The 52,354-nt window shown below is 35.2% G+C and overlaps 4 protein-coding genes across 7 annotated transcripts; 3 read left to right on the top strand and 1 right to left on the bottom strand.

The window, feature by feature from the left end:
- The first annotated feature begins 5,189 nt into the window (after window positions 1-5,189).
- Window positions 5,190-14,193, top strand: LOC104094374 (shaggy-related protein kinase kappa). The gene is made up of 13 exons (XM_009600300.4): window positions 5,190-5,531; window positions 6,558-6,800; window positions 7,658-7,750; window positions 7,827-7,886; window positions 7,975-8,247; window positions 9,079-9,153; window positions 9,977-10,033; window positions 10,123-10,263; window positions 10,351-10,401; window positions 11,163-11,258; window positions 12,342-12,425; window positions 12,515-12,617; window positions 13,829-14,193. The coding sequence occupies exons 2-13, from the start codon at window positions 6,654-6,656 to the stop codon at window positions 13,915-13,917; spliced, it is 1,269 nt and encodes a 422-aa protein (XP_009598595.1). The 5' UTR covers window positions 5,190-5,531; window positions 6,558-6,653; the 3' UTR covers window positions 13,918-14,193.
- A 2,465-nt stretch (window positions 14,194-16,658) lies between these two features.
- LOC117276366 (uncharacterized) lies at window positions 16,659-26,853 on the top strand. 4 transcript variants are annotated; one of them, XR_011409081.1, is made up of 3 exons: window positions 16,659-16,936; window positions 20,282-20,385; window positions 23,971-26,853. XR_011409081.1 is itself a non-coding variant. In XM_033655705.2 (2 exons), exons 1-2 carry the CDS (start codon window positions 20,262-20,264, stop codon window positions 24,402-24,404), a joined length of 558 nt encoding a protein of 185 aa, XP_033511596.1. In that variant the 5' UTR covers window positions 20,162-20,261; the 3' UTR covers window positions 24,405-26,853. The 4 variants fall into 4 exon arrangements, 1 of the variants encoding a protein (XP_033511596.1); XR_004506639.2 differs by having other exon boundaries at window positions 16,659-19,427; window positions 25,999-26,853; XR_011409080.1 differs by having other exon boundaries at window positions 16,659-19,427.
- Window positions 26,854-30,763: 3,910 nt separating this feature from the next.
- LOC104094426 (stromal 70 kDa heat shock-related protein, chloroplastic) lies at window positions 30,764-35,325 on the top strand. The gene is made up of 8 exons (XM_009600364.4): window positions 30,764-31,465; window positions 32,280-32,532; window positions 32,947-33,026; window positions 33,141-33,283; window positions 33,381-33,479; window positions 33,590-33,779; window positions 33,857-34,255; window positions 34,505-35,325. Exons 1-8 carry the CDS (start codon window positions 30,914-30,916, stop codon window positions 34,910-34,912), a joined length of 2,124 nt encoding a protein of 707 aa, XP_009598659.1. The 5' UTR covers window positions 30,764-30,913; the 3' UTR covers window positions 34,913-35,325.
- A 231-nt stretch (window positions 35,326-35,556) lies between these two features.
- LOC104094419 (RAF-like serine/threonine-protein kinase PRAF) lies at window positions 35,557-37,649 on the bottom strand. The gene is made up of 2 exons (XM_009600353.4): window positions 37,188-37,649; window positions 35,557-36,689 (listed from the first exon to the last, which is right to left on the bottom strand). Exons 1-2 carry the CDS (start codon window positions 37,534-37,536, stop codon window positions 35,752-35,754), a joined length of 1,287 nt encoding a protein of 428 aa, XP_009598648.1. The 5' UTR covers window positions 37,537-37,649; the 3' UTR covers window positions 35,557-35,751.
- Between the last annotated feature and the right edge of the window lie 14,705 nt (window positions 37,650-52,354).

The raw sequence follows: 52,354 nt of genomic DNA, 5'->3' as shown, positions 1-52,354 counted from the left end.
AGAAGATGTGAGATAAGTTCAGAATACTTTTTGAATCCCATCTCTCGATATTGCTGCTGCAGGAGCATATTCGAGGCATGAAAAGTGGTGAAAATTTTCTCCAACATATCATGATCAGTAATATTATCACCACATAGTTTTAATTGGGAAATAATTCTGAACATAGCAGAATTATACTCACTGATAGATTTAAAATCTTGTAACTTTAGATGAATCCAATCATAACGTGCATGTGGAAGAACGACCATCTTCAGGTGGTCATATCTATCTTTCAAATTATTCCACAGTATGACTGGATCTTTAATAGTGAGATATTCTATTTTCAAGCTTTCATCAAAGTGATGGCGTAGGAATATCATTGCTTTGGTACAGTCTTGGTTTGATGCTTGATTTTTATCCATGATGGTGTCTGCCAGACCCATCACATCAAGATGAATTTCAGCATCAAGCACCCAAGACATGTAGCTTTTGCCCGATATATCCAGGGCTACAAACTCAAGTTTAGAAAGATTTGACATTATTTAGAAAAAGAAAGTTCGTACCTCTGATACTTTCAAAGTATTTGCTCGAGATGGCAGAATCTCGTACTGATAACGTGTTATAAAATAAAGACTGTAAAGTAAAGACAAGTATAGAGAGAAACTGATATATTATTCAAACTTCAAATTTATGTACATAATGAACTAAAATCTTCTCTATTTATAGAAGAAAGCAAATTGCAGTGTAAGCTGCTTCTGCAAGCTGCTGTGTAAGCTGCTACTGTACCAGATATAGATAATCTTCTACCGGGGATAATGTTTATCCATAACGGAGTATCGAAAGGATAAACTCATTATACCAGATATAGATAATCTTCTACCGGTGGTAATGTTTATCCATAACGGAGTGCCGAAAGGATAAGGTCATTATACCATATATAAATAATCTTCTATCGGGGGTAATATTTATCCATAACGGAGTACCGAAAGGATAAGCTCATTATACCAGATATAGATAATTTTTTACCGGGGGTAATTTATCCATAGCGGGGTATCGAAAGGATAAACTCATTGTACCAGATATAGATAATTTTCTACCGGGTGTGATGTTTATTCATAACGGGGTACTGAAAGGATAAGCTCATTGTACCAGATATAGATAATCTTCTACCGAGTGTGATGTTTATCTATAACGGGGTACTGAAAGGATAAGCTTCTTCAAGAGACTTATTTCCAATAGAGTACTAAATAGATAAACATATTTACGGCGGAATCTCATATAGATAAACTTCTTGAGGAAGCTTATTTTCAACGGAATAATAAATGAACATGCATAATATAATATATTTATAACATATATCAACTTTTCTTTAGGTGCTGTATATTGGTATAGCCGCCTAGGATAAAATTATCCCTGTTTTGCCATAAATAACATTTCAGCGTTTGATATACCTGGTCAATTGCAGTGGCATTTGTATCAGTCATAGATACACAAGTAGAGTTGGCGCAAGTAGAGTTACATTCTAAATAATGAAGCTTGTTGCTGTGCAGTTTCGAAGTTTCATCATAGTTAGCGCAATTATTTGGGACCGAGAAAGTATTTTTTGGTATGTTTTGTTTTGTGCACAGATAGGAAGAAGAAAATTGATGGGATTCAATCTGATAATTGTGGATTCAAAAGTCACTCTCTAGGACCATAAGATTTGGTATGCTTTTAACATTACTTTTTTCTTTGCTTTTGATGCTGTTAAAAAGCTTGTTGCTTGGCCGTATAGCTTGGGGCCACTACTTTTCTCTCACATAAAATCATAATGCATATAAGTTGGCTATTCTTTATTGTGACCTAAAAATTTTCATAATATCGCCTTGGCATGACTGTTATGCTCCATCCTAGATAGAGATTTCAAGTTCGAGCCTCTAGAGTCAAAACCTTCCGATAAGGAGTACTTTACTTCGTTAGTGGACCTCGAGCGCTTGAGTCCAAATCCTTCTAATAAGGAGTACTTTATTTTCTTAGGGGGTCTATCTGACACAAATCTAAATTAATCGGGTCAGTTAATTATAAATCAGGTAAAAATAGTACGGGATAGTCAATTTTCAGACTGGTAATTCAAAAATAGCCAGCGTTTGCAAAGTCATTGAAAAATAGTCACTATTTTGCTGCAACACGGACCGGTCCAGCATAATATACTGGAGATTGGTACACCTGTGTATGAACTTCCAGCATAATATACTGGAGATTGGAGCAACTGTGTATGAACTTTCAGCATATTATGCTGAACCAGTATATTATACTGGAACTCCAGTATATTACGCTGGAATATTTTTCGGATTTTGAATAGTGTTTTCGTTCAGATTTATCTTTACATGAAAAGTGACTAAATTTCGATTACTTTTAAAATTATGGCTATTTTTCAATTATCACTTATAAATCTGACTACTGACTATTTTTGAATTTCTTCCATATTATCAGTTGTCTAAAAAAAAAAAAAAAGGAACTTAGCAGCATCATCAACCTAATTTTACATCCTAGAATGAGAATAGGTGTAGGTCAAGTGACATGTTACCAGCCACTCATAGGACCTTCATTAGATGGACCAGTCTAAGTAATACTCCTACTAGTTACTTATCATTTTAATTTTCTCTCCCCTCGTAAAGCCTCTGTTAAATAAAAATTTCACAAAAGGTTACCTTTTCCTTTTACATTACAAGTGTTATTACTTTACTCTTCATTTTCCTTTTTGAATAAAATGATGCAAATAAAAGGAAACACATCAAAGAGGATATTACAAATCAAATGAGAGGGTTTCAGATTTAAGACAACCATACAAAGAGTTGTGATTTACTCATATAAAGAGAGAAATGAACTATTTTTGTGCCCTTTAAATATTCAAAAGTATTACTCCATTTACATTATCTACCGAGTAGAAGTGAAAGAAAAATAACTTTTTGGAAGAAGTAAATAACATGAATGAAGATATTACAAATCAAAGCATTATTTACAATTAATGTTTTGAAAATTTCCTAATTGAGATTGGACTAACCATTCAACTATAAATTGTCAAACTCGTGCCTTCTTTATATCATTTTTCTCTCACATTCTTTCTAATCAAATGTTCGGATAATAGGTGTTCAACAATTTAACCTCGAGAAGTAAACTTATTAGTGTGCTATTACGTAGGTTGATTGGTGTAGGGGCAGCTTTAATTGGAAAGTATAAAAGGTTAAAGTTTGGAAGGAGGACTTCGTCTCAAAAGGAAATAAAAAAGTGACATAAAAGTCAACAATGTGGGATGGTCCATGTTTTCTTTTTCTCTCTAAATCATAGCCTGGAAAGATAAAAATGGTGAATTTTTCTAATATGATTGTTGATAAGATGCGAGTAATTTTATATCTGCCCATAAAGACGTTACTTATTTTGGTTGTCCTTACTTCATAACTGTCAAACTAGCTGTTATGTTTTAACTTATGAATGAAATCTTTGCTCCTTTGTGAAAATACTGAAATATCCTCTTCCTTATGAATTTCTATTATTTTCTGCTCTTAGTTTATATTTAACTAAAATAAATTGTTGAATCATAAGGATACATCATTAATACATCACGCTTTGAGTTATAACTCGCACTTCAACTTATTCTGATCCAATTCATTTTGACTCGAATTCTGATCCGTCCACTACTATAATTCGTTTTGACATGTTCAAATTTGACCCGACCCGACTCGTCCATCTTTGAAGACTGTGTTCTTAGCACGGCCTAACTTGTTGAAAATGTAAACAGTGGACCCTCAAAGCTTGGACCAAAAGAATCAAATGATGACACGTGTACTTAGCACGTGAGATGTAATGTCCTAATCCAATGCTTAAAGGGTGGGGTCACGTGACATGTCTTGGTTTAAATAATGAACAGCATTTGGTGACCCAAGACTCAAGAAAGAGAGAATAAAAATGTCTGCATCAGTATTATGGGCCAAGAATTCTAGCCCAGTACTTCGACATGTCGTTCACAGGCTTATCTATTTGCTTCTTAATTTACAAAGTTTGCACCCCACCAAATTGATGCTTTCAACTTTGCCGAATTTGCTATTTGATGCAGCGCTAAAGTGGTATTTTCATAATTCAAAATGAAGTTAAAGATAAATTCAAGAATTTAAGTTAGTGATATCAATGAATTCCATTTTAGTGTAAAGACTATGAATTAATGTTCTTATGCTATGTTGCATTTGATTGAAAATTTCATTCATAAGTGTACAACAAAAACAATATAATTAGTGTATTCCCACAATTGGGGTCTGAGAGGGTAGGGTGTATGCAATACTTACCTCATCTTTAAAAGGCAGATATGCTGTTTTGGGAAGACCCTCGGCTCATTCATAAGTGTAGTTTTAAAAAAAAATTGATGTTAAGCATACAAGTACTTTTACAGTTTAATCAATAGAACGACAAGTTTGTTTATAAATGAATGATAACAACAATAATCTTTTTACTTGAAAAAGAATAAAATTGGCTTCTAAAGGTTCATATCCTCTCATAATTTTAAAAAGATTAGTAGTTCTTTATATTTTTATGTAGCTCCAAAAGAGGACGCCATTTTGATAACATTAAACGAAAAAAAGGAAACTTGTTTTAACATTGAAAATTATGTCGAGAATTTAACCAATGTATTTTTCCTTCAATGTGAATCATATTTCATAAAATAATAAAAAGGGTTTATTATACATATGGATTTTTTTCAAATAGCCAAAGCTCTTGTTTTTTATTTAGAAAACTTGGATCTCGTTTTTAGAATGATGTGATTGTTTGGTTTTCCTTGGTTGCTTCTATTAACATTTATTTATATATATGTAGGATTTTTTTCGCTCATAGCTCGGGCCAGAAACTATTTATATTTCATAACCTAAAAAGTGTATAAAAATAGAGAGAATCAAGAAAAGAATCGAGAACAATAATTGTAGTTTTGACACATATTAACTCCAATGTAATGTAATTATTAAAAGAAAAATTAATATAGTTAATATATTGATATGAGTTTTTCACATAATATGTGTGATTTGATTCAAATTGTCCTTTTTCTTTTCTCCTAAAAAATCATAAATAAAAATAACATCAATTAAACAGGTTGAAAAAGAGAAATAAATTGATTGGATGGATTGCAACACCCATTTGTGGGAGTGGAAGCAGCATAATAAATTTCCTACCACAGATATGGTTTTGAAGAAAAGAGTCATTTTTTAGTCATTCACTTTGTCAGAGAAGACTGTCACTCTCTAACAGTATTGAAAAGCTCATCTCTCTCTCTCTCTCTCTCTCTCTCTCTCTCTCTGTACCAAAGCACGCTTCTCGCATTTGAGAAAGAAACCAGAACAAAATACTCCACCTTTTTTAGAAATATATAAAAATATAAATCTGCTGCGTTTGATCTGAGTCTTCAATTGACCTTTTCTTTTCAACTTCTACAATTATATTATGCATTTTGTGGTGATATATTGATTGAAATTTCGCTAGCTGGAAACATTGAAGAAGAAATGCTTGAATACGGCTTCGGATTCATCGAGGTCAGTCTAGTTTTGCAATTTACATTATGAGCTTGTTTCGTTTTAGACGATCGTGTGGTAACTGTTTGGACGATGATTTGTGGTTCAAATATATTATTTTTGATTTTTCTTTCTTTGTAGTATGTGTAGAAATTCTTGTGTAATTTCACTTTTTATCATCCTGTGCGTGTATGAAGGAGTTGATTAAGTGTTAGGACTGTAATACTACCAATCTGTGGGAGAGCTCTATTTTTGCTAACATATTTGGGCAATTGGGCTGACTTCTGCTAATACTGTCTTTATTGTCATTTCATCTAATAAAAGGACTATTTTCACAGTATGATGTGAGGTAGATGAAGCTAAAGCTATGAGTTTTTATTTCTGTTGTGTTGGATATCGATCTGTTTATTTTACTTCTGACAAAGTATATCTGTTTATTTTGTGAATTTTATGAATACTTGGACTTGAATAAAGCGGAACAAATAATAAGAGGATTCATATATCCAACACCAGTTAGTTTGGGATTGAGACATAGTAATTGATGGATATATGGTTCCACAGAAAATAGAAATTTGTTATTTATCAGGACTATGTGTACTGTGTTATTCCTTTCTTTTAGGTTTTAAGCTCTTGAATCTTTGCTTAAAACTACTACTACTAGTATTACGTTTCTTGACGTTCGAGCTCATAGAACCTGGCATACAACCATAAGAACCAAAAGCACTCTATATTTCTACATAATGTAGGCAATTTCCTTGACTCTTTCATTCAGCACCACGATTCATGGTTCATTCCGGACCCCCACCCCCTCCCTTAACTGGAATAAATGCGAAGAATAAGTGTGGCACTTATTGGCATTGTTTGGACGTTATCCTTTTACCTTGTCTTCTCAACTTGGTAAATGCTCAATGAATCAATATTTTTATGCCTTGCTGTGTTTCACTTCCTATTTGTCGCGCTTTTGTTTAGCTCTACCGACTAGCTTCATTTTGTTAGTCAGAGGTTCTCTTCAACTATATTGAGTTAACGACTTTGTCGTCGAACTAGGTAGACAGGAACACATATGGGATGGAGGGCTGCACCGGAAGGAATTATGCAGAGAGGAGCAGAGATTAGTGTCAGCGATTCCCGCAAGGTTCATTTATGGCGTCCACTGGCGTTGGCCATGGAGGAGCAGGCAGTTCTAGAAGTGCTAATGGATTCAAGAGTTCATCTAGTTCAGTCGACTGGCTGGGAAGAGAGATGCTTGAGATGAGGTTGAGAGACAGGGTGGACCATGATGATGACAGGGTGAGCTTCTAAATTTGATTGCACCAATTAGTTAATGTTTCATGGTTGACTCTACCACTAGTGGTCTTAGTCAGAGCGCTAACTAGGTGCTCTGTTATGTTGAATAGATCATGCTTTTACTGGAGTTTTCTGGCTTTTGTTTTTCTCAGGAATAGTCAGCCTGACATTACTACTGCTTTAGTATTCATGTTAGGGCCTTAAGATGGAGGCATTTGGTCCGATGTACTTCACATTCATAGGCTTAAATACTTTGTGTGCCTCTTTGGATAGTCAGGATATGAAATGCCTAGTTAAATCAGTTAATATTAGCCTCTATAATTGTATTCATTCATATGAACTTGATGACAAGTCATTTTAAAGTTCAAAAATTTGATTTTAATGTTGAAATATCCTTGTAATTCAGTTGTCTCCCACCCGATGGATCTATCAAAAAATACATATTACAGGTTTTTTTTGGTTAAATGCCCCAAGAAACATGATTAGATTTTAAATTCTTCAATGATAATTATAAAATAAGAAAATGATAATTATAATATTAAGGGCTGAAGTCAATACCATCATCACTGTATGACTTACTCTATAACTCAATCTTCTCTAACAATCCTGTGTTCCTCTACCATCTCTCTCCTGTTCCCCCCAAGCTGCAGTTTCTCTCTTTTCTGCTGCCTGTCTGAGACTTCCTTCCTTTTCATTGTTAGATTAACAAGGAAGTTTGCTTATAATGGTCTACTATACATATATATTGATCTTGTGCCTCTCAAGGATACTACTTCCACTGAGCTTTAGAGCATTACAACTTCAGTGATCATTTATCTGGCGGACATCATTCTTCCTATCTTTTTATAATAATCATGCAGGACAGTGAACCAGATATAATTGATGGTGTGGGTGCAGAAACAGGGCATGTTATTAGAACCAGTATTGGTGGTCGAAATGGTCAACCCAAGCAGGTTCTAATTAATTATGAGAAGTATTACTTATCATGTGGTTGGGATGAAAAATGACTGTTTTTATTGGGGTTCACAGAATGTCAGTTATATAGCAGAACACGTGGTTGGAACAGGTTCTTTTGGTGTGGTTTTTCAGGTAAGCAATGCTATAGTTTCTGGGTTATCTACTTCTGCTTTTTCTTTGTGTTCTATGCTATTGTGATATAAGCTTGCTATTGTCATAGGCAAAATGCAGAGAGACTGGAGAGATTGTGGCAATTAAGAAGGTTCTTCAAGATAAGCGATACAAGAACAGAGAATTGCAGATTATGCAAATGTTGGATCATCCTAATATTGTTGCTCTCAAACACTCTTTCTTCTCAACAACAGACAAGGAAGAAGTATACCTCAACCTTGTCCTTGAATTTGTTCCAGAATCTGTCAACCGTATTGCAAGACAATACAACAGAATGAATCAGAAGATGCCACTGATATACGCCAAACTCTATACCTATCAGGCATGTCGTACTTATCGCTGGATGTAAACTCATTGTTAGACACTAGCTTGATTATGTAACCTTTGTGTGTGTGAACAATAGTTGTTGCTCTCATTCTGGACATTGGCTGGTGCTACTTGTCTATATTACTTTGGCTAGTTTTGGGTTTTAATTGCCTTTGTTTAGTATCTAGTACCTGCTGACAGCTCAGTCTTCTTCCGTTATTGTATTTATTAGCTTGTATATTTTGGGTAGGTGGTTGGAGATACATGGTGGGGGATCCGTCATTGAAATGTCACATGGTGCAAAATACCTAAGTTGTGAGCTAGTTTATACTTTATACATTTGGTGTGAATCATGAATGCGTAATTTATCTCTTTGGATTTTTAGACCTTTCCTCTCCCTCTTGTGATGGTTTATCAAGTTACTCTAGGTATTCTGCATGATGTGCGTCACATCTTTTTCACCAGTCGATTGTCTAGTTGTTACTTGGTTATAAGCAACACCTGTGGTTACCTGTAATGTGGACCAAAAGTCCATCAGATTCGTAGGCACACTGGACTTTTTGAAAATAAGTCAACATTTCAAGCTCCATAGCCCACAGGTTGACATTAGACTATTGCTTTCCTTCTGTCCTTTTAATTGTCTGCCTAGCTTTGCTAGTTTTCATAGATAAAGCACATGTATTCTTGAAACCAAGAGAAGGGCCTTAAAATATTTTGCATTGTTTATTTTAGAAAATTTACCATCTAACTACTTGCAGAAAATTCAAGTATTTAATACTGGACTAGTTATTGATTTCATCCCATTTATTGTCTCACTTTATATACCTTTTTCCTTTGTTTGATTCAGATATGCAGGGCGCTGGCTTATATTCATAACTGTATTGGCATCTGTCACCGTGATATCAAGCCTCAGAATTTACTGGTGAGATGTTTCTTTATGATAGTGGATTTCTGCGTTTCTAAGTACATCTGTTACTTCTTATTTTTTTCTTGTTCTGGGCCTCATTCTTTCTGGATCAAAGGCCCATAATCATGACCGGATAATAGGTGTTTATTTGTTTTCTTGAACGAGTATGATTAGCTGCAACGTGTTAAGTGCACATGTGATTTTGTAACTTAATAATCTAGTTGGATCACTGTACTTTTTTGTTTACAGAATAGACTTTGATATGATTCTGTATTGTATATTTAGATATCATATGGTTAAACTGAGTGAACAAAATTCCATACTTTAACTCATAGAAAGCACTATTAAAATTAAAACTGTATTGCAAAAACGGAAGAGGAAAAGGATTGAATAGAGGAACGCCCAAGTATTTCGCATAAATGATTGCGAATTATATATTTTCAGTCTTATGATGTGTGTATAATGATATGCGATGCCTTGTAAAATACTCCAATTTTGGGAAAACTCTAAGACCATAATGAGTGAAGTGGTAAAGGGCATTGAAGAGGCTTCTTAACTTAAATTTAATTATTAGACAAGCCAGTGAGCAGGCTATAGAGTAACCAAGTAACTTAGTATCTAGCAGATCAAGAATGCAAGTCCTTTTAAGTTGAACTCTCTAAGAGGATATACATTTGTACCTTTTAGACAGAGATGCAATAGCATAATCTTATGGTAAAATACTTGATGATTTCAAGCTTAATATTGGGTAGTATTTTGTTACTGCCATTGCTGGTGTCTTCTGATTATCTTCATGATATTTTTATCTTAGTAAGCTGAAATACTGTTTAATACTTAGGTAAATCCACACACGCATCAGCTGAAGCTTTGTGATTTTGGAAGTGCAAAAGTTTTGGTAATTTCTCTCGCAAAGACCACTTTGCATTTAAGGGTCATGTTGCACCTGCTTCAGTTCTCTGACTTAGTTCTTTGACCACTTGTTAGGTGAAAGGTGAACCCAATGTGTCATATATCTGCTCGAGATATTATCGTGCCCCTGAACTCATATTTGGTGCCACCGAATACACAACAGCTATTGATATTTGGTCTACAGGTTGTGTAATGGCTGAGTTACTTCTTGGACAGGTATATCCCTGTCTTAATTTGTGCTATTCTTGGTCATATGTTGTATTATTTGTTCTAATACTTCTAACAAATCCTTTTGGTGGACAGCCATTGTTTCCTGGAGAGAGTGGGGTTGACCAATTAGTAGAGATTATAAAGGTGGATTTTAGATACTTTTTTATTCTTGATACTATCTTCTCAAAAGATACTGGCTGATTTATTTTCCATTACAATTAAGTTGGAGCTTTTTTTCCCTCAGTAAATAAGAGAGCATGTTAATACATTATCACTTAAGAATTCGCCAATTTCTGTACAGTATGATCATAGACTTATAATGCATATGTGATATTGGTACCTAATGTGTATACGGAAAATATCCCAGTTTTCTTAGTTCAACGGGCAATAGATAAGAAGAAGCAAAGATCTCGTACTCTGCATGTGTTGAAGTTTGTGCAACTTGCACACATTTGCTTTTGTTCTGTATTAGATATCTTTTATTCTATAATCTATACTAGATATCTTTCCTTGAGTCTATGAAGTGTCAGTCATCCATTTTTTAACATTTAAAATGCCTAGCTAGTTTTAGGGTTTTTTGTTGATGAACACATTAATTCATGTCTGTGGTGCTGTTATGCATGTTAAAGTGCTGTTTTCTGTTTCTCCTGGAAGAGAGTGGAGGGAGGGGGGTTGATTCCTCTTTGTATATACCCTAAGAGACTACTTTTAATTTGTGAGTACTTTTGCTTATAATGTAGCTGCACATGTTGATGGGAAAAGATGGATTGTTATTTGTGGCCTACTTATGCAGGCAGGATTTGATCATATATTAACTATTAAGTGCTGTAGAGGTGTCGGTATTTGCTGTGTACCATCTGCCTTCATAATAAATTAACTTTTTTTCCACTTCAAATTCTATGCAGGTTTTGGGGACACCTACTAGAGAGGAGATAAAATGCATGAATCCTAACTACACCGAGTTTAAATTTCCACAAATAAAGCCACACCCATGGCACAAGGTATGCTGCATAAAGTAAAGTTGAAATTCAACCTATAAACCTTGAATATTGGTGCTCACTGCTGCTGCTTATGTGCTCTTGGTCATTTCATCACTTTTGCTTTTTGATGAGAAAATGAGCATTGATTATAGCTTTTATCTTTTTCCTTCCTTCTACTGAATGTCGGAAATACGTAACCAGTACCATAGGCTACTTTAATTCATTTTTTTCTGATGTCAGTAATGGAGGATGGCATTTAAAATACTTTTGTTAATCAATTAAAGTTGGTCAAGGAGAGTTTTGGAAGTTGCTTATTTCTGCTTAACAAGATTAAAGTCCAAAGGTGGATAATATACTTCAGCCAAAAAGAAGGGCCAATAATAGATTAAAAAAATAAGTATCGGTGAAAGCCATGCCTAAATCTGATAACTTGATTTTTCTTTTGGTTGTATTTGCCTCATTTTATTGCTTGTACTGGATATAGGCTGATAATCTCTATGGAAGAGTCAGCGGTATAAAGTTTCTCGAAGAGAACCCCACCCCCCCCCCCCAAAACCCCAACAACCAACGCCCAAAGAATTGCTGCTTTAGAGAAACATATAGGACCGGTTGGAAACAATTTTACTGACACCCTTCTATGGTGTGGAAAGACGGGACACTGGTAAACACGAACTATGAATGAGAGCAGTCTGTGTTAAAAAGTAGAACCTGCTGGCAAAAGATAGGAAACATGTGGCGCTTGGATCCAGAATATCTTACATGATGGTGGTACTTGGATTCTCCTCCCGAATATGATACTTGAAAATCATAGTCTATCAAATATCATGAAGAGCATGAACATTCTTCCCATTGGTTCACATGTGTCAAAACTTATGCTATCAATTGGTCCAGTGAGATCTGGACTATATTATCTTTCCATTTAATCCATGGAAACATCCTTATTTATTGTCTTTTATTCCATATATTTGGATGAATTGTGCTCCTTTTTTTTCCTAAATTGTTTTCCATCATATGCAGGAAGTTCATACTTCTCAGTCGCCACTTTCCCTCCGATAAAATATTTCTTGTATGTAAGTCTAACTTACCTCACAATGCATCTTGAAGGTTTTTCAGAAGCGATTGCCTCCAGAAGCGGTTGACCTGTTGTGTCGGTTTTTCCAGTATTCACCCTATTTGAGATGCACTGCTGTAAGTCTACTTTCATTTTGAATCTATTCAATCTTATTATGTTGAGGTTTCGCTGTAGTAGCCTATTGATTTCTGCTTTGGTCATGCAGTTGGAGGCTTGTATTCATCCATTCTTTGATGAGTTGAGGGATCCTAATACCCGTCTTCCTAATGGTCGCCCTCTTCCACCACTTTTCAATTTCAAGCCGCAAGGTAATGTACTGCCAAAAAACAGCTATTTTGCCATATTGTAAGCGTATTATGTGACCGATTTATTAAATCAGATATACCTGATTTTAAGAATCAGGCTCTTGTTTTAAATAATCCTGATTCCAACTGCAACTACCTGTGGGAAAGAAAAAGACGAGAGAAAGGGGCTACCTTTAGTGACTAGTTCATTCAGTACTTTGGTGACCGAAGCTTTTGCTTGTCTTGACCTGAATAGAGTGGAATTGTTACAGTGTGTTCATATAGCTGACTTTTACTAATTTTGATTGCGGTGTAGTTGATTGATCATGATAATGTTCTCTAATTTATGGAGGTGGTTTAACCACATTTTTTTTAAGTAGTTTTTTTTTTTTTCCTTTTCTTTGAGAAGGCTAACCACAACTTCAATACCACATGGGCAAATTTATGCTGGTTGGCTGAGCTCTTTCTGCCCCAGCATGGATTTGACTGCTTTTGCTCTAGTTATTCCCCATTTAGGTTGATCCTGGGATCACTTTGCCTAGTTATGTTGCACCTACAATGTTAAGGAATGTAGTTAAGGAATGTGGTTAACATTGCTAAGAAACTAGTACCACACATGTCCAATTGTCTAACAATAAAAATAATCAAAATAGCTAACTTCTATCATTGATAGCTAGTCCTAACTGTTGTATTTTAATCTTTTGCCGGATCATGTAATCAGTCAGTGTCTATGTAACATAGCTTTGAGCATGCTTTCTGTTCATTGATGTAATACTCCAATAATACATTATTTGTATGCAATATCTGTCTGGTGTTTGTTTACACTTGATCATTGAAGGTGTCATATCTTAGTAATCTGATCAGGGAGATATTGCTAATTACCAGCTACTACTTCATGAAGTTTTTCTCAAAGCACCGATTTCATGAATTTGTTTATGAAAATTGATTGTGCAATTAGAGTTTTATTGAAAAAGTGTAAAGAAACGGATGAAAATGGGAGTCGCTAATCTTATAACTTCAACCTTCAAAATGATGTCTGGCTGTAATTTTTTCTTCTCAGCAAGCGTACATAGTTATATTTCATTATTTTCTACTAATGATTAAGCGATATAGCATTCAGCATTCTCCACTTTTCTCATTATCTTTTGGCAACATTTTGCTCGTGTATAAATATTCAATTTCTCAACCCTGAATTTTTCTCAATCTTTTTTGATGTTGACGATGCTCTTTTGCAGAGCTCACTGGAATTCCTCCTGAAACTCTCCAGCGCCTCATTCCAGAACATGCTCGAAGACAGAATTTATTCATGGCTTTACGATCCTAGTGATTCTTGTTTTGCCACTGTCCCCATTTAGTTAGCATCTGTAAAATGTGGTAAAAGTGGTGGTTGCACAACATCCAGTACTGCTTGCTAAATGTTGTTTCAGATCAAGTTCACATAGCTATTAGCTTGCAATTATACGTTTGTGAGAGCATCTTGTAATCCGTTCCCAATAACTGTTACAGATAGTGTGCATATATGTCAAATCAGATTTTGTATATGTAAGGAAACATTTGAGGTTTAGGTTTGGATGACGAAAAGCTGAGGATTTTCATATAACTATATGCGTCTTTTGTTTCATCACCAATTTGCTTGATGGGTAATAATACTAGTTAAGACGAAATACTTGTTTAGCACCCGGTGTTTACACCAAGCTAATGAGTATGTGCCATTTGTTTTCTGTACACTTTTGTTACCTAACCATGGCCAATTTTACATGCTCCTATCTCAATTTATCACTTAGCCATGGTATACCAATGCGCTTTGGTGCAAGCACCGGATGTTGGTAAGCTTTCTCTGTAAGTATGTTTTTTCAGCGTTTCCTTGCCTGAGTTATTAAATGAAACGCGTAGCATCACATATTCACATGTCATTTATCTGGGTTCTAGAAGAGCTGTTTCAGAAACTTGGATTAGTGTTTCTTGGATAATCGTATCTCGAATAGACTGCTACTGCTGATATTGCAAAAGCTCTTCTCATATGGCCAAGAGCAATATGTGTTTCAAAGATCTTATGCCATTTACATGTATGTATGTACATTGTTGCTCTGAGATGAAAAGTAGTATTCTTGGCATTGTCAATTTCTTTTCTACGTTGTGGTTTCTTCTCACCCCTTGCTATACTCATATAGGATATGGTGGTTGTAGAAACTAAAATTTTGGCAGTCCTGAGGTGTAAACTAACGAGTTGCCCCATAACTTCGTTTTGCCTGGACGGTTTTCTCTAGAAGTAAGCAAGAAGACTTTCAACAAGCAATGGACATATTGACAAAATCATATTGAATTGAGCAACCTCATGATTCTGGCCATGATCAGAGTTGCAGATAAATATATCGTCTCTATTCACTTGAGTTGCTAAGAAAAGATCTTCCCATGATGCCAAAGTTGGTGTTTATTAGGCATTAATTTCTCAAAATAATTTTTTCTCCATCTATTATGAAATAATAGACGCATTTATAAAATATCACATATTAATGATCATATTGACTTGCAATTTGCAAATCACATTCATATGATGAGAGAATATGTTAATAATTAGTTTGTGATCTAAGAAGTCATGCGAATTTATCGCTTACCAGTTATTTACTAAACGCTACCAGTCATTCATTTGAAAGCGTTATGTAGTTGTCATGTTGAAGTACAAAACGTTTGTTGACCAATCCCCATAGACATGAATTGTCTTATAAATTTGAAGGATTTTCATTTTTCATGCAATTAATGAGAAGGAGCAATGTTATAATGCTGGAAAGTAAGTTTTCTTTAAGGGAAGAAGAAAAAATTGGAGCGTAACCGTCCTTATATTCTAGGTTGGGGTGTACATGGGTCGGGTTGGTTCGGATTTTCTAATTATCAAACCAAATCAATTGTATCGGGTTATTAAATCTAAATACCAAACCAAACTAATAAAAGTCGGGTTTTTTAATCTCGGTTTTTCTCGGGTTTTTCGGTTTTTTTTTTTTTCATAAAGTCTTCATAGCACAAAACGTAAAATTTGTGCTCCAAATATTTCTTTAATCCTAGTCAGACAGAATTATATAAGGTGTTTTTCAATAAAATAACATAAATATGAGATGAGTCATGGCATTGTACTAAAATATTCAACAATAAAGATAATAAAATCGCATAAAATAAATATTATTAATAAGCCATAATGAAAACAAACATAATTTAAAATTATGACTAATAAGTACTATTATTTACATGACTAACCACTAAAAGAAAAATAAGTTATACATTTTATCTAAACCACGGAAAAACTAAAAAATAGATATCCAACACTATTTTCATTCATAGTACAATTGAATTGAATGTCTTTTATTAGTATTAGTATTGATTTGATTTTGGTTTAGGATTTATTTGAGTTGCTAACATTTATGGTCTATAAAACTTATTGGAACATCCAAAAATTATAAGCTCAATCTTGAAATAATACGTTAAAAGATAAAACTATGAAAAAACTTAAGAAATATTTATAAACTACACTACCATAAATATTGTTATGTATTAAATATATCTAAAACTTCTATACATATAATGTCGGGTTGATTTGGTTTCGGTTTGACTTTTTTAGTTAAAACCAAACCAAACCAAATATGGTCGGGTTTTTTTTCCAACACCAAACCAAACCATAGTCGGATTTTTTTTCTCGGTTTGACTCGGATTATCGGATTGGTGCGTTTTGTCGGTTTTATTTGTGCACCCTAATTAGATTTTATTCCTTCCCTTTTCTTCTATATTCTAGTTATTCCCTTAAAAAAAAAAGATCGTGAAGGTGGAGCTTTTATAAGCTATTTCCTCCAGCATTTATTTCTTTTAGGATTTGCCTCCTTTCCGCAATTTCTAATTTTTTTATTTTTTATTTTTTATTTTTACATTTTTGCATAAACTTAAACTCTAGAATTATGTTACCGTGGTTCATCCCCCCCCTCCCCCCCAAGTTTTCTCATATTTTTCATAAGATATTTAACGATTTGTACAATTTTCTCTCCGTTGTGTGACTTGTGAGACATAATTTTGAAAAAGAAAAAACTAATAAATTAATTGTAGTGCTTTATTTTAGCAAACATTGCCTAAATGCCATTTCATTCGCATTACTTTACCAAAGCGGGCTAAAACCCCATATTCAATTTTTTTTTTTTTTGGTTGTGTGTGTGTGTGTGTTATCTCCTAAAGCAGCTATCTTTACTTACTTTGCTTCTCTTATTTGGTTCTTTCCGCTTTTGAAAGCTATTCTTGTACTTTGTTTGGCTAAACTCTTAGCAAATATATGTATTGGATGTTTCAGATTGTTCTGCTTATTCTAGGTGATTCTATTTCCTTTTCGCTGAATGGATATGCTAATGCGTGCTTCTTTTCTTAGTTTTTTTTTTTAATTTTCACTTAAAAAATAGATTTTTGAGTTGTTATTTAATAGTTTGGAATTGCCATCATGCCATGTAATGCCAAAAAATGCTTTTTTTTTAAATTTTTTATTGTCAAAGTATCATTTCTTTTGGTTTTATTATTTATGGCACAAACTAAGTATTTAACTAGCATAATTAGCACAGTTGATATGGATATAGTTTAAAATTCACTATAATTTTTAGCATAATTTATCTATTCATTCTATTTAGTGTTATAGAGGAAAGAGTGGTTGTCTTGATAATTGGAGGAGGAGGGAGAGAGCATGCACTCTTGTCATGCTATTTTCTGTGCACTAGTAAATAGTAATGCTGGAATTTCCAGCTCAGGAGACACGACTTGCATATTAGACCTTAATGTTTTAGATAGTTCAGTTGTGATCGCTTTCTGTCGTAAATGGAGAGTTGGGCTGGTTGTTGTGGGACAAGAGGCTCTGCTTGTTGCAAGACTTGCTAATGACCTTGTTGAGGAAAGAATTCCTACCTTTGGCCCTTCTTCAGAAGCAGCTGCTTTAGAAGGTTCTTAGAACTTCATGAAGAGTTTATGTGATAAATATTGAATTCCAACTGCAAAGATCTGCGCCTTGTATTTTTTTCTCTTAATGAAATTTTTTGTCATGGAGTCTATAATTCTCCCTACAGTGAAGGGAATGGCTGAAGAAGGCTGCAAGTTTGTCGGGGTTTTGTATGTTGAGCTCATGATCATGAAATCAGTTTTACCAAAGTTAATTGAGTACAATTTGCGATTTGGAGATCCAGAATGTTAGGTTAGTTGGATTTGTTAGTATTGAAAGTGGTGTTAGTACCATAGATCTTTGTTTCAAATTACGGTTGTGAAACATTCGCTCTTAGCTAATGTGTGTCACACATTATATTATTTGCTAAGTCGATATGGAGTTAGTCTTTCAGCAGCAATGGATGCCCCCGGAGTAACATATACTTTCATTCATTTGTGAAATTGAGTTATTACTTCCGAGTCCTACAAGTGAAGAATATTATTTAATAGGTTCAAAATCATTTTTGCGTGGAATACTGATTAGTTTAGGGGGTGGATCATTGGTGGTGATATTGCTGGGTAAGTTGGTGCTTAGTTCTGATTCCTGAACTTGACAATCGCGTTTGTTATGTGATTTCCCTTATCTTTTAAGCATTCTTATTCTGGATAAAAGGTTCATGTTGCCTACTTTTATAGTCTTCTTTCTGTTTGTTGCAATAGTAGTTGCAACCTTTTCATAATAGAACACATGTCCTAGAATGTGTAGTTCCATCACATTTTTATCGATGTATGGTGCGGCCCTTCCCTGGACCCTGCTTGAACACGAGATATTTCATGCAACGGCCTACCCTTTTTTATGGTACCCACCATACCATCTTTCACTGCATATTTATATCTAAGACAATCTGAAATTATAGAATTAGTTTACTTTAGACCCTCATTGTCCCTATTTAATGGCATATAAAGATGCAATTTGAGTGGTTGAATAGGGGTTCAAGTCAAGTGAACTTTGGGTTGAACCTTTTCTGGTTAATCAGTAACCTCAAAAAGTTACTGATATTTTTACTAGGATGGAAGTCAAATATATTGTGGTAAAAGAGGTGATTGAGAGACCCTCATTTGTTCCGTATTTGTGGAGCATCCTTTTTAGTGTGTTCAAAATATTAACAGATGGCTTTGTGTTTACTTGGGTTTGCCAAATTGGTCTAATTTAGAGCAACAATAGTTGAGTTAGTCCGTCCTTTGTGTTGTATCTCGTGTGCTTTGTTTATTTCATCAAAGCAGAATTACAGGGAGAGGAAATTCTTGGTCACTGAAAGAGTAAAATTTTAGTTTGGTTTATTCCGCTTCTATGATGTTTGTCTAACCCCCTAGTTATAGCTGGAAACTTTGTTTGGTTACTTCTTCGGAGGTGTTGCTTGGAACATGATATGAAATATATGAATAGCGTTGGAATCTCGTTGTGCTTAATGTATGTCCATGTAATAGTTCCAAGGGAAAAAGGTCATTATTTCCCCTATACTATTGTAAATAGTACACGTTTGTCCTCCGTTTTACCTTACGTCCAAAATCCACCCTACCTTTAACAAAGTTGATGTAATTGCCCCTAACCCTAACGGATGGTCAATGTGGCAGCTGACCCACTTCATTTTTTTCACGCCAGCTGCCAAGTCAGCTTTCCATTAAGTTGAAAGCTCCAATTCGACTCCCAAATTAGATTGACTCAATTTCACTCCCAAAATTTTGACCCGTAACCGTTTTTCCACTAAATAAATAGAAATAACCCGCGTAAAACGAGTAGAGGCCTTCATTTGATCGAACCTTCTAGTACTTGAAAGAAAACGAGAGAACCAAACCCGTTTGTAGAATCCTTGCGTCCAGTGCCGATTTCAAGCAAAGGTAAGAAGTTATTCCAAAAAACTTTATGTTTCTGTTAGTTTTATCTCTTTCTTGTATGTAAGTGAAGTGAAGTTTTACTGGGGTTTCAAATCCCTTTCAGATTTGTTGTTGGTTGGTTAGGGCTTCCAGTTCCTCCTTTCTTTATCGATTATTTCAAGTTGATAGGTGTGTGTAACCGAAGTGTAGTTATCATAGGATTTTGAATTTATTGTTTATTGGAGTTAGGTTTTTCAGAATTGTTCTTGGTTGGTTGGGGTTTTCACTTCTCCCTTTCTTTGTCGATAATTTCAAGTTGGTAGGTGTGTGTTTTGCGTTTGTATTCAGTTGCATGTGATTTTTCATTATTAAACCGTAATTTTGTTCTTTTTATTTGCATGTGTCTCATATCTGGTTTATGCTTTCTTGGTATTGAAAAGTCCTTTGGTGGTTTAGGGTTTCAATTTTAATATTTTGTGGTCCCAACTTCCTTTGATTTTTTTTGTAGAAAATAAGTGAATCAGATTTTTGTACTGGCTTTCATTTATTCTTTTCTGCGTTTTATTAGAGGGTGGGGCAGGGAACACTTTATTTGTTACTTTAATACTTTAATGTATGACCACCCTTATCTATGGCTACATCTATTAATTTATTAAAGTTGACTGACTTCTTCAATGTGTGGTACCTTCTATTTTATTCTGCCTTTATGACTTTATCTGCCTTTATCTCTATACATTCTATTATTCTATTTTGTTCTGCCTTCTATTAGTCTTTGTTTATTTATGTTATCTGATTTTAGTTTGTATTTTATATTGTTTCTATATTTTTTACCTTAAGTGATTTTAGTGTGTCTTAAATATGTATATTCTTTTCTGCAGTTTACTAACAATTGTCCTGCTGGATTTTATCTTTCATCATGGTGGAGAGTGGGTCAAGAAACCACTCGTGGCATACTCAAGAAAATTTGTGCACACCAAGCAAGGTTTTGACTCTGACTTGCTTTCCTATAATGATTTAGTAGATGAATATGTTTCTAACTTGGGGTATATAGGAGTCCAACAACTGATAGTTAATGGTCCTTTTGGTACATACTCTGAAATAGAAGGTGATTATGGCATTAAGACTTTATTGGACTTTGTTAACAAGCAGTTTAATGTTATTAACATATTTGCTGTAGAGGAATGTGAGCCAAGTATTAATGTACCTAGTATAATCCATCACAATGAGCATGATGAACCTGATGAACTTGAAGTTGCCACTGATTGTGATGAAAGTGATAATTGTGATGATAATAAATATGTCGTTTCTTCAAACTATGATTCTGATAGACTAGAAAAACTTTTTACACAAAAGAAGAGAGACATTAATGATAAATTGACTGACTATAAAGAGTTGGATAGGTCCATGACATTCAAAGATATTACTGAAGTTAGGAAAGTGATAAATATGTATGCACTTGCAAATGGTTATAGGTTAGAGCAACTTAAAAATGACCCAACTAGGCTTAGGTACATTTGTGAAGTTGGCTGCCCTTTTGTATGTCACATATCTAGGAATTCTTCAGGGGGTGGGGATGAATTTAGGACATTAAATTCAGAGCACACTTGTGAACCTGCATATGAGAATCATAGAGTTAATGCCAAGACCATTGCTGCATACTTCAAGAGAGGGTTGCAAGATGATCCAAAAATTAAGGTTAGAGAGATAAGGGCAAGCTTGAAGGCTACATTTAATGTAAATGTTAGTAAGGCAAAGTGTAATAGGGCAAAGAGATTGATTTTGGAGAGTCTTGAAGGGAGTTTTACTGATGAATATAATAAGCTGGTGGCATATATTAATGAATTGAAGTTTGGTAATCCTGAAAGTGATATGATAGTTAACTTATCAAAGGATGCTCTTGCTGAAGGCAAGAGAAGGTTTCTAAGGATGTACATATGTTTTCATGCAATGAAAATGGGGTTTAAGAGTGAGTTGAGGCCCTTTATAGGGTTGGATGGAACCTTTTTGAAAGGGAAAGTTAATGGTCAGCTTTTGGTGGCAGTTGGTCAAGACTCTGCAAATCATTTTTATCTATTAGCTTGGTCTATTGTGGATAAAGAAATAAAATTCACATGGAACTGGTTTTTAAGTCATCTACAAATGTCACTGGACCTTAAGATGGGTGAAGGAATCATTTTTATCTCGGATATGCAAAAGGTATGAACACTTTACTTTATTATTTGGGGCAAAAAAATGCACTTGCAGGACATGAGACCTTTGTGGAATCCCATGTCCTCATGCAATCTGTGCCCTACTGTACAAGAAGGTTGACCCTTTAAGTGAGATTCACTGGTACCTTTCCAAAGAGGCATATCTCCAAAATGTCTTGTATTTGCACCTTATGTTGTTAAATTTTAAGACATCATGTCATTAACTGCATATGTGCAGTGTAAATGTTAAGGACATAGTATCCTTAACTTCATGAGTGTTGTGTAAATATTAAGGACATTGTTCGATTAATGTCCAGAAGTTAAGGACATTTCAGAAACGTTTGTCCTCAATATTAGATTCCTAGTTCAATATTTCAGGACGTTTAGAAAATTATGTCCTAACGTTTACTTGTTTTGCTTAATATCCAGAAGTTAAGGATATTTCAGAAACGTTTGTCCTCAATATTAGATTCCTAGTTCAATATTTCAGGATGTTTAGAAAATTATGTCATAACGTTTACTTGTTTCGCTTAATGTCTAGAAGTTAAGGATATTTCAGAAACTGAATTTGATTCTCGTTAATCCCCACAAAACAAACTCAAGTAAGGAATACAACTTCTCAATAGCAGTACAAACAAATTCCAATAGCTAATTTGATTCAATTTTCACGAAATCAACAAAGCCCAGGTGGTCGTCTTCTCTAAAATCGGCTTCACAAATTTTCGACAAAACCTAGCAAATTAGATCACAAATGGTCCAAATATGTAGAATTAACTCACAGAGGTGTTTTCCAACAAATATTTTGAACACCCAATTGATTTTGAATATCCAAATCTTCAGAGAAGAAATGAGAGCTTAAGTGCCGGAGAGAAGCGATGTTTTTGAGATTTTGATAATGAAAAAGGGTTGAAAAGAAAAAAGATGAAGAAAGGGTAAAAACATCTATTCATATTAATTATAACAAAGTAGTGGCTATATATGCTCAGCATTGAAATTGCTGGCCAAATACTAAATAGCATCTTAATAACTGGCTTGTTGCTGTTGTAAGACCGAATTGAGTAATAGCTCACTAATATAATTGAACTAACGTTTAATATTGATTTCTAAATCGAATTTAGGTGCTCGATTCACTAAATTTCAACTTAGGAATTCTTCAGGGGGTGGGGATGAATTTAGGACATTAAATTCAGAGCATACTTGTGAACCTGCATATGAGAATCATAGAGTTAATGCCAAGACCATTGCTGCATACTTCAAGAGAGGGTTGCAAGATGATCCAAAAATTAAGGTTAGAGAGATAAGGGCAAGCTTGAAGGCTGCATTTAATGTAAATGTTAGTGAGGCAAAGTGTAAGAGGGCAAAAAGATTGATTTTGGAGAGTCTTGAAGGAAGTTTTACTGATGAATATAATAAGCTGGTGGCATATGTTAATGAATTGAAGTTTGGTAATCCTGGAAGTGATGTGATAGTTAACTTATCAAAGGATGCTCTTGCTGAAGGCAAAAGAAGGTTCCTAAGGATGTACATATATTTTCATGCAATGAAAATGGGGTTTAAGAGTGAGTTGGGGCCCTTTATAGGGTTGGATGGAACTTTTTTGAAAGGGAAAGTTAATGGTCAGCTTTTGGTGGCAGTTGGTCAAGACTCTGCAAATCATTTTTATCTATTAGCTTGGGCTATTGTGGATAAAGAAATAAAATTCACATGGAACTGGTTTTTAAGTTATCTACAAATGTCACTAGACCTTAAGATGGGTGAAGGAATCACTTTTATCTCAGATATGCAAAAGGTATGAACACTATACTTCATTATTTGGGGCAAAAAAATGCACTTGCAGGACATGAGACCTTTGTGGAATTCCATGTCCTCATGCAATCTGTGCCCTACTGTACAAGAAGGTTGACCCTTTAAGTGAGATTCACTAGTATCTTTCCAAAGAAGCATATCTCCAAACTTATTCTCATAAGTTACAACCTGTGAGAGGAGAAAAGTTCTGGAAGATAGACCCCTCGCAGAATATGGAACGACCTGAGTTTGTAAGAATGGCTGGCAGGCCAAAAGTAAAAAGAACAAGAGAGACAAATAAGTCTCTTAATAGGCAAGGGCAATGATCTCAATCCAGGAAAGGGAGAGTAATGGCATGTAATAACTGTGGAGAACCTGGACATAATGCTAGGGGATGTGCCAAGGTAGTCTATCTCTTGAACAATAAATTTATGCTTCTATTTTATTCTGCCTTGTTCTAACATATAATTGTGTATATTGATAATAGCACTCTAAAGAAAAATAACCAATGGGTGGCAAAACAAGGGAAAAGTAGAAACAAAAATAAAGAACTTTGGTTGATGAACCTGATGATGAACAACCTATATCCCCAGCTGCTGCAGATATCCAAACTGAAGATGACTTCCATTTATCAGCACCCCAGCCAAGTCAAAACAGTCAAGTTAGTGAATCCAGCAACTTTGTGTTTATGCCAACCCCTACAGTTCAAAGGCAGCTTCCAACTAGCAATGAATGTCCAGATTTTGAGATCCCTAAATTTGAACCTGAGCCTGACATAGCTATAAGACCAAAGAGTATCTCAGAAGCAAGGATAAGACTCCAGCTGAGGCAGCAAAGTGTACCAGTTGCAACCAGACAAATTGAATTTGTTGGTGATTCAAGCGGTGTTAGTCAACCATCGAAGCTTACTTTCTCAGCAAAAGGCATAACATGGCTGGAAAATTCTGCCATCACTGGAAATCAGTTGAACAAACAAAGGTTGACCAAGTTGCAAGCAAGAAAGGGTAGTGGTAAGGAGCAGAAGTGATGGAAATTTGCTTCTAGTGAACTTTTATGATATAAATTTTTTGAAGTGTTGTAATTACTGCCATGACAGTAAACTTTATATTTTGGTTGTGGTTCTTTGGTTGTGACAGTTGGTTGCCATGTTATAACTAGGTGTTGATATCTTTTTGGGGTTATAATATTGTATCTAGTTGTCTTATTAAACACACTTTATGAATATTGATAGTTGGTACATTATGAATCAAGGTGAATATTTGTTGATGAATGTTCAGTTCATTGTTGTCCATTTTGTTCTCTTTTCAATTTCAGTTATCCATTTTTACGACTGGAATGTAAGTTTTTCATTTTTACATTTGCTGCTGTCTTTTATGTTAAATGAATTGGATTGAAAGGAATTAAATGACTTAGTTATTCAACATGCCATTTAGAATAATCAAATATGCAGAACATATACTAGTAAGGGAAAGCAACAAATACTACTACACCAACATCATCATATACTAAGGGAAAAAACTGACCAACAAATACTACTACACCAACATCATCATACACTAAGGGAAAAAACTGACCAACAAATACTATTACACCAACATCATCAAATCTGCGGAACATGGCTGGAAAGCAATAAATACTACTATAGCAACCAATACTACTACAACATGGCTTAATTGACCTAAAAGTCAGCTACACATATATAACTCAAATTTAGCAATCTTGTCTTTGCAAAAAAGTCACTTCATCATCGAGACTGCAAAAAAACCAAGAAACCGTCCCCAAGAAATCATAAGCAACATCCTTGTCTTTGCAAGTTTATCTTCCAACTTGATGACTTTATTCACTTCATATTGGTTTATAGCCTTCATGGCAATTACTTCTTCCTTCAATTTATCCCTTTCCATTTTAACCTCATCCATCGACGATGTTACATCTTTAATATTAGTCCAATCACTTTGCGGGAAGATTTCATCTTCCCATTCCCAAAACCTACATGAACTAGGCTGTCAAACATAATTCAAAAAGATCATTTAGCTAATTATTACAAAACTCTAAACTTGTAGATTTCATAATTACAGTAAACTTTAAAAAAAAAGAAGAGAAAACTGAAATTAAACAAACTTAGGCTTTGGACATTTGTAGAATTTTCTTCCGGGGTTATATGGAGTAGACGAAGTGAAGTGGTTGGCTATAATGCCACAGCGACACCTAATCTGTGATAAACATCTGCCTTGCGACATTTATCAACCAAAGATATGGTGAGAATGAAGAAAAGAGAAATTTTGGGAAGATTTCAGTCGAACCCTAAGTTCTCAGCAATGGAGTATCTTTTGGGGGAGAAGAAGAAGACGTTGGGTTACGGGTCAAAATTTTGGGAGTCGAATTGGGGCTTTCAACTTAATGGAAAGCTGACTTGGCAGTTGACGTCAAAAAAATAGAGTGGGTCGGCTGCCACATTGACCATCCGTTAGGGCTAGGGGCAATTACATCAACTTTGTTAACAGTAGGGTGAGTTTTGGACGTAAAGTAAAATGGAGGACAAACGTGTATTATTTTCAATAGTACATGGGCAATAATGGCCTTTTTTTCTAGTTCCAAACTCTGTTTCCTCTGCTTTGTAGGTCTTGATTGTACGATTAGAGTCTGATTTAGTCCAAATTCTGCTTGCAGCTTGCCGTGGGAAGCTACGTGGGGTGTCTTTGGACTGGTCCCCTGGGTCAGCCATGATGGTTGTAATGGCAAGTAAAGGCTATCCTAGCAGCTACCAGAAATGAATGATCATTTGTGAGCTTGAGGAAGCAGAGCAAGTTGCTCCATCAGTTAAAGTATTCCACGATGAAACTGCTTTTGATGCAGGATCAAATTTGATAGCTACTGGGGGACATGTTCTTGGAGTCACAGCCAAAGGGGATGATCTTGAAAAGGTACGAGATATTGGTTGGGGAGCACTACCTCATAAACAATATTCTTAAGGGTGAATTCCTATAATAGTCGTTTACATATGAAGCATAGTAACATTTTTGGAGCTTGATATAGATATCAGCTTGTTGATCGTATCAGACAACTCATCTGGCGAGGTGTTTGATGGGATTGAAGTATCTTTACTGGAGCCATCCAATGTTAGACGAAGGATCGGGAAATAGATAGAAAACCTTGAATTAAGAGTTAAACACTTTAACAAGGTGACTATAATACTCTCAGATTTTGCTGGCTCTAGTTTGTTGAGCCAACCTTATATCTTATCCGTATATATTCTAATAAAGTAGTTTGTTGCTCGTTGTATAAAGAAGCATTGCAGAAGAAACTACTTTAATATTTTCTATCCTTTTTTTCCTTGAAAGGGGTGCTTATCTTTTGCTGAGTGTATGCTAATACAGGTTAATTGTGGCATATGTTCGTTATCCTCTTGCCTTTGTTTATAAGAGTGGTGGCTTTGAAGTTACCTTTTGGAAAACCCACGGATTCTGTGTAATAGTAGTCGGGTGTTTAGTACTTGTCAAATGATGAGAATGAAATATCATTTAGCAGATCAATATATTTTGAGCACACAAGTCACTTGTTTTCTTGCACATCAAGGATGTTATATTGCAATGTTGTTTGGACACTCTTTACATGGCTTTAAAACTGTCAAAGATTGGAAGAGAATCTCTTTGACATGTATGAGTAGCTTTAAAGTAAAGGACCAAGTTTTTGATGGTCAAACTCTTTATTCTCTATGCTTATATCGGGAAAGTTTGAAATCAAAAATTACAAGTTTTTCATTCACCTCGACCTAATAATTTGGGCAAAAAAAAGAATGGGACGAACTTCCATATTATGATTAGCGTTTGGCTTGCAAGGCAAAACTAAATAGTATAGCAGTTCGTAAATTGAGATGTCAAATCAAAGAGTAATTGTTGATTAACTTTGAATTGGATTAAGGTAAAAATGAAAATTGAAAAAGTTGACTATACAACACTCACTAAGAATTAAAAAAAGAAAAAACTACCCAAAGTGTCACTTTATAAACAATTTTAACCAAAACTAGTCCAAAATAAAATATCTACCAAAAATAACCCAAATATTATTGTGTAACACAAGTCTATTTTGCTAAAACACATAAGTAGTTCAAACTTTTGGAGACATTGGACTTGGGCAAATTGCAATGTTTTAATTCAGTTAAGTTGAAATTCAGTTAATCGAGCACCTAAATTCGATTTAGAAATCAATATTAAACGTTAGTTTGTTGGATTGGGTCAAAAGATTACATTAAATAAAAAACTTCATGGACAACCATTGAAAATTGCTTAAGCTTGAATTCAAAAATTTAGATTTTCGAAATTGAAATTTATTTCGAGTGGGTGATTGGAATAGATTGGGTACATCTTAAGGAGTTTGAATCTCGGTTTTGGGATGATTTGGTGAAGTTTTTAATTGAAAAATCGAAGTAAAAGATGAACATGAAAAAAGATAGTATGTGTATCACATTGTGTATCACATATGTATCATATATGTATCATATGTGTATCACATATATTTCATATGTGTATCAAATATGTATCACATATATATCTATGTATACGTGTGTGTAAGATACATGCATGATACACGTATGATACATGTAGTTGCTGAAGAATTTTTTTAACTACGAATTTTGATGCCAAACTAGTCCAAATCACCTCCAATCTTGCTCAAAAATTATATATCGCCTCGTCTATATGTTTTCAACGAATTCCAACCATACCTATTGAAAATATAATTCTTTTTTTGGTTAATTTTTTCTAATATTATATAATTTTGGTAATGAATTTTGACTCAAAACTAGTCGAACTCACCTTCAAACTTCGTTAAAATTTGTATTGCCTTATCTATGTGTTTCAACGAATCGCAACAATACCCATTGAAAAAAAATCTTTTTTTGCCTATATTTTTTGAAAGTTGTATATCATTGATAATTATTTTGGCTATTTTTGGTAACATGACTAAAATGGTTAGTTATTGGTAAATAGTATCTTTTTTTGGCATATTTCCATAAGATTCCCTTAAAAAACAGAAATTCTTAATGTGCCTAATGAGAATGGGTGAAGTACAATAAATAACCCTCAAAGTGGATGGTCTTGAAATTTTGTCCCTGCTTGCTTCATGAGCAAAACTTCAAGATTAACAAGTGTTGCCCCTCGATTATCCGATGGGCAAAACATTTAACTTTTGACCTTAAAATTCTATCTATAAGACAACTGGGGTCAAAAGTTAAAGACCATCCAAAAAATGTCATATTTCTGCAAATTTTTGAATGAGAATTGTGGGTGCCGGCTGCTGATGATCCACTAGATCCATTGGGTCATTCCAGTAATAAGAAAAGAAAAGGAGATTTTCACGAGATAAATAAAGTTTCAAAACCTTTTTATATAAATAACATGATTCTTGGTTTATTTCAAAATTAGCAGATTTATTTACCTTTATAGCATATTTAAAATTTAAATATAATTTTTCAAAATAAATACTAAAGCACAAATTAAGGATCAGTTACCTAATTTACCAAAAAGCTAGTACCAAAAAATAAGAGTTGAAACCCGTTCCCTTCTAATTCTCTCTTTCTTCCTCCCCCCCCCCCCCCCCCCCAAATCTGTGCAGTTTCATCACTATTTTTCATCCCTTTTCCAAAAGGAGATTCAACACGCATATGTATTAAGAGTTATTGTTTAACATTTGTTTTCCATTTACCAAATTATGCACTCATTTAAAAGGCTTGTTTGACATTTTTCGTATGAGAAGTCTCTCGAAGTTGCAAAAATAAAAATATAAAATACCTAATATTTTATGATTATATAATTTTTATTAATTATACATGATTTGTATTGTATAATTATCATATGTATCCCTAAATTAATATACCACATGTATAAAGAGTGTATAATTATAATATATCACTATCATACGTAAATTATACCATGTATAATGCCTAACGAAGAAAATACCATGTATAATTGCTACAAATAATTTACAAAAAACATGTATAAAATATGATTACAATTATACCAGTATTAAAAAATATATAAATATATAAGACCTATAAATAATTGAAACAAAATACGTAAAATATCAAAATACCATTATTAAACAAGTTTCAAACAAAGTTACTTATCATACAAAATATAAGAAATGGAGCTACATTTATGAGCGAAAAAATCGGAAGGCAATATTCACATCTGGGCCAGCTAGATTCCTATCACCAATTGGTATTTAATATGGTATGTAAATATTTAATTGCTGCCAAATGTTAAATGGTATATACTACTATGATTTTGTCATATTTTTTTTAAATATTGCACAATTATGTTTTTCTTTAAATGGTAAATCAAGTTTCAAAACCTTTTTATATAAATAACATGATTCTTGATTTATTTCAAAAGTAGCAGATTTATTTACTTTTATAGCATATTTAAAATTTAAATATGATTTTTCAAAATAAATGCTAAAGCACAAATTAACGATCAATTACCTAATTTACCAAAAAGCTAGTACCAAAAAATAAGAGTTGAAATCCTTTCTCTTCCAATTCTCTCTTTCTTTTTCCCAAACCCCTCCCCCATCCGTCCGGTTTCATCACCATTTTTCATCCCTTTTCCAAAAGGAGATTCAACACACATTTGCATTAAGAGTTATTGTTTAAAATTTGTTTTTCATTTACCAAATTATGCACTCATTTTAAAGGCTTGTTTGACATTTTTCGAATGGAAAGTCCCTCGAAGTTGCAAATAAAATACCTAATATTTTATGATTATATAATTTTTTTTAATTATACATGATTTATATTGTATAATTATCATATGTATCCCTAAATTAATATACCATATGTATAAATAGTATATAATTATAATATATCACTATCATACGTAAATTATACCATATTTAATGTCTAACGAAGAAAATACCATGTATAATAGCTACAATAATTTACAAAAAACATGTATAAAATATGAATACAATTATAACAGTATTAAAAAATATATAAATATATAAGACCTATAAATAACTGAAACAAAATACGTGAAATATCAAAATACCATTATTAAACAAGTTTTAAACAATGTTACTTATCATACAATATTCACATGTGGGCCAGCTGGATTCCTAATTACCAATTGGTATTTAATATGTTATGTAAATATTTAGTTGCTGCCAAATGTTAAATGGTATATACTGCGATGATTTTGTCATATTTTTTTAAATATTGCACAATTATGTTTTTTCCTGGAAGAAAAGAACACACGAGGGGCCCCAAAACGAATGAGCCAATCAAAGCTTTATTTTCAATCACAAACGAGCAGACCCAAAAGATCATTCTAGAACCGTCCACGTGTCCTCACCTAACCCTCAACCTCCCCTCTTATCTTCTCTTCTTCTGCTCCTCCTCCTCCTCACTCCTTTGTTCACTCCGCTCTAATCCCCCAAATCCTCAAATTCCTCTTTTCTAGTGTTAGGGTTTCCTCCAACCTTTACACGCACAAGCTTACCCACCGATAAATTCAATCTCTTTGTATTCAATTGATAAATATGGCGTCTTCAACAGCTCAAATTCACGCTGTTGGAGCCACATATTTTACAACTTCCTCTTCTTCCAGTAGAAAACCCTCAAAGACAGTGTTTTTAGGTCAAAACATAAACAACAGAACCCTAGCGTTCGGATTGAAGCAGAAGAAGAGCAGCTTCAGCCGGAGGAATGGCGGTGGTCACGCGCCACTGCGTGTGGTGGCGGAGAAGGTGGTGGGAATTGACTTGGGGACCACCAATTCCGCCGTGGCTGCTATGGAAGGAGGGAAGCCCACCATAGTGACCAACGCTGAAGGGCAGAGGACAACACCTTCAGTGGTGGCTTATACTAAGAATGGGGATAGGCTTGTCGGGCAAATTGCGAAGCGTCAGGCTGTGGTGAACCCGGAGAATACCTTCTTTTCGGTGAAGAGATTCATAGGGAGGAAAATGAATGAGGTGGATGAGGAGTCGAAGCAGGTCTCGTACAATGTTATTAGAGATGAGAATGGAAACGTCAAGCTGGATTGCCCTGCCATTGGCAAATCATTCGCCGCTGAAGAAATTTCAGCTCAGGTATATATTTAATCTTGCATTCTGCTTCATAAACATGTATTAACGCTTTAGGATGCCTTTGGTATGAAGTTAGTAGAAAAGTTGATAACATATGATATTACAAGGTGTTGGATAAGGTATGAGGATAGGGTTTAACCTAATTTGTACTAAAGACTGACAATACTATCTAAGTATTGATTGAAGTAAGAGATATGGAGCAAAAGTCAGGGTATTGTAAAAGAACATTACTTTTTCTTCATATGATATTGCAAGGTGTAGGATAAGGTATGAGGATAGGGTTTTAACATTATTTGTATTAAGGATTGGAAATATCCAAGTTTTGATTGAAGAGATATGGAGTAGAAGTAGGTGTATTGTAAAAGAACTTTTTTTTCTTTTTGAGAAAATGTGTTCCAGAAAGGTAACCATACACCATCAGTCCAGGAAAATATGAAGGAGAAGGTAAATATTTTCCTGAATAATCTTTTACTCCATGCAAAAAATGCCCTTAGTATAACTGTTTTCATGATTTGAGATCCTGACGTTCGTTAATTCACAGGTAGTCTTTTTTTCATTAAATTGTTAATTCACATGGCTTTTGCTGGAGCTGTGTGAGGAATATGATTTTGCTGTCCAATACAGCATTATTTATATGAGGTTCAAAACTGATTAGGCAAGAGTTTATACAGAGGCTAGAGCATCCTGGCAGATACTTTTTTTTCTTAGGTTTTTATTTTTAATTCCATAGTTAAGTGAGCTGGCTATTATTTAGGGATGTTATTGCTGGCAAAATTATGTTGACTGGCTAATGCTTTTACTCTCTTTTCTGGTTTAGGTCTTGAGGAAGTTGGTGGATGACGCATCCAAATTTTTGAATGACAAGGTTTCCAAGGCTGTTGTCACTGTTCCTGCATACTTCAATGATTCTCAGAGGACAGCAACAAAGGATGCCGGTCGCATTGCTGGATTAGAGGTTCTCCGGATAATTAATGAACCAACTGCTGCCTCCCTGGCTTATGGTTTTGAAAAGAAGAACAATGAAACTATTTTGGTTTTTGATCTTGGAGGTGGTACTTTTGATGTATCAGGTAATAATGGTACTATGGTTACCCACTGTTGTTGATTTCATATTTTGAGTTTACCGATACTGATGCTGTGCATACAGCCACAATTTGAAGGAGAGGATTAGCTTTAAACAACTTTGTAGGGAGAGTTATAGAAATAAAATAAAAGTATTCTACAAGTTGCTGCTTATTCTTTACTGCTGTTTATCGTGTAGCTTTTTGAGCTTGAGCTGCATGGTTAAAAGGTTCATAGGAATGGGCTGATAGCTGCCAAATTTAAATTGTTGTTTCTTTATTAGTAATGTGACTCTCTGTGCTGGTTTTTCCTCACTTGTAGCTTTCTTATGTAGGTTAGGGGATACTTTTATAAGATGTCTCTATCCATGTCTTTGTGCGTACTAATGCCTGGGGCAATTGGACTAATATATTTGCTTGCAGTTCTTGAGGTTGGTGACGGTGTCTTTGAGGTGTTGTCTACTTCTGGTGATACCCATCTTGGTGGTGACGATTTTGACAAGGTTTGTATCTTTTCTTTCCTACCAACAAAATGTTGCTGTGACTTGATTGAGCAATCTAACTCTAAACCATTAGTACCTGCTAGAGGTCACTCACAAAGTGTTTCATTCATGCAGAGAATTGTTGATTGGCTTGCTTCAGATTTCAAGAAGAATGAAGGTATTGATCTTCTGAAGGACAAACAAGCTCTTCAACGTCTGACTGAGACTGCTGAAAAAGCTAAGATGGAACTGTCATCACTGACACAGACTAACATCAGGTATGTCCAGCGTTTTCAACCTTCATTTTGTTTTTATCTTTTCCTGTTGGGGCTTCTATCTCTGTTGATATTGAAATTATATATTTTTGTTTTGCAGTTTACCATTCATCACAGCCACTGCGGATGGTCCTAAACACATTGAGACCACTATCACACGTGGTAAATTTGAAGAACTATGCTCAGATCTGCTTGACAGGTGTCTGCAATAGAACATACTTTTGTAGCTTATCAATTTTTTTAAAGTAGTTGTGCCATTTATGAGATAAGGTCTTGATGTCAGTTCTTTTGCTCTTGTTCTGTAATCAGGCTTAAAACTCCTGTTCAGAATTCCTTGAGAGATGCCAAGCTCTCCTTCAGCGATATTGATGAGGTGATCCTTGTTGGTGGTTCTACACGTATTCCAGCTGTTCAGGAACTTGTTAAGAAATTGACTGGAAAGGATCCCAATGTTACAGTAAATCCTGATGAAGTTGTTGCTCTCGGTGCTGCAGTGCAGGTGAGATCGTTGTTCCTGGTGCATCTTGTGTTCTTGATTTGTATTTTGGTGCACCTCTCATTTTCTCATTTTTCTAGGCTGGAGTATTGGCCGGAGATGTCAGTGATATTGTTCTTTTAGATGTCACACCGTTGTCCATTGGTTTGGAAACACTTGGTGGTGTGATGACAAAGATCATTCCAAGAAATACAACATTGCCTACCTCAAAATCAGAAGTATTCTCTACTGCTGCTGATGGTCAGACAAGTGTAGAAATTAATGTCCTCCAAGGGGAGCGAGAATTTGTTAGGGATAACAAGTCTTTGGGCAGCTTCCGGCTTGATGGAATTCCTCCCGCCCCAAGAGGGGTTCCTCAAATTGAAGTGAAATTTGATATTGATGCCAATGGCATTCTCTCCGTCACTGCTATTGACAAGGGTACTGGGAAGAAGCAAGACATCACCATTACTGGTGCCAGCACATTGCCCGGTGATGAGGTATGTTTTTGACTTCCAATTGTACTAGCACCAAAGTCTCTTTAGCAATTCTAGTTGGATTGTTGGGCAAAGAGCTGTATAGTGCTTATCAGCTGCTGAAATTTGCTTTCTCTTTCCTTTTTATATTTTGTAATTTTTTATTTATTTTTAAATACTTTTGGTTGTCCATGAGTGGTATGTTGCATGTCATTTCATGTAAATTCCCCTTACTGCTCATAAGTGATGGGATATCTGGTTGTGTGGGAACAGGTTGAGAGAATGGTTAAAGAAGCTGAAAGATTCGCCCAGGAAGACAAGGAGAAGAGAGATGCCATAGACACAAAGAACCAGGCCGATTCTGTTGTCTACCAGACAGAGAAGCAGCTGAAGGAACTTGGAGACAAAGTACCAGGGCCGGTGAAAGAGAAAGTTGAGGCTAAACTTGGAGAGCTTAAAGAAGCGATCTCAGGGGGCTCAACTCAAACCATGAAGGATGCGATGGCTTCTCTTAACCAAGAAGTAATGCAGCTTGGTCAGTCACTCTACAACCAGCCTGGTGCTGGAGCTGCACCAGGTGCTGGTCCGGCACCTGGCGATTCCGCTGGTCCTTCAGAATCATCATCAGGGAAAGGACCTGATGGAGACGTAATCGATGCTGATTTCACCGACAGCAAGTGAGCATAGAAGAGCAATTTTGAGGCTATATTTACTTTTCAGCTTATTATACTCTTGCTTAGGTTGTGTATAAGGTTTTAACTTTTGCACAATTACGGATTTGGGGGACAATTTCTGGTGGTTGGGGTCTGCGAAAAAGATGATTCATACAGGAAATAGAGGTTAGGAATGTTGAGTTAGGTGGCTACTCTTGCATTCAAGATGAAACAGTGTCACCCCCATGAATATTTTTAGAGATGTCACTAGTGTAACCAAAAAGTTAGAGAAACTGCTTTTCTCTTTCTCTCACGCCTACCATCCCCAAACTTGATAATTAGGGGATTTTGTGGATCCGTTGCTAAAGCTCCTAGCGCTTTTGATACTTGTTTTCTCTGTCATGGACTTGCTGTTATTGAAGGGATTGAATTTGAATTTAATTCTTAATAGTTAGTACCAACAATAAATTAGTGTAGATTTCTCTTTCCAAGCTCATCTCACAATTCTTGTTCATATCTGGAATCGAGTATTTGTTTAATTGACAAATGCTAACAGAATTTGTAGATTGGAATACAATAGGGCAGCTTTAATGTTCTCCCGTTGCTCTGAGAAAAGTCAAAATTACGTTAGCTCATGCTTAATGTAAGTGCGAAATAAATGTCTTGAGGAACTTATCACAAAAGATGGATGTAGTACACTTTTTGATTATAGAGTTATTTTTGAGTATACAAAAACGTATGTCAAATAAATAAGAGAAGCTCTTTCAAAACATATGTGCATAAGAAAGTAAAGGTGTTGTCTCCATTGACTCACACTAGAGAAGTTAAATACAGAAACAACTGCGACTTGTAGAGCAGATAAGAGTCTCAAGTATCCCCTGAGGCAGCCATATTGGAGAAGCGAGGACTCAGTGGTATGGGACTGGGAGAAAGACTACTGGTTCTTCTTTCCACAGAATAACCACCTGGAGAAGGACAACCATTTCCCATCTCCATAGAGTAACTCCCCGGCGATATACTTCCATTTCTCCTTTCCCCACAATGGCCATAGTCATCGTAGTGCATGCATTTCGTACAACAGCCACTCCCGCGGCTGTGTCTCGCGGGTGATTGATAGTAATGTTGGTTATGATCCACTTGGTACCTTAACCCCTCGGCTCGGCCAACAGACCTAACAGAAACAAGCCTTTCTGGCCCTTTTAGTGGATCACCAGGACCAGGAGGAGGTTTACTTAACTGGTACCCATTGTAGTTTGTTGGTTGTCTATAGTTGTAATAGTGAAGTTGCTGCTGCAGTGATTGAGGGGTATGATGGAAGCCGTGTTGCTGCGGACTAGTGACATTGTAAAAGCTAGGTGAGCTCTGAACTTTGTGCAATTGACTTCTATTCTGAAAAATACTTTGTAACAAAGACTCTTGGATAACACCATCAGTAGTGCAACTCTCAGGAGATCTTGGTGAAGAACAAGCAGATGAAATGTTAAAAGAAGCATGGCTTATGCTTAGAGGTGGCACCCGAATCCCTGCTTCCCTGGCACGGATTATACCATTAATGGCATCAATGTATCGTTGTTCTAGAGGTTCTGATGGCATTGTATGGTGGTCTACCACGACGGGCTTTGCTGGGAAGAGAAAGGCGCGAAGCCTCGGGATCCCTGCACTTTCACAACGATCATATTCATCTAACATGTGGCGTAGATCCTCCTCTGTTTTTACTGAGACCAATGCATCAAGATCCTCATGTACTAATTGGTATTTGAGAACAATGTCACCCTCAATTTGGGGAGTAAGCTTCTTCATAAGTTCTGTAATGTGACAGGACAATAATGTTATTCCCTTAGAGAACTCGGATTCAACTCAAGAATTTTAGAAAAAGAGACTTTAATATGCAATTGCTGAAGCCTGTTTTGGGTCTTGTCAATGATTAATGGCTGCTTGTGTTAAGGTACATGCCAAATCTATCTGACCTCACTATGTCATCCTCTAGAACTATCGAAGCCAAAATAATGAATAAAGATGAACAAAAGAATTACATTATTCATCATTTCTTTTCCCCTCTTTCCTCTTGATTTGAATCCATGCCAAATTGCCAATGAATTTGATATGAATTGAAAAACATGAAATTGTTCATAATTCAAAGTCCAATTAAATACATGATGCAAATAAATTCATGACTCAATTCCCTCAAATATTGCATGTTCCCATGAATAGTGAATTTTCGAGATAACAACTACGCCTTAATAACAAGCACGATCGATCATATATAGATTCTCTAAATCTTCAAAAAGACATGAAATATTTACCTGAAAGTTTAATATCTCGAGGAACGGAGATAACACGTGTCTCACCACCAACATACTTGAGGTGGCCATCAGCTGGCTGAGGAAGAATTTTTCCTCCATGGCTACAAAGAAATTTAATCCTACTCTTAGGGGAGCTTGGTGTTGACCCGAGTGGTGAACCACATAAAACAGGTTCCTCCACCGTGACACCTTCTGTTGGCATTTTCACACCAAATGACAAAAACCAAACAAGGAAAAATGAAATTAAAAATGGTAAAAATTGTATATACACAAAGAAAGAAAATGGGAGAATTGGAATTAGAATAAGAATATTATGTTTCAAGAATTGAGATGACAAAGAGAAGAACATGAATGGATTTGTGTATTTATATACGTAGAATTGGTTTCATCTATTTTTGTCACAGGCCATAGATTTGATTGTCTGGTTCTAACCGAATGTGAAATAGCATAACAATGAAGGGACTTTCTGGTATATAGGTAATAGGATAAACAAAGGTATCCCTTAATTTAATTACATTGATGGTATCTCGGATTATTCTGAGGATTATTTCGTTTTGATTCGGATTTGCAGTGTATATGAGGGGACAAAATGGACTTAAAATATTCCCTTGTATTCAGGAAATTCAAGGATAATAATATGATTCAGTTGCCTACATTCATTGAGTTCCTCTAGGGAACGTATGATATTTATAGTGTCATAATATTTTATGGCACCTATTTTAAAATACAGTTAATCGGATAAGATATTTTATGTTACACGGAGGACTTTGGATAAAATTGAACGATAAAGCACAAAATGGTAATATACAATGTACACATATCCTTTAACAAATGGTTAGAACAGAAGATAAGTTGAAAATAGGGTGATATAAGATAATTAATAATTATGCTGTAGGAGTTAGAGGTAATTAGACGCGTACCTATTTCCGATTAGTGAGGTATGTCAATCATTTCAACACAATTAGGATGCCCATAAGTATTTCTTTGTCAATTTAACATGTACATATAGAGATGTCAGTAGGTTCATTCATTACTTTTATCTTTTATGTCTTTTCTATGTGGCAAAAATGCCTTTTTTCCTTCCTAAAGTTATCTCGAAAAATCTCTTACACATCCAAAATTCACTAACAATATCTTACCCTTACTCTTTTATTCTTGTTCTGAGTAAAATTATATTAAATTAGTCCCAGCTGGTCGTCTTGGACGAATAGTGACTATTTGAATTCCAAAGTTTACTCGTACGATTCTAGTTTAGCCATTGTGCAACTTCTGTCCATCTCAACTTTTCGTTAGCGGGGATAGGAAGCCCAGCTAACTCAATTTCCTAAAGAAAAGCAAGCGGGCTCTTCCAATATTAAGCTCCTGCATCTAAACTGTATCTCTATTTTCAAAAGTATATAATTACCTATTTGGCCGAGCTGTAAAAATTAACTTATTTTGAAAAGTACTTTTTCTTAATAGTATTTTTTTCAAAAATACTTTTGGTGAAAATTAGTTTGTGTTTGGCTAATTAATTTGAAAATCACTTTTGAGCAGTAATTAATGTTTGACCAAACTTTTAAAAACTGCTTCTAAATGTATTTTTCTCAAAAGTGCTTTTCAGAAAAATAATTTTGAAGAGAAGCTATTTTTTTCTCCTTCTCCAAAACTCCTTCTGTTTCTCCACAAAATCACTTTTTTATTCTTCTAAAAGCTTGGCCAAACACTTCAACTTTGAAAAAAAAAACATATTTTTTGAAAAAAAGTGCTTCGAGGATTGGAGAAGCTTGGCCAAACAGGCTATAGTCTTGGTTCAGATTCCTTCAACCTTCCATTAGCTTTCGATTTAGTTTCATTCTAAGGCTTGGGTACAATATGGGATAACTCTCTTTCATTAAAGCTTAGATAGATAAGAAGAAATTATTTAATATTTTATTTTTATTGGACTTGAACTTGATATTTTTAACTTTATTGACCACTAGATTATAATCTTAAGCCCAATTTCACGTGGGGCTTTAAAAAATTGTCTATATTAGTCTACAACATGAGATCGTTGCAAGAAAGTATTTAATAAGAGATTTTTTCGTTCTTATACAATATTTGAAACTTATCAACCAAAATTATTCTAAATTTGCATATTATCCGACCTAACTGTGGTTTTTTTACAATTTATATATAATCCTTTATTAGTGCCTTAAATTAGGGGATTTAATTACACCCTTTTCCTTTTTTTCTCTCCTCTTCTCATTGAATATCTACAAAGACTGTTTTTGTTGAATATCTACGTAGACTATGTAGAACTTTTCACCGAAAGTAGACAAATATTAATAAACATGATTTCAACGATGATGAAATTATCATATGTTTGGCAGCTAAAATAGTAACGTGAGTATAACTTTATAATTTTTAGTATGTTCCTACAAAGTATCTAAAACTTTACTTTTGAAAACATTATTCTAGGAAAAATTAATTGTTCTAGATGCCAAATAATCAGGAATTTAGGTCATCAAACGCCTTAAAAATCACGTTTGAGTTATAAACATAACATTTAAGCCATTACAAATGCGTTCCTAAACATGGTGATTTTGCTGTTACCTAGGGAAGTAAAAAATGAATAATAAATCCTTTTATTTTTCCTTTTCCTTTTTTTTTTGGAAGTTCATAATGCATTTCCCCAATACTTAAATCTTAATTTTGTGTCATCAGTCATGTACTACACTCTTAACAAGAAATTAATTCTTTGAATCAATGGAGAAAAACTATAAGCAATATAGAATAAATTTTTATATACAAATATGAAATTACTAACAAATGTTAACTCATATTCTCCAAAAGGTAATTACGCCCTTTAATTAGTGAACATAATATGAGGCAATCGCTCAAATCATCATTCAAGAAAAGTCCATCATTCGAAACTTCTCCACTAAAAGAAGTCATAATCCAAACTTAAAAGAACTGAACAATGAAATTATTGCTCTCTTTAAGTATCCTAATTTCGCCAAGTAAAAGAAGAAACTTAAGAAGCAAAGATGGCAGAGGTGAAAGTTTATGGTATTATAGCAGGCCCTTTAATAGATAGTAAAAATAAATTTCATACAAATAATTATATAATATATAACTTATTTACAATTTATCTATAATTTTCATACATTATTTATACCCAGTTAAATACAACTACAATATCATACAACTTAAATACAATTTTCATATAAATTTTAGACAATGTGTCTTTTGTATAATTTGTATCTGATTTGTATATATTTTGTATGTGGTGTGTGCTTATTTATTTCTAAAATTCCAATCAAAACTTACTCTCTTAATACAATTTTGATACATATCAACAACTTTATGTAAAAAGATAGTATTGATAACTTAAATACAAATTTTATACAATAATTCATACATTATACAACTATTTTTCAACTTTCATACAACATTCAAATAAAAATAATATATAACTATAACAGAATATAATTTAAATATAATTATAATACAACTTTACTACAATTTCATAAGTATATTGTATGTCATGTGTTCCTCTTCTTCTTTTTCGAGTTTTAATTTGAAATTCAGCCAAAATCTTAGTCAATCAATTAAATTGAATGAAGAAAAAAATTAATCAAATAGCATGAGAGAATGAAAGAAAAGAGCAAAAGGCCTAGGACACACGCTGAATAACAATATCATGAATTCATGAGTTTTTAGTTAAGATGTATGTATAACTAATTCAACTGAGTTTTCTATCTTTTCATAGTAATTTGGAGAAAATAAGTCTAATGTATGTGGTGTGTACTTCTTCATCTCTAAAATTTCAATCAAAACTTACTCTCTTAATACAATTTTGATACATATCAATAACTTTATGTAAAAAGATAGTATTGATAACTTAAATACAAATTTTATACAATGATTCGTACATCATACAACTATTTTTCAGCCTTCATACAACATTCAAATATATATATATATATATATATATATATATATATATATATATATATATATATATATAAATACAACTTTACTATAATTTCGTAAGTATATTGTATGTCATGTGTTCGTCTTCTTCTTCTTCTTCTTCTTCTTCTTCTTCGAGTTTCAATCTGAAATTCATCCAAAATCAAGTCTAAACTTCACCAAAACATCCTCAAAATTGAGATAAACTCAAAATAATATTCCTAATTATTTGTAACAACACCCAATCCAAACAAATAATAGTTTTTGAAAACCCAAATTCGATTTCAAAGCTTCAAAGATTTTTAATGGCTATCAATGGTGGAGAGTCAAATACCTTCAAAATTTATTGATTGACAATTTTAATTTGAACACCAATTGTGCAATTGTTTACCCGTAAAACGGTACAGTTGAATTTATACGTGATTTCTAGACAAATGAACTAATTTAATCATGAAATAATATAATAATTGAAGAAATATACAACAATTAGCCGTAGAATGTAGATGAAATAGCAAAGATGATGATTCCGTGAACACAGTTCCCGAAAACGACAATGAGATCTAAAAGCAAGAAAGTGAAATTGTATAAAGCTTTGTATAGAATATAGTATATGTTCTTGCCAGAAAATTCGTGCCCTTTACAATGGTCATTGGGCTCATTATTTATAGTTATGCCTAGAAAAAAAGGTCTTACGATCATGCCCCCCTTTAATGTCAATTATGAGCGTAATTAATGAAAATATAACGTTGAGTATAAATATCAAATTCTCTGTAACGTACCGTCGCTCTTAATGCTGTAGAATATTTCTTAGTAAATGCTACTGGGCGCAGAGCATTTAATACACTTTTATAAACGTTATCCGTTTCGGTGACAATCGCAGTGGCTGCATTCGGTCCTCAACTATCCCATCTTGAATTCCACGTGTCCTCCTTTTAGTCAGTCACATGTCATATCATATTTTACCCTATACAACAATATGAAAGAAAATTGCTAAGTTAAAACGATTGAAATCCATTAATGAATTTCATTAAAACTCTATACAACAAGAAATCATAAAAAAACAGAGAACATCAAATGAAGAAAAATTAGGGGAAAAAATAGAGAATGAGAGTAGAGAGACGAAGAGAGAGAGAGAGAGACGGAGATATTCCTTATTCAATTCCTAATATAAAGGGATACTCATTTAAAACTTATTTGTATATAACTAGTAAATTGTATATGACCATGTAATTAAATTGAAACTTGAGTAGGGAGGGTAATAACTACGATGTCATTTTGGACGATGACATCGAAATCGAAACGACTATCACTCATGATCTGGCTATTGTATGCTCATGGATCGACAAAACCGAAATCTTAAACCAATCACGTCTCCACCGCTTGATTGTCGGCCTCGATATCGCAGTGGCGCCCTAACTTCAGTGCCACTGCCGCACAAATTCAAAACCCCATCGCCACCATCCAACTATGCATCGGAAAATCCTGTCTTATTTACCAAATTATCCACTCCGCCAATATTCCCCGTCGACTCCGCCAGTTCCTCCAGAAAGAAACTTACGAATTTGTTGGGGTTGATATTGAAAGTGCCAAGAAGAAATTGAATTACGATTATGGACTTTTAGTGTCGAAGAAGGTTGATCTCCGAAAGTGGGCGGCGGCGGAGCTGGAGAAGAAGGAACTTCGCACGGCGGGACTGAAGGATTTAGTGAAGGAAATTGTGGGAAAAAAGATTATTCCCTCTATTTTGTAAATGGGCACAAGAAATTATTCCCGATATTTTGTTGATTTCAATTTATTGACGGTTCGTATGAATTAGGGGAGACTTAGTTTTCTTATTCACTATAAATACTAGTATTATTTTAGTTATATGATCTTTTCATTGGAGCTTGGTCAATGAAATTGGTGTATTCTTATTAGACATCTACAATGGGAAAAAGGATAAGACTCAATTAGATAACAATGTTGTAGAGCTCAATTGATTCAAATTTATAACGTTGAACTTCAAATTGTAACATTTTATTCATCAAACAGTACTGACATAAAATTTTAATGAAGACTAGAATAAGTAACCTTATAAGTGTGGTACTGTTGATTTTAGAGAGAGAATTTCTGAAGAAGCCAAAATGAATTTTTATTCTATTGATTCTGTTTGCCACTGTTATAAGCAAAAATGAATATATATACATCTAACTAACTACTAACCGCTTCACTTGTATTTCTAGCTAACCCACGTGTGTAATGAAAAAGAAATTACATAATTAGCCTATTCTAGAAGCTACTTAAGCTATGTGATACAACTGTAGATTATGGATAGCCCATGTGATAAATAAGACAAGTCTGATGAAGGACCAATATGATGAAGCCCCAATATATGTGTTTACTTGCATAGTCCAATAGTAGTTAGTCATTGGAAAGAAATAAAACCCTAATGTCCAATGTCCAATGTCTTTACCTGCATATATGTCTTCATCCTTTTCATTCTGTGACTTAACCTGGACTCGGTGAAGTGTCACCGGCAATAACCCCCCTCAACTTACCGAGTAGATCATGATGAAGAGGCCCAGAAAGGGGCTTGGTAAAGAGATTGGCGAGCTGGTGGTGAGAAAGAAGAATAGAAAGGGAGATGAGACCAACTTGGAATTGCTGCCTGACGAAATGGCAATCAAGCTCCACATGTTTGGTACGCTCGTGAAAGATGTAATTTTTAGCAATGTGGATAGCAGCCTGACTATCCAAGTGGAGGGGTACTGGAAAAGAAGGAACGAAAGAAAGGTCATCGAGTGGACGAACGAGCCAAGTCAGCTCGACAACAACATGCCTCATTAACCGGTACTCGGCCTCAGCAGAAGACAAAGAGACGGAAGGTTGTTTCTTAGATTTCCAAGAAATAGGACATCCCCCTAAACTTATGAAAAATCCATTAACTGAACGTCGACTATCAGGACAGGAACCCCAATCGGATTCGCAGAAAGCGAGCAAGTCAAGAGAAGGATCATCGGACATGAGAAGACCCAAACCAGGATCATGAAGAAGGTATCGAAAGCAATGATGAGCTGCATAGAAATGAGACTCACGAGGATCCTGCATAAATTGGCTAAGATGCTGAATGACAAAAGAAATGTCAGGACGAGTATGGGTCAGAAAATTGAGTTTCCCCAATAGACGACGATAGAGCAGAAGGTCAGAAAGAGGGACACCAACCCCTGCATGTAGCTTGGAAGAAGGATCCAAAGGAGAAGAAGCAGAAGACTGACCAAGGCAATCAAACTCAGTAAGAAGTTCAAGGGTGAACTTGCATTGACAGAGAATCAGACCAGACGACTCACGAAGCACTTCCGTGCCCAAAAAATAAGATAAGTTCCCCAAGTTTTTTATCTTAAACTTTTAATCTAGAAATTATTTTAAATCATTGAGCTCCTGAATATTGTTACCTGTGAGTAAGATATCGTCCACATAAACAGCCACCAAAGAAATAGAATCACCATTCTTTTTGTAGAAGAGAGAGTAGTCGTTTAAGGAGTGAGTAAAACCCTTGAAATTAAAGGCAGCTATCAAGCGGGCATACCATTGCCTAGAGTCTTGACGAAGCCCATAAAGAGACTTCTTTAAATGACAAACCAAATTAAGAGCGGGGGGTCTAGACCAGCGGTAAATTTCATATAAACCTCTTCATGTAGATCCCCATGTAGAAAAGCGTTGTTCACATCCAATTGATAAAGACCCCAATTTTTCTTTACTGCAATAGCAAGGATACACCTAATAGTGGTCATTGGGACCACGAGGGAGAAAGTCTATATAAAATCAATCCCTTCTCGTTGAGTGTCTCCTCGAATAACCAAACGAGCTTTAAGTCTTTCCACACTTCCATCAGATATTAGCTTAACCTTGTAGACCCACTTACACGGTAGTGCTTTCCTCCCAACTGGTAATGGAATAACCTACCAAGTATCATTATCCTTTAAGGCATCAAGATCTTTGGCCATTGCTTCTTGCCAACCAGGGTGCAATGCTGCCTGAGAGTAACTAGAAGGCTCATGTACATATGGTAGGGAGTTCAAAAGGCTTTGGTTAGGAGTAGAAAGTGCAGTAGGAGAAATAGTAGAAGGGGAGATAGGTGAGAGAAAATAGGATGTAGAGACATCAGTTAAGTGTACTGCTCCACAAATATAATCACACAAATAGACAAGTGCATTGTGCTCTCTCAAAGACCTGCGCAAAACATCATTAGGAGCACTGGGTGAATGAGCAGGATTAAAAGTAGGAGAAGAATCAGATGTAGAAGAGGATATAGGAGGAGCAGTAGATGAGGTAGAAGGGGTATAAGATATTGTAGATAAGGGGCTAGGAACATGGCTAGAAGGAACATGAGGTGAAACAGAAACAGAAGGCTCAACAGAAGGAGCAATATGGGAAGGATCAACAGGAATAGAAGAAGAAGAAAAAGTAGGAGAAGGTGAGGAATCAGTAGAATTACGAGTTGGAGATGTAGAGAAATCAGTGGTGGAAAAGATAGGAAATAAAGGAGAGAAATTAGTGTGAAGACTCGTAAAAGGAAAAATAGACTCGTGAAAAATCGCATTCCTGGAAACAAAAATTTCTCTAGTCTGTAAGTTTAACAACCTGTATCCTTTCATTCCAGTAGGATAATCAAGATATACACAAGTAACTACCCTAGGATCAAGTTTGTCTCTAAGATGAGGCAAAATGGAAGCAAAACATAAGCAACCAAAACTCTTAAGGAAGGTGTAATCAGGTGCTTTATGAAAAAGTACTTCATAAGGGAATTTATAGTGAAGAAACTTAGTTGGAAACCTATTAATAAGGAAAGTGGCAATAAGTAGACATTCCCCCCAATAACAAATAGGCACTTTAGAATGAAAAATGAGGGCCCTACAAATTTTCATCAAATACTTGTATTTTCTTTCAACAATACTATTTTGTTGAGGAGTACCAACACAGGTGGTTTGATGAAGAATTCCCTTTGAAAAGAAGTAGGTTATTGCAGCAATACTACTTCCTAATTCAAAAGTATTATCAGACCTAATTTTCTTGACTTTGACGTCAAATTGTCTTTCTACCATAGATATGAAAAACTTGAGGACAGTGGAAGCATTACTCTTGGTACTCAACAAATAGGTCCAAGTACCCCTACTAAAATTATCAACAATTGTAAGGAAATAATTAAAACCATTGTGGGTAGGTACCTTATAAGGACCCCAGGTATCAATATGAATGAGTTCAAAAATGTAAGAAGTAGAACTGTTGCTATCAGGAAAAGGCAATATGTGTTGTCTAGCCATAGGGCAAATGGAACAAGGAATATCTTCTTTACAAATAGTAGTTTGTGGTAAAACAAAAATGTATCTCATGGTAGAAATGGGTAAATGACCCAGCCTTACATGCCACAGATTGTTACCAGAACTAACAGAATTAGACATTGTATGTGAACTATGAAGTGCAACAAGTTTGAGAAGAGTTTTGTGTAAGTGTAACATTCTTATTTGGATGCAGAGAATCAGCAGAATGGTGGATTGAATGGAAAAGATAAAGTCCAGCTTTGACATCACCAAGGACCAGAGTCCTCCTCAAATAAAGGCCCTGCATCAAATAACAAGTTTCAGCAAAGGTAAGAAGGACTTTGAATTGGCTGCATAATCTATTAACTGAAATCAGATTAAATTTAAAATTTGGGACATAAAGTACTCTGTGTAGGGTCAAATCTGGGTGTATAGTTACTTGTCCTGCTAGAGTAACTCTTACCCTTCGTGAATTAGGAAGGTTAACATTAACAAGACTGAGTAATGGTTTGATATTAACTATGATAGTAGAGTCAAATATCATGTGTTCTGAAGCACTAGAGTCAAAGATCCAAATATGACTCTTAGAATTATTATATGAATAGGGAATAATAGGCAAGCATGTACCAGCACAGTTAGCATTGACATTGACTTCAGAACTTGTTGTAGCTTGCTGACCAATTTTAACTTGTTGAAGCAGTTCCATCAACTGTGATAATTGTTCCTGTTTTATACTAATTGTTGCCTCTGTATCATTAGCCTGAACTTGTGCATAACCTTCATCTGTTGTGACTGCATTCCCTTGATTGGGATTCTGAAGCCTTCTTTGCTTGTTATTTGGCTTAAAATTCTGTGGATAGCCATGAAGTTTATAGCATTTGTCAAGCGTGTGTCCTGGCTTTTTGAAATAGTTACAATTGAGATTCCTCATGTTTTCTTGGTTGTTTCTAAAATTATAACCACCTGGTGAACTACCAGTATTCATTGCAAAATTTGTGGTTCTGTCACGACCCGAATTTTTCACATTCTGACTGTGATGACGCCTAACATTTCACTTGCTAGGCAAGCCAACGTTAGAATAATATTAATTAATTTTTAGACAATCTTTACATTATTAATAATCAAGGAAACAAAAGCGGAAGCAAAGTTTTAAATATAGTAAAATAATCCATAAATGCAACGGTATCTAAATACCATCCCGGAATTAGTGTCACAAGTGTACGAGCTTCTAGAATAAATACAAATAAAGGTCTGAATAAAATTAAGCTGTCTGAAAATAAACACACAGCTAAAGTAAAAATAGACGGGGACTTCAGAACTGCGGACGCCATGCAGTTATACCTCAAGTCTCCTCTGGTAGCTAAAATCCGAGCAAGTCTACGGTACGCCGCTGGGACCAACTCCAAAATCTGCATAAGAAGTGCAGAGTGTAGTATCAGTACAACCGACCCCATGTATTGGTAAGTGCTGAGCCTAACATCGACAAAGTAGTGACGAGGTTAAGGCGGGTCACTTATATTAACCTGTACGCAATATTAGTAACAACAACAATAATAGAAATAATTCAGGTAACTCATTTATAATAATTGAAACCAACTCAGCAGTCATAACCAATTATCATTTCCATCAATTCTGTTGCAGCGTGCAACCCGCTCTCACAATATATTCACATTCAATTCTGTTGTAGCGTGCAACCCGCTCTTATAATATATTCACATTCGATTCTGTTGCAGCGTGCAACCCGCTCTCACAATATATTTATTTTAATCAAGTCTGTTGCGGCGTGCAACCCGATCCCCCAATATATATATATATGTATGTCGACTTTTAAATAAGTCTGTTGCGGCGTGCAACCCGATCCTCCAATATGGACTTTTAATAAGTCTGTTGCGGCGTGCAACCCGATCCTCCAATATATTCATTATAATTAATTCTGTTGCAGCGTGCAACCCGATCCTTCAATATATTCATTATAATCAATTCTGTTGCGGTGTGTAACCCGCTCCTTCGACATATTCATTTACTAATTCTTATAGAAGAAATTTCTCAAATAATTACATACAATAAGACAACAAGCATACAATAATTATGATTTAATTATGAAACAAACAATGTCAAATAGAAAATTATTATGGAATTCAAGAAAAAAATAGGCAGTTTAATATTTAATATGCTAAATGTCAAATAATAATTAAAACACATAATTCAAATATCATGTAACAATTAATGCAGGAATTCAAGAATTAATATTTGACAAAGAATAGGAGAGAAACAATTAATATAATAATTAATTTATGATTTAAAACAATTTATGATTTTTCAAGTAAGCAGACAAACAATTAATTTGACGACGTATAGACATTCGTCACCTCGCCTATACGTCGTTCACATGCAATTCACATAACAAATAGTTTAAGGGTTCTATTCCCTTAAGTCAAGGTTAACCACGACACTTATCTCGCTTTGCAAATTCCAATCAATTATTCAACCACAACTTTTCCTTTTAAATTTATCTCCGAAAGCTTCAAATCTATTCACAAACAATTCGATATATTCAATACGAATAATAGGAATTAATTCCATATGAATTTACTAATTTTTCGGATAAAAATTTGAAATTCATTAAAATATTCGACAGTGGGACCCACGTCTCAAATCTCGAAAAAACTTATGAAATCCGAACACCCATTCCGAGACGAGTCCAACCATATAGAAATTATCCAATTCCGATGTCAAATGGACCTTCAAATCTTAAATTTTCTTTTTTGGAAGATTTTAGAAAAATCTGATTTTTCTTTCACAAATTCACGGATTCATGATATAAACGAGTATGGAATCATGAAATATAATTAATATAGGATAAATAATACTTACCCCAATATTTTCCCGTAAAAATCGCCCAAAAATCGCCTTACCCGAGCTCAAAAATTGGAAGGAGTTGAAAATGGGTCGAAACCCCATTTCCAGAACTTAAGTTCTGTTTATGGGATTTTTACCCTTCGCGTTCGCGAAGGTACTCTCGCGAACGCGAAGCACAACTTTGTGCTGTCCAATTTTTACTCTTCGCGAACGCGATGCTTGCCTGGCTTGGCCTTCGCGAACGCGAGATGCCCTTCGCGAATGCAAAGGCTAATTTTTCCTGGCTAGTTTCTTTCCCTTCGCGAACGCGAGGCTTTTATCGCGAAGGCGAAGCTTTGAACCTCAAGCCTTTGCGAACGCGGTCTCTATGTCACGAACGAAGCACAAAACGTGCTAGCCCCAAGAAGAAGAACACACCATAAGCCTGAAGTCAGCAGAAAACCAGATTTTCTAAGTCCGAAATCATCCCGTAGCCTATCCGAAACTCACTCGAGCCATCGGGGCTCCAAACCAAACATGCACACAAGTTCTAAAATATCATACGATTTTGCTCGCGCTATCAAATCGCTAAAATAATACCTAGAACTTCGAATCAGACACCAAATCAAAGGAAGTTTTCAAGAAAATTTTAAAACTTATATTTTTACAACCGGACGTCCGAATCACGTCAAATCAACTCCGATTCTCACCAAATTTGGCAGACAAGTCATAAATATTATAGTGGACCTACACCGGGATCCGGAACCAAAATACAAACCCAAGGTCAATAAATCCAACATGATTAATTTCTTAAAAATCATTAAGCTTTCAAGCTTTTAATTTTTCATCAAAATTCCATATCTCGAGCTAGGGACCTCGGAATTTGATTCCGGGCATACGCCTAAGTTCCAAATCACGATATGGACCTACCGGAATTGTCAAAACACTGATCTAGGTCCGTTTGCTAAAAATATTGACTAAAGTCAACTCAGTTGAGTTTTAAAGCTCTATTTCACATTTTAATTCATTTTTCACATGAAAACTTTTCAGAAAATTTTACGGACTGCGCACGCAAGTCGAGAAATGATAAATGGTACTTTTTGAGGTCTTAGAACACAGAATTTTTTATTAAATTTAAATATGACATTTTGGGTCATCACATTTTTCACCTCTAAAACAAACGTTCGTCCTCGAACGGAGTTAGAACAAAAGTACCTGAGCTGGAGAAAAGAGCTGGAGAAAAGGTGTGGATATTTACTACGTATGTACGACTCGGACTCCCAAGTAGATTCCTCTACCGGCTGACCTCTCCATTGCACCCGAACTGAAGGATAACTCTTAGACCTCAAGTGTCGGACCTGCCAGGCTAGAATAGCCACCGGCTCTTCCTCGTAAGTCAAATCTTTGTCCAATTAGACTGAGCTGAAATCTAACACATGGGACGGATCACCATGATATTTTCGGAGCATAGACACATGGAACACTGGATGAACCGCTGATAAACTAGGTGGTAATACAAGCCTGTAGGCTACTTCACCCACCCTTTCAAGAATTTCAAAGGGTCCGATATACCTAGGGCTCAACTTGCCCTTCTTTCCGAACCTCATTACACCTTTCATAGGTGAAACCCGGAGCAATAATTTTTCTCCAACCATGAATGCAATATCACGAACTTTACGATTGGCATAACTCTTTTGCCTAGACTGAGCTGTGCGAAGTCGATCCTGAATAATCTTGACCTTATCCAAGGCATCCTGTACCAAATCGGTACCCAACAACTGAGCCTCTCCTGATTCAAACCAACCAACTAGCGATCGGCATCGCCTTCCGTATAATACCTCATATGGAGCCATCTGAATGCTCGACTGGTAGCTATTATTATAAGCAAACTCCGCAAGTGGCAAGAAATGATCCCAAGAACCTCCAAAGTCTATAACACAAGCGCGGAGCATATCTTCTAATATTTGAATAGTGCGCTCTGACTGTCCGTCTGTCTGTGGATGAAATGTTGTACTCAACTCCACCCGCGTGCCTAACTCACGCTGTACAGCCCTCCAGAAATGTGAGGTAAACTGCGTACCTCAATCTGAAATAATAGACACGGGCACACCGTGAAGGCGGACAATCTCACGAATGTAAATTTCAGCTAACCTCTCTAAAGAATATGTAACTGCCACTGGAATGAAATGTGTTGACTTGGTCAACCTGTCTACAATGACCCAAACTGTGTCAAATTTTCTCTGAGTCAGTGGGAGCCCAACAACAAAATCCATAGTGATACGCTCCCACTTCCACTCAGGAATTTCTAAATTCTGAAGCAAACAACCAGGTCTCTGATGCTCGTACTTAATTTGCTGACAATTTAGACACCGAGCTACATATGTAACTATATCCTTTATCATTCTCCTCCACCAATAATGTTGCCGCAAATCTTGATACATTTTAGCGGTACCTGGATGAATAGAATACCTGAAACTGTGTGCCTCTTCAAGAATTAATTCACGAAGCACATCCACATTAGGTACACAAATATGGCCCTGCATTCGCAGAACTCCATCTTCCCCCACAGCAACCTGTTTGGCATCACCGTGCCGCACCGTGTCCTTAAGGATAAGTAAATGAGGATCATCATACTGCCTCTCTCTGATGCGCTCATATAAAGAAGACCGAGCGGATGTGCAAGCTAGAACCCGACTGGGTTATGAAACATCTAACCTCACAAACTGATTAGCCAAAGTCTGAACATCTGCAGCTAATGGCCTCTCACCAACCGGAATATATGCAAGACTGCCCATACTCACAGCCTTCTTACTCAAAGCATCGGCCACCACATTGGCCTTTCCGGGGTGATATAAAATGGTGATATCATAGTCTTTCAAAAACTCCAACCATCTTCTCTGCCTCAAATTAAGATCCTTTTATTTGAATAGATACTGAAGGCTACGATGATTAGTAAATACCTCACACGAGACACCGTAGAGGTAATGCCTCCAAATCTTCAGCGCATGAATAATGGCTGCCAATTCTAAGTCATGAACAGGATAATTCTTCTCATGAACTTTCAACTGCCGCGACGCATATGCAATTACCTTGCCA

Source organism: Nicotiana tomentosiformis, chromosome 1 (genome assembly GCF_000390325.3).
Source record: "Nicotiana tomentosiformis chromosome 1, ASM39032v3, whole genome shotgun sequence".
In the NCBI taxonomy this organism is placed as follows: Eukaryota; Viridiplantae; Streptophyta; class Magnoliopsida; order Solanales; family Solanaceae; genus Nicotiana; species Nicotiana tomentosiformis.
Note: the sequence above shows the minus strand (reverse complement) of the source record. Positions and strands in the feature narration are given on the sequence as shown.

What these genes read in the sequence shown, in the direction of transcription:
- LOC104094374 (XM_009600300.4), top strand. Translation starts at nt 6,654, where the DNA reads ATGGCGTCCACTGGCGTTGGCCATGGAGGAGCAGGCAGTTCTAGAAGT. An exon ending in GAAATGGTCAACCCAAGCAG is followed by an intron (nt 7,751 to 7,826) that starts GTTCTAATTAAT and finishes TGGGGTTCACAG; the next exon opens with AATGTCAGTTATATAGCAGA. An exon ending in TCAAGCCTCAGAATTTACTG is followed by an intron (nt 9,154 to 9,976) that starts GTGAGATGTTTC and finishes TTTAATACTTAG; the next exon opens with GTAAATCCACACACGCATCA.
- LOC117276366 (XM_033655705.2), top strand. Translation starts at nt 20,262, where the DNA reads ATGTATATTCTTTTCTGCAGTTTACTAACAATTGTCCTGCTGGATTTT. An exon ending in ATTTGTGCACACCAAGCAAG is followed by an intron (nt 20,386 to 23,970) that starts GTTTTGACTCTG and finishes CTATATCCCCAG; the next exon opens with CTGCTGCAGATATCCAAACT.
- LOC104094419 (XM_009600353.4), bottom strand. Translation starts at nt 37,536, where the DNA reads ATGTTCTTCTCTTTGTCATCTCAATTCTTGAAACATAATATTCTTATT. An exon ending in TCGAGATATTAAACTTTCAG is followed by an intron (nt 36,690 to 37,187) that starts GTAAATATTTCA and finishes GTCACATTACAG; the next exon opens with AACTTATGAAGAAGCTTACT.
- LOC104094426 (XM_009600364.4), top strand. Translation starts at nt 30,914, where the DNA reads ATGGCGTCTTCAACAGCTCAAATTCACGCTGTTGGAGCCACATATTTT. An exon ending in CTGAAGAAATTTCAGCTCAG is followed by an intron (nt 31,466 to 32,279) that starts GTATATATTTAA and finishes TTTCTGGTTTAG; the next exon opens with GTCTTGAGGAAGTTGGTGGA. An exon ending in CTCTCGGTGCTGCAGTGCAG is followed by an intron (nt 33,780 to 33,856) that starts GTGAGATCGTTG and finishes TCATTTTTCTAG; the next exon opens with GCTGGAGTATTGGCCGGAGA.